General features: G+C 39.4%; 3 protein-coding genes across 4 annotated transcripts in view; all 3 read left to right on the forward strand.

Annotated features, from left to right (window-relative positions):
• Positions 1-17,333, forward strand: part of tex264a (testis expressed 264, ER-phagy receptor a) — a 78,122-nt gene extending 60,789 nt beyond the window's left edge. For both annotated transcript variants that reach the window (XM_078248463.1, XM_078248464.1), the window contains 2 exons: positions 10,367-10,538; positions 15,889-17,333. In XM_078248463.1, coding sequence (XP_078104589.1) covers positions 10,367-10,538; positions 15,889-16,253 — 537 coding nt within the window. In that variant the 3' untranslated portion in view covers positions 16,254-17,333. The remainder of the gene's footprint in view (positions 1-10,366; positions 10,539-15,888) is intronic.
• Positions 17,334-32,174: 14,841 nt separating this feature from the next.
• grm2a (glutamate receptor, metabotropic 2a) lies at positions 32,175-52,295 on the forward strand. Its single transcript, XM_078247436.1, has 5 exons — positions 32,175-32,702; positions 43,761-44,598; positions 46,459-47,522; positions 51,772-51,949; positions 52,222-52,295. The coding sequence occupies exons 1-5, from the start codon at positions 32,175-32,177 to the stop codon at positions 52,293-52,295; spliced, it is 2,682 nt and encodes an 893-aa protein (XP_078103562.1).
• A 2,202-nt stretch (positions 52,296-54,497) lies between these two features.
• parp3 (poly (ADP-ribose) polymerase family, member 3) lies at positions 54,498-58,572 on the forward strand. Its single transcript, XM_078248466.1, has 11 exons — positions 54,498-54,592; positions 54,877-55,076; positions 55,207-55,332; positions 55,443-55,622; positions 55,795-55,927; positions 56,685-56,908; positions 57,002-57,163; positions 57,273-57,359; positions 57,441-57,618; positions 57,711-57,854; positions 58,185-58,572. Exons 2-11 carry the CDS (start codon positions 54,894-54,896, stop codon positions 58,355-58,357), a joined length of 1,590 nt encoding a protein of 529 aa, XP_078104592.1. The 5' UTR covers positions 54,498-54,592; positions 54,877-54,893; the 3' UTR covers positions 58,358-58,572.
• Positions 58,573-60,948: the final 2,376 nt, after the last annotated feature.

The raw sequence follows: 60,948 nt of genomic DNA on the forward strand, positions 1-60,948 counted from the left end.
TAATTTTCCTTCCTTGTAGTGTGCCTGGGGGCCAGTGTGAGAAATCATCCACCTATAAATAGATGTGTGAGTGTGTCCGTATGTTTGTGTGTGAATGGATGGGTGTGTGTTCTGTATATAACCCATTGTGATGAAATGGCTTACACCCATAGCTATGGGCCAGGGGCCTTCTCATCTTTCCGTAGGGTCCATACTAGTTGGAAGCTGTCACTGTGAATACAGGGCTGAATGAATGTTCTGTCTTCCTTTCATTATTCATCACCGCTTCTCAGCTATATCTCAGGTTTCTCCCCGGAGGGTGAGGTGTGCTGTCACTGATTCTTTCTGCTGGCAAGATAACACCTTTTTTCTGTCGTATGATCAGTAGTTTCTTCAAATGATAGTCAGGGATGTTTAAAGGAAAAATCTACCCTTGGATGGTCTTTCAGGTATTATAAATCTGTGATGCTAAGTTCTATTTTGTTCTTCTCAAGCTACCTCATCATCTCCTTCAAGTGATGATTTCCTGCATTATGAATAACTTTGAACATGACAGAAGCTGCATGAACTATTCACTTTCAATCAAACCTGTTACAGACCAATGGACCGAGGCTGTGTGTAGGTTTGTTTTCAGTTTAGTGGAAGTAGGAAGTTGCCTAGGAGCTCTTATTTTCTGAGTTATGTGGAGCCTTAGATCTTGTTATTCTCTCATAAACCCTCCATTGTTGATTTACACCAAATCCCAGGGGTTGTGATGAAGTGTTGTAATTTGCCTTTTTGTTGCCTACATGTTTCTTCCGCCTGCCTTGCCTACTTTTATTTAAGTTAGTGATTTTTTTGTATTTCCTAGAATACCTTCTAACGTCTCCTAGACAACCCCACAGGACCTTTAGTGTCCAGCTGTTTAATGTGTTGGTAATAAACCAAACGGGAGTGAAAGTAATGGCAGGGTGGTGCGTTTCTAGTTGAATCAAATAAGCATTAGCCTTTCACTTTATAGTGTGTCTTCTAGCTTTGGAGAGGGTGATAAGAAATTATTTTTTTTCCTTCTGTTATTGATTCCTGCATGTATGGTCGTTGAACATTCATGCAAGACATTGTAGCGTGTAAAAGAAAAAGCTCTTTTCCTTTAGTTTTGAGAGAATTATACTAAAATCTAAAGTGAAGATCACTTAAAGCTTTTCTCTAATTAAACCTGTTATGGTTGTTGCAGGAAATATTATCAATGTGATGCCACTTTACATCTATATTTGCTCCTCAGGAATAAGAACAAAAATAAGTCCATTTGGTTAGAAGGATCCAGACTACAGGCCAGTAGCACATCTGCTCGTCAGCATACGTTTCTTTTCTGATTACTAATTCTGATTTCTGATATACTGTACTCAGACAAACACTAGAACAAGGACAAGTTAAACATGTCCCCATTGTCTGGATCATTCTCCAGTCAGACCTCTTGAATTTTGCTGCGGTTTGCTTCTTGACTTTGTGAGACTGCTGGCCTTTTGAGTGAGATTCTCCATCTTCTTCATCTCTTTTTTTTCTGGCATCAGCTACAAGAGCCACTGAGCTGAAAACAAACAGAGAGAGAGATGAGACATGAAAAGAAGAACGAAGCTAACTCGCAGATCTTTGAAAAAATGGCTGCTTGATGTTATGTCTTTCAAGCCACATCTGGAAGCGGAAGATTGTTTGTGTAAGTGTTATTCACCAGACCTGAAAGGATGGAATACATTTCACATACAGCATGAGAGGCTAAAATACTTTATACAGTGTCATTATTGAGCTCTTCTGCTGTGCTCAGAGCCCAGTTACTCTGTGGCCATGTTTATATTTCAGAGTCAGTTAAGTGATGCAGTAAATCAAGCGCCAGGATGTTGTTATATGTTTACTTTACTTTTATTGGTATTTCAATTCGAGAGGTCAAAGGCACTGTAAAAGCCCCATTAGACTGTCCCCTATATCTGTCTGTTTCTGCGTCCCTTAACCCGCCTTCCAAACACACACACACACACACACACACACACACACACACACACACACACACACACACACACACACACACACACACCGATATACAAACACATTCACAGTGTACGCCTTTACTAATCATTCCTGATTAACCCAATGTCTAGTTACATCGCCATTTAATGAACTTCCCAACAAACTAAGTGCTTTTAGCAGCACTCATTTCTTATTTAAAGTAGATTGCTGTCGTGGACAGAAAATCCTATATATAACAATGAGTTTGTGCAACATTCCCACGAACACTGTGGTGGACACCGGTGGTCAGGGAAGCTGTCCGACTGAAGAAGGAGTCTTTCCGGGATATGTTATCCCAGAGGACGCCGGAGGCAGTTGCAATGTACCGAAGGGCCCGAAGGGTTGCAGCCTCTACCGTGAAAGAGGCAAAGCAGCGGATGTGGGAGAAGTTCGGAGAAGACATGGAGAAGGACTTTCGGTCAGCACCAAGGTGCTTCTGGAAAACCGTTCGCCACCTCAGGAGGGGGAAGCGGGGAACCATCCAAGCTGTGTACAGTAAGGATGGGACGCTGTTGACCTCAACTGAGGAGGTAATAGGGCGGTGGAAGGAGCACTTTGAGGAACTCCTAAATCCGACTAATACGCCCTCCATGGTAGAGGCAGAGCTGGAGGATGATGGGGGATTGTCGTCAATTTCCCTGGTGGAGGTTGCTGAGGTAGTTAAACAACTCCACAGTGGCAAAGCCCCAGGAATTGATGAGATCCGTCCAGAAATGCTTAAGGCTCTGGGTGTGGAGGGGTTGTCTTGGTTGACACGCCTCCACGCCTTCAACATTGCGTGGAAGTCTGGGACGGTGCCTAAGGAGTGACAGACCGGGGTGGTGGTTTATCCGGTGGTGGTCTTTTTAAAAAGGGGGACCAGAGGGTATGTACCAATTACAGGGGTATCACATTTCTCATCCTCCCTGGTAAAGTCTACTCCAAGGTGCTGGAAAGGAGGGTTCGGTCGATAGTCGAACCTCAGGTTGAAGAGGAACAATGCGGATTCCGTCCTGGTCGTGGAACAACGGACCAGATCTTTACTCTCGCAAGGATCCTGGAGGGAACCTGGGAGTATGCCCAACCGGTCTACATGTGTTTTGTGGATCTGGAGAAGGCATATGACCGGGTGCCCCGGGAGATACTGTGGGAGGTGCTGCGGGAGTACGGGGTGAGGGGGTCCCTTCTCAGGGCCATCCAATCTCTGTAGGACCAAAGCGAGAGCTGTGTCTGGGTTCTCGGCAGTAAGTCAGACTCGTTTCAGGTGAGAGTTGGCCTCCGCCAGGGCTGTGCGTTGTCACCAATCCTGTTTGTAGTATTTCTGGACAGGATATCGAGGCGTAGTCGGGGTGGAGAGGGGTTGCAGTTCGGTGAGCTGGGGATCTCATCGCTGCTTTTTGCAGATGATGTGGTCCTGATGGCATCAGCGGCCTGTGACCTTCAGCACTCACTGGATCGGTTCGCAGCCGAAGCGGCTGGGATGAGGATCAGCACCTCTAAATCGGAGGCCATGGTTCTCAGCAGGAAACCGATGGAGTGCCTTCTCCAGGTAGGGAATGAGTCCTTACCCCAAGTGAAGGAGTTCAAGTACCTTGGGGTCTTGTTCGCGAGTGAGGGGACAATGGAGCGGGAGATTGGTCGGAGAATCGGCACAGCGGGTGCGGTATTACATTCAATTTATTGCACCGTTGTGACGAAAAGAGAGCTGAGCCCGAAAGCAAAGCTCTCAATCTACTGGTCAGTTTTTGTTCCTACCCTCACCTATGGTCATGAAGGCTGGGTCATGACCGAAAGAACAAGATCCAGGGTACAAGCGGCCGAAATGGGTTTCCTCAGGAGGGTAGCTGGCGTCTCCCTTAGAGATAGGGTGAGAAGCTCAGTTATCCGTGAGGAGCTCGGAGTAGAGCCGCTGCTCCTTTGCGTCAAAAGGAGCCAGTTGAGGTGGTTCGGGCATCTGGTAAGAATGCCCCCTGGGCGCCTCCCTAGGGAGGTGTTCCTCCTGGGAGGAGGCCCCGGGGAAGACCCAGGACTAGGTGGAGGGATTATATCTCCAACCTGGCCTGGGAACGCCTCGGGATCCCCCAGTCGGAGCTGGTTAATGTGGCTCGGGAAAGGGAAGTTTGGGGTCCCCTGCTGGAGCTGCTACCCCCGCGACCCGACCCCGGATAAGCGGACGAACATGGATGGATGGATGAGTTTTAGTTTTTTGCAGGTGCAACACCATACGTTTGGCAATAATCTCTTCAAATAAAAGGCAGTGTGATTTGCATGTGGAAATAAAGTAAAGGATATGTTGTATGATAATAGGATTACATATTGTCCATTAATCACTTACTCTCTAACAATTTAAATGTAATATGTTTAATAGACAAAACATTTCACTGCTGCAAAGTCATTAATTATTAGGAATGATGTTACATAACATAAGGGCCAGGACTTAAAGTGACCCATTTTGTAAAACCACTATACATTTAGGAACAGGTCTGTGGAATATTTTTGGTTTAATGGTGTTGATACCAACTGGTTGTTCACTTGCCGGTTCTTTGCCCAGGATGATGGATCAGTGATGAGAGAATAAGTGGGACTGATTCTGCTCTGAGGCGGCAGGGAGGAACGACTGACCTGTCTTTAGACGGTTCAGTCTCATCCTCCTCCGTATCCTGCGGACAGCACATTTCAAACCCAGCAGCTCCCGGACACAGACGTAGGTTAAGTGGCTGCATGTTGACTCCAGGATAGGCTATAGGGAAATAGATGGCACCCAATCAGACAGCAGAAATAGAGGCTGAGACCAGAAAAGGGCACAGGGAGGAAATAGAACATCTTGCATGTTGCATAATTAAAACATTCAAGCCAGGAGCGAGTTTTGATTATGACAGGACAGTTAATCTATCTGATATGTCTTTATTCAATTCCCTGGTAAGAGTAAATATGGATTAGTGAATTGTACCTTCCAAAGATGAGACCTGCTTTGATCTGCTGATCATTGGTTAATACTAGATGTTAGTAGTTTTTTTTTTCTTTAGCTGTAACATAAGACAATGAATAAGAAGAATAAAAGAAATAGATTTCAGACTGTGTAATAGGCAACAGTAGGGTTTGTGTAGATTTTTGCAGCAGTGACACCATTTCCAAACAAATATGGAGGTGGGTCAAATATGTATAAATTCTATTCTCTAATCTATTTTGAAGCAATTTATTATGTTAGCAATACAAGGAGTGATAAGGAAGAACCTAATATTCACATGTGGAGTCACAGAATTCTTTGAAATACATCTACGGGCAAAACTCTGGATATCAAAAGAAAGTGGAACTGAAATGAATATTATAATCACAGATTAAACATTGAAAAATATCTGCAGGGAGGGACACCTTTTAATAAACACCTCCGTCTGGAGAGAGTTTGGTTGGGAGGTGAGAATGAGATTTTTTTTTTTTTTTTTATGTTAGATAGATATGTTCCTAGCACAGGTCTCAAATGGGTAAGACAATTCATATCAAGCATGTGTTTTTTTGTCGGGCATTTTAGGCCTTTATTTATTTGAAAGTGGAGAGAGGGGGAATGACATGCAGCAAAGGGCTTCAGGTCGGAATCGAACCCGCGGCTGCTGCGTCGAGGAGTAAGTGCCAAGTACAAGAAGAATTAAAACACTAAACATACTAAAAACAACAAGTTTCTAAAGATTATCTTTTTCCAGTGCTTATTCAAAGTGATGCAAAAGCATGGCTTCTTTAGTAAAAAAAGACCTACACTGATCCATCAACCAATATACTAATAGTATACAATAAGCCAAATGTCCATGCCACTGATATAGAAATATAAAGTAAAAAGCAAAACAAAATGACAGTAAAAACGTGTTTCCTTAACTTAACATTATATTGTAGGAATGTAATCAACAATATGGCCTAAATTTGGCTGGCAGGTCGCAGGACCGCAAATGGAGCGGCGCCTGCGAGCTAGTTCAGGCAGTCAACTCAAGCTGCACTGCGTACACACATGTGACATGCCTCACTCCCCCGTATCATTTACCAAACACACCCCCTCAATTTGGCGGTCTATTTAAGCTGCACAATTTCCCCATCTCTGCCTTGTCAATGCTGCTGTTGCCCTGCAGCTGTGTCACTGCCTGCTGTTAGCACCACCACCCCAGCATCCACCTGCAGGCTCCGGTCATTTTTTCTATGCTGAAGGCAAAAACCCACATATACAACAGATGTGGTTTCACACTATCATGGAGTGCTGAGAATATTCAGGGTTGAGGAGTTCCCCCTCACTGGTCGAGGGTGTGTTAATCAGTAAAACCACCTGATGTAGTCTCTGGTAGGAAACCTGCAGTCCCTGCTAGCACGAGGGCTAACGGAGAAACTATGATAATTATGAACAAGTTACTGTTTTAATAAGGTAAATGTTTGTGTGTGTGTGTGTGTGTGTGTGTGTGTGTGTGTGTGTGTGTGTGTGTGTGTGTGTGGGTGGGTGGGTGGGTGGGTGGTGTGTGAGTCTACAGTATAGTGAACTGTCTTTGTCTAGATTTCCCTGCTCATTATCGGAGCAGGTTCAAGGAGATGGGTACTCATTTGCATTGGCAGCCCCGGGGCTGGAGCCCCCGTGTGTAGCAGCCAGGTGATTCATACCAGCTCCTACGGTCTTATTTTGCAGAGGATTAGATTAAAACCAATCACTCAGCCTAGATCACCGTGACCCAGAGGAAAATGAGTCCGGTGACTGGTGTAAAACAATCCAGCCCTCGGAATAGACCAGAATAGCCCTCTTTGTCGCACAACCATGGCAACATTGCCAGTCTGTACCTTCAATTAAATTTTGAGACAAGGCATTTCTGAAATTCTGAGAACGTTCACTGCTTCTTAAAAGAAAAGCACATTAGATTTTCTAACTGGTCACTTTAGGCCTGAGAGAGGTTCAAATGTTTCAAATGAAACTTTGCTTGTAAGTGTATATATATATATATATTGTTATGATCAACAACAAATACAGTTTGTAGAAAAATATGTTATTTAACTTAGTACATTTACTTAAGTACTAAAATAAAATATTGTGCACTGGTTTATTTTAAAGGTCTTATATTATGCTAATTTTCAGGTTCCTACTTGTATTTTTGGTTTTTACTAAAACATGTTTAATATGCTTTAATGTTTAAAAACACATTATCTTTCTCATACTGTCCGTTTTAGTGCCTGTCTTTTTAAGCCCCCCTCCCGAAAAGCCCAGTCTGCTCTGATTGGTCAGCATTTCTATGTCTTCAGTGTCTGCGCTCTTGGCGTCTCTGCACCGTCATTGCAGCCGGGGAATGTCTGTAGCGGTGCTTTCTACCTATTTATATATATATATATATAGTATAGTATAGTTGTGACATCACAACCATACTGAAGTCCCGATGGCTCGTTTCGAGGCACCACTATTTAATACAGGCTGCGTGCATTTCTCTGTAGAGTGTGTGTTTTGATACTTTCAAAGTATTGTAGTAGAACCTGCTTTATAATTTAAAAAAAAAAAAGACATGGAAATCTCACTTTTTACAATAGAAGACCTTTTAAACTACAAATTGTATATAAAGTAACTTCCCTATGACCAACTACAACTGTTAAATGATGCTTACACTAATAATGCATTAGGGATAATGATCAAATAATGTATACATTTTGTGATATTGAATTAGAATTTTCTAAAATATAGGATCTGAATATGTCTTCCACAACTGTAGCTAAAAAAGAGATGTGTTGTTCATTGTTGTTGAGATCTAAGACATGTGATAGAAATGAGGAAATGAGTGCTACCTATACAGCATGATGTGTTGAAAAGTATGGATAAACAGTGGACCCGCATTAATGAAAGAAAATCTATGTTGAATATAATTTTTCATCCACAGGAGAGGTAAAGTTTTGTTGTGTGGCTAGAGTAAAATATATTTAAGTAAAGCTGTGCAAACTGTTTATCAATTAGATTTTGCAGAACTTGCATGTATTCCTGTATAGTATCTCATACTAAACCATTCATGTGTCACTTAGCAACCGATCATAGCTGAGGTCGGCCTTTGCAGCTTACCCAGGTCTCATTCCTGCTGCACTCTTACATCTCTGCAATCTCCTGAGAACTATATGAAAGCATGTAGCAAAATTATGCAAGGCTAATCTCCTCTTTAGAGAAAATATAGTATAATATTTATAATCTCTCCACTTTCTACACACACCACAGGAGGGTGCAAATGTAGACACAGACAGTGGGGAGAACAAGTATTTGATACACTGCCGATTTTGCAGCTTTTCCCACATACAAAGCATGTAGAAGTCTGTAATTTGTATCATAGGTACTCTTCAACTGTGAGAGACGAAATCTAAAACAAAAATCCAGAAAATCACATTGTATGATTTTGAAGTAATTAATTTGCATCTTATTGCATGACATAAGTATTTGATACATCAGAAAAGCAGAACTTAATATTTGGTACAGAAACCTTTGTTTGCAATTACAGAGATCATACGTTTCCTGTAGTTCTTGACCAGGTTTGCACACACTGAAGCAGGGATTTTGGCCCACTCCTCCATACAGACCTTCTCCAGATCCTTCAGGTTTCGGGGCTGTCGCTAGGCAATACGGACTTTCAGCTCCCTCCAAAGATTTTCTATTGGGTTCGGGTCTGGAGACTGGCTAGGCCACTCCAGGACCTTAAGATGCTTCTTACGGAGCCACTCCTTAGTTGCCCTGGCTGTGTGTTTCGGGTCGTTGTCATGCTGGAAGACCCAGCCACGACCCATCTTCAATGCTCATACTGAGGGAAGGAGGTGGTTGGCCAAGATCTCGCGATACATGGCCCCATCCATCCTCCCCTCAATACGGTGCAGTCATCCTGTCACCTTTGCAGAAAAGCATCCCCAAAGAATGATGTTTCCACCTCCATGCTTCAGGGTTGGGATGGTGTTCTTGGGGTTGTACTCATCCTTCTTCTTCCTCCAAACATGGCGAGTGGAGTTTAGACCAAAAAGCTCTATTTTTGTCTCATCAGACCACATGACCTTCTCCCATTCCTCCTCTGGATCATCCAGATGGTCATTGGCAAACTTCAGATGGGCCTGGACAGGCGCTGTCTTGAGCAGGGGGACCTTGCTTGCGCTGCAGGATTTTAATCCATGACGGCGTAGTGTGTTACTAATGGTTTTCTTTGAGACTGTGGTCCCAGCTCTCTTCAGGTCATTAACCAGGTCCTACCATGTAGTTCTGGGCTGATCCTCACCTTCCTCATGATCATTAATGCCCCACGAGGTGAGATCTTGCATGGAGCCCCAGACCGAGGGAGATTGACCGTCATCTTGAACTTCTTCCTTTTTCTAATAATTGCGCCAGCAGTTGTTGCCTTCTCACCAAGCTGCTTGCCTATTGTCCTGTAGCCCATCCCAGCCTTGTGTAGGTCTACAATTTTTATCCCTGATGTCCTTACACAGCTGTCTGGCCTTGGCCATTGTGGAGAGGTTGGAGTCTGTTTGTTTGAATGTGTGGACAGGCGTCTTTTATACAGATAACCAGTTCAAACAGGTGCAGTTAATACAGGTAATGAGTGGAGAACAGGAGGGCTTCTTAAAGAAAAACTAACAGGTCTGTGAGAGCCGGAATTCTTACTGGTTGGTAGGTGATCAAATACTTATGTCATGCAATAAAATGCAAATTAATTATTTAAAAATCATACAATGTGAGTTTCTGGATTTTTGTTTTAGATTCCGTCTCTCACAGTAGAGTACCTATGATAAAAATTACAGACCTCTACATGCTTTGTAAGTAGGAAAACCTGCAAAATCGGCAGTGTATCAAATACTTGTTCTCCCCACTGTAGATATGGATGGCAATGCAACTTTAATGGACTAAAATGGGTGGGCATATTTATATTAATGTGCCAAAGACATACTGTTATGTCAGCAAAGTGAAGACATTTTAAAGCTACATATCTATTTCTTGCTCCTCTGAAGTATTCTACCCTTCTAAGACCATCACAGTTATCTACGTTGTCCATATTTTCTCAAGCCAAATGTTGTCATTGTGTGACCATCAAGCAGTTAATCGAGCAGAACGACAGAAACAAATTTCCCCCTAAATCTTCAGTCTGATCTGTTCTTTGGTATAACTGACCGCTAGTCTCAGTTTATGATAATTTACATGCTCATCTCTTTCTTTCCAATCCCAGCACAATGTAATTATAAAAGGTGTTTAATTAGAGGGACCCGTGGAAGTTTGTGAAGCTGTGTTGTGCAAAATTCAGCTGATATTCAGGCTTCATTTCATTTAGTTTTTTTGTGCACAAAACCGGGTAACAATGCCTTATGTTATACATCTAACTGTCCACTGTCTCTTTTTCTTCCACAGGAGAGGATGCTGTGTGCATTCCCAACCATTGAGATCTGTAGCTCAGATGTCATCAACTATATGGTTCCACTGTCTCGCCAGACAGACTTCTTTGTTCCAGAGATGAAGGAGGAGGTTAAAACGGATGTTAAAGAAGAGGACTCTGACGAGGACAGAGGAACTGACATTACAGGTACAGCTGTGCATTTGTGTTCATTCCAACCAAGTTGTTACTATTGAGCCCCTACTAGGAAATAATTGACAGTGTTAGCCATAAATCTCGTCAAACAACATAATTCCAGATACTAAGAACTAATAAGAGAAATGTTTGTTTCACTGAGAAAATACAACTGATTCATCAAATGGCAATTGTGTTATGCTCTATTGAGACTATAGCTTGTGTCAGTTAGAAGCAAACATAGAGGAATATTTTATAGGTGAGAAAACATAGAGGAGACTTTTATTTTGTCCAACACCGCACTGGCTCTCCTCCTTCCCTTGATCACTGAGGACTATGTGATATATGAGACTCTGTAATTGTTCTGTCACTACAAGTATGTCTTCATGTGCAATGTCTACTCTGCCGCTATCACTCTTTCAAACTTGCTGGACCTGTAGGCTGGACCCATGGCAGTATTGACTTTGTCATTGTACAAATCACTAGAGAAAGAAAATGGTGTTGCTTCGATGGGGCAGAGTGGGTGGAGGTGGGCTGATTTAGGTGCTGTCTACCAGTTGAGCTTAGATCATGTTACATCCCTTGTAAAACAGTTACAATGTGAAAGGTGTATCAGGAAGAAGGTCTTGATCTGCACATGTTTACAGGTCTTTGGCATGTTTAGATTGGGGTTGCCATCGAAGCAGAGTGGCGTTGCCTGAGGCATGTAAAGCCTAACTTCAGACCGTAACAGCACAATTGTCAGCTGTGGTGCAACTGACAATGGACAGTTCTGAGAGACTGAGAGTCAAGGCTATTTACTGGACAACTTTAAATTAGTTAGTCAGCATCACCAGACCGAGACGCTTTGATCATGGCCTGCTTTTCTTACAAATGAGGAATTAATAAGAATGAACTAAAGGGCAAGAAAACATGTCAGATAGAATTAAGTTGATCTTGCATGTTTTCTAATCTTTTTAAATGATGGTGTCTTTCTTTCCCACACCACTTACTAGCATGCACGCATGCACACACTCTCTCACACACACACACACACACACACACACACACACACTGCAATATAACGTCTCATCGTCTCAGACCCCCATGCAGGAACTGGGTATGGTAGGGGTGAAAGTCAAATTCAAGTTTTTCACATGGAATCAAATAGAAGAAATAGTTCAAATAAGGAGTGTTACAAAAAGTCCAGCCTTTGGGATTACAATGTAGATGATACAAAAACACTTCATGTGTACTCTAGGCTCTGTTTATAGTAATGTGAGATTTCTGCACAAGAGAGAGTTAATAAGGAGCTATTGTGTGATTGGTGGTAGCAGTAACATAAATGGAGATTCAAGAGGGACCAAATCTCTATTGCAAAGTGTTACTTTTATCAGACTTTATACAGCTTTACTGTATGTGGTAGGAAATCAGATTTTTTTTTCTCCAACTGAAGAAACTCTTTTTGTTGAGGTGTGCATTTTTAACATTTGCACAGTCAGCTCAGGTGTTATATGTTGTACAACAAGAAGAAGGCAGGTGTGAGGGAATATGAATGTCTTGCCTATTTGTGTGCAGTGTTCCTACATCATGGCTGTTGGTTTATTACATGAGTTTTAAGGCTCAGTATGCCACAGTCAGAAAGTGTGTGTGTGTGTGTGTGTGTGTGTGTTCCCAGACACAGCTGAGCTTTCTTAATGAGAGACAGATCAATCAGTGGAGCTAAGCTTTGTCTGACAAGCCAACTGTGGAAATCCCGCTCCGGCACCTGGGAGATTGCCTTCGACTTTTCATCCCTCAACTCCAGTGTCCACTTTATTTATAGACCTTCTTGAACATAAACTCCGCCTGTGCCCGAACATTTGTCCTATTTCTACCATCACAGAGCACCCTGACAGCAAGGAAACACCAAAACAAAATGAAAACACATTTATGATAATCTGGGGATCACAGCAGCCACTGTTTGTGCTGCGAGAAGATTGTTAATCATTTGAGGACACAAACCAGTGTTAGACAGGGCTTTTATTTATTTTTTTGTAATCACTGTATAATTACACACCATTAGGTAACTAAGCTCTATTAATTTGTGTGAGAATTGTGGTAGGTATCACTTACCATCAGATGTGGCTATGTTTCGATGTTAAATGTGATGCAACAAGCCCTAACCCTCTTGACTAAGGAGGGGCATTAAGTGTGTTTCCATCCACCTTTTGAAAACCACAATTTTGAAAAGAAAAATCACAAAAGGTTTTACACTTGGCTGAGGTGGAAAATTTGACATATCAATGAAAGCAAAATGCAATAAAGTGCAATGGAAACTGAATAAATTATGACAAGTGACATGAAGAGTGCAACTTTGAATCTTCGTCTCCACTGTGCAAAGAAGATGATGGAAACATTAGATCTGTGCGGTACAATGAGGAGACTGTAACCTTCCTCAAAGTAATACATGAAACAAACATAAAAGCCATATTTACATTGTTTTTGTTTGTTTGAGGTTTGACTGGTGCTCTTTTGAAAACATCATTTCAAAGTGCCCTCTTCTTCTGCAATGATTTCACGGCATCTGATTGGAGTATTAGTGCCACTAGCTGCTAATCTTAATGCGGCCAACTCCTAATATTAACATAACAGTAGTGGATGGAAACATGTATTCATTAGCATTTTCTTTTGCATATTTTCTGGGAATTTGGTTTAAATTTGGATGGAAAGAAATTGCTTTTTTCTGAGAAACACACTGTTTACTATGACATACATGTACAACCATACATGTGCATATTTACAAAATGTGCATATTTTTATGAGTAGCCGTAAATGCTCCTTCCTCCCAGCCCTAATTTGTAAACAAGAAGATCCATCTACTGTATCACCTCTTAACTTCTGTTTATGCATTTTATTGCCACACTTTTCTCACCATCCACTTAGACTCTGATTCTCCAAACTCTCAGCATGCCTCAGTCCTATCAGTGTCTAATTACCTCCTTAAAAATCCTCTCCTCTGTTCCAAACAGTTGGTAGAACAAGACCTTGATTCGCTGCTAATAATCCCAATGGGCCCAATTTAGCAACTAATTTAGGCAAATGTTATCTAAAAGACTTTCAGAGGCACAGCTGGTTTTAACCAGGGTACCAATTTCAGGACTTGCTTGCAGCTGTAGAGCGGGTGAAAGTTTTCCAGTTTGTTGAGGCTCTTCCTTGGGGGACTGTCCACCCAATTACCCTAAATAGTCCCATTATTTCCTGTAAAATCCCTTTTATTGTAAAATGAGTCTCTATGGAAATCTCCTTTTACTGCAACAAGTACATGAAACATAAATCACTTTTAAAGCAATACAACTCAGTCCCATCACATTCACATGGACCTGTTCCTCTAAAGATCATTCCCAGAAGTTTTGTTTGGACCTGCTAGCTAATCAACAGGCCCATTAATAGACATTATAAATAACCTAAATGGACTAATTATCAAATCTGCTGGATGTGATAATTAGATTGCTGAGTGATGTGAAGATTCGACGGAATGAAAAGGAGAGACTGACCTTAGCAAGGAGCTTGGAGACTCCTTGTTTATTGTATTCAGGTACCAGATGACACATTTAGTGCAAACACACTTTGATGTGTGGATGAGATTTATTTGAAGAGTGAAAGCAGCAGGAAAATAGCTCGGACAATAGTGTTTTAGTGTCCTGTGGGATAGTCAAGTCAACTATAGTCAGATTTTATTTGTGGAAGACATTTTATATCGAGGCTGTTCATTTTAAACCAAATAAGATATACTCACTTCAAAAATGTCAGTATATTGCAGAAGAACAAGAGGGGTAAAATTGTCAAACAATACAATAACGGTCATAAATTAGAAAACCTTTGAACCCAGAATTTGCCTCTAACATTTATAAGTCTTGACTCCTATTTTAATTTGTAATTTTAGGCAGTATAAGCAACAAAGGCCTCATAGCTTTCATCTGTCTCCCTCATTTCAGTTGAGTTAGATTTTTATCTTTGACCTTTTTACAAACCTTAAGTTATTTCAACCTTCATATTGCTTCATATATATTTCTTACAATTACTATGTTTCTGCTCACAACATTACAGCATCTTACTTCTGGTTCACTTAGACACAAAGACCTAAAAATAACAAGTATGAGATAATGAATAACTATTCTGTAGTAGAATCGTCATCAAAGGCCAATTGGAATCAGGTTTAGGCTGAAAGCATTAGCAAGCTGATGATGTGGGTGAGGAAATCTCCATTAATTAAGCTAATGGACTTGTTCATGATGATTTCAGATATGTGGTATATGCTGCAGACGGCGGCAGCTAGAACATTCCCTTCCTGCAGAGCTATAGTTGGCTGTACTGCAGCACAATACAGGAACATTAGATGCAATCTAATGCAGATGTTGCATGCAGATGTTGCTAACATGGCTATGACTCATCTTTGAGTTTAGATCTTTTCTCTCTTTAACAATAACAATCTGGGTCCTATGAGCTCAGCTGGCGAGCTTTATAACCAGGCTCGCCAGCTGAAGGAAGTGGGGTTGGTATCATTATAATAAAGTAAGTTAAACATACAGATCTGGTGAATTTTAAGTGACCAAAGAATCAGAAGTTTCATAACACAAACGTTATTTTGCCAACACAGGATGGGAGAGAATGAAAATGCATAGGCACACATCTTTACACTCTTGCATCATCTTTAATGAGGTTACAAGGCATAATGTTAATGTTGGTTACTGTATATTAACCTTTGTTTCTATATGAAAATAGTGATTAAAAAAAAAAAAAAAAAAAATGTTTAGCCAGTTCTGTCTGGCAGTCAATCGGTCCAAACTCTAATATCTCAACAATTAGATTGACATTTTAGTTTTTTTGTGAAATATCTCAACAACTAATGGATGGATTGTACGTAATGGATGTACAGATATTCATCGTCCCTAGAGGATTAATCCCCTTTTCCTCTAGTGCCACCATGATGTTGACATTTGTGGTTTTGTGTAAAATATTCTGGTAACTACTGCAGCGATTGTCATGAAATTTGGTAAAGATATTTACGGTCCCAAAGGATGAATTGTAATAACTTTGATGATGCTCTGACTTTTCCTCTAGTGCCATCATCAGGTCAAAATGTTAATTTGTTTGTAATTTGATGGTAACACCATCATAGCTATTTTTAGTGTGCTTTTCTGAATTGTGGAGGTAGTATTGACTTCTTTCCAGGTCCACCCAGGAATATCCAACACTATACGTACAACATATTAGCTTATAATACATCAGCACACAACACCTTTAGTTCACTCTAATTGGGTTTTCCTTTCCTATAATCTTTTAGTTAGTTATTTTGCTAATTTAGAGCCTATTTTATCTGTGCCTCTTTCCTGTGTTGCTGCAGGTGCAGACTCCCACAGTGATGTGAGTTCAGTGAGCGGCGGTGTGCCCTGGGACAGCAGAGAGACATCCCTGGCTGCTTCCACAGCCGCCTCCCTGGCATCTTCCCTGCCTCTGAGGGACATAATGGATGCAAATGAAGACATTAAGCACAGGGACAACAGCGATAGGGGCTCAAACGAGTCAATGGGCAGCGGCTCGTCCTTTGAGGAGCTTGACATGGATCAGGAGGAGCATGAGGCAGGAGGAGAGAGGGAAGAGAAAGAAGATGGAGAAGAGGCGGAGGTCCCTGAGGGTGAAGACGGAGCAAGAGAAGCAGTTGAACTGGTGGCTGAGAAGAAGCAACCCTTGGGGGATGGAGAGGAGTAGGGAGGATGCTGAAGAGAAAAGAGATGAGGCCATGTAACACTGGCATGCTAGAGAGTTTCTCAGTTGTCGCTGGTTATCTGTCATGTAATCTTGTTGGTGGATCTAAAGCTGTTTATGCCGTGACCAACATGCCGTATCTCTGCGCCTTCTGATTCTCTTTTTGAAGCCTGTACTATTGTTATACTGTAATCTCATTTCATTTTTTTTTTTTTATAATTACTGATCCTATATTTAAACTCTGTCAGGATACAACAGACCATTCATTTGGTTAAGCCTTCTTGAGTAAACCTAATTTTCTCTGCACATAGTGTGTGGCAAATGAGAGGCAAGATTTGTTCAAGTATATATTTCATTTCAAACTGTAATCCTGTGTAAATCCCCACCATTCCTTGTGACACTTCAGTTTAAGATTAACATCAGAGGAAGGACATTGACACCAGCTCTCCTGGATCATCATACAGCATCTTTTTGCCCATGTGTAACAGTTGATATTGTACCCCACTTCCCATGTCCTGAGGATTTGTCTGTAATGTGTTGGTGTGCATTACCCGACTTTGGTGTCTCGATATACAGTAATGATGGGGTGAAAATGTGTAGGACCTAATGCTGTAAAAATGTTGACAGACCTACTGTATTTCAGTGTGTTGTTAAAAAAAAAAAAAAATCCAATGTGGAGAATATCTATCACACAGGAGATAATTCAGAAGTCTGAGGCAGAAAGAACTTTTATCAACACCAGTAACATCTCCAAACCCTCCAAGTCACCAGGACTAGGAATTACAGTAAAATTCAATTCAAAGATGCAAACTTTTCCCCTTGGATACTGTACAGAATATTTTATTGTCACCCTGTTGCTCAGATAACTGCTTTAGATTTTAACGTAATATTCTCTTCTATAGTCGATTTGTTGAACCAGTCTACAGTTCTGTTTGTAGCCAAAATTCACTCTTTTCCAGAGACTAGTTGTGATATGTTCATAGGTTGAAATTGTTGGTGCTGTGAGACATTGGAAGTAATGTTCAGCACATTGCCGTGGTTGTGTCTTTCTGTCTGTAATAAAATTTTCCAATGAAAAGTTAAGTTGACAGGAATCAGTTGTGCTTAGATTTCGCTGCACAAAAAAAAATCATATAACCCTTATTCTATACAGTCGTCTTTTAAAAATAGCCATCTGTAAGTTTTAATACAAAGCCACATCATTACTGCTCTACTCTTGAGGACAATTCTTATCCATTTTTATTTGTCTGTATCCCAACAGAGGCCGAGAGATGTTGCAAAGTGTCGGTGGCAGTGGGACACATTGTTGTTAAGGAGTTAGCGCCTAATAAGTTATTAAGCTCTGTCTTAAACACTTTCATGGTTTCCAATTTTAATGACTGCTTCTTTCCGCTGCTTCTTTTGGAAAGGCAAAGAGCTGAATTCAAAAGCTGAATAAAAGAGAAACATTTAAGAAGGAGCCAATAATGGCGCAATGTATGTTGGCAAGTCAAGAAAGAGAAGCAAAACTATTTTAAGATTTTTTTTGAGGGAGCAATTTCCCCTCAGGCAGACTTGGCATTTTTTTTGTTTGTTGTTTTTTGATTATTTTTGGGGCTTTTGGGCCTTGATATGATAGGACAGACAGGAAAGGGGGTAGAAAGAGGGGACAACATGCAGCAAAGGGCTACAGGTCGGACTCAAAACTGGGCCGCTGCAGCAAGGACTGAGCATTGGTACATGGGGCGCAAGCTCAACTACGTGGGCTACCAGGGTGCCCAACACTTGGCATTTTTAATCAGTGCGCACAAAACAATACTTTTGAGAAGCCCAAGCACTCTTAAAAGGTCATTACATAATCCTATTGTATCCGAATTCTGTCACCTTAGCAGGAGTTGGGTTAATGTGACCAGCATTTGGATGAGTGGTATGGCATTTGTGTCAGTATATTTAATCAGCTGTGAGTACAGCAGAAGAGGAAGAATAGGCTCTAACAGACTATTTATGTTAGATGGACAAGTGTTTTTTACCCAGTGGTCCTTACTGAGCATTATGACCTATAAGTACAACTGTTTTCATCCAAATCCAACACCATAGTAGGCACAGTAATTTTACTGATTAAATCAACCAGAGAGAAAAAAAGGTCCTTTTTGCTCCTGCTCAGGTTAATGTAATGGCAGATATTAGCTTATCACATAAATATAACATATCACGTAACGTATAACGTATCAAATGATATGTTTGAGGTTATTTAGAAACAGTGTCCACCAGAAAACCAGTTTTATTTATCACCTGTTTGTTATGTGCTGCTTATGTAGAAAAAAAGAGTATCAACTGTTACCTCGCTGTATCTTATTAAGTCAAACATCTGTATGTTCCTCAAAAATTCAATATTAGTCTGGCTATTGTAGACTTTTCCAAGGTGCAGAAAAGAACACAACCCATAATTCCACATGATACACTGTAGGTGACAAACCAAAAGAATATATTTTGAAAGACTGGTGATTGTCCCTCCAGAGACTTTGAGAATCTAAGTAGCATCAAAGCTGTTCTTGCATCTTATTAAGATACTTTATGTTGTACTTTTAATACTTTACATTGTTTTGTTCTTGCATGTCTGTTATATAGAAATGACGCATAATCTTCATGCCATCTAAGAACAATTCATGAGAAAATGTACTAACGTTTCGCCCAAATTGTTCATTCTCAGACTATGGGAGAAATCAAGTTTTAAAATATCTGCACTTAACAGTCTGTGGCTGGCATTTTGTGTTGTGATTAGACTATGAGATTGGTAGCTGTACTGCCTACAGAGGTGTGATCAGTCTGCAGGGACAGATGTCCTCTGTTGCACTTTTAGTTTAAATCCTGCCAGCACAACCTTTGCCCAAAGGCAAAAATGAAACTCAGACTGGAAGAGACTTGCGATGACACACTGGGTCAACAACTGATTTAATTAATTGTGAAGCCCACAGGGGTGTCGTGCAGATTTGAGGGCGCAGAGATGATTGCCTTCCCATGATGTTAATTATTAATCTCATTACATTGCACGTGGAAAGAGATGGGGGGAGATGTTTCAACACAAATTAAGATTCTCGACCAATACGTGTCTGAAGCTGTTTTTCTTGCAGGAGTAGGGGAAAGGTTCGCAGCTCGCCCTCTCAAAGCGCATGTCCCCCTGCGCGCATCGCTGTGCCATCTGGGTCTGACCTCACACTCGTGCTGTGTCACAACTTGTTTGCGGATCCCAAATACAATTTCCACCGCTGAAGATAAGCGTCTCCAAAGAATCTTTATTTTAATATATAGCCTGCTGTACCCCCCCTCGTGACCGCTTGAACAAATAGAGACTCTTACGGTTTCTCCGCATCCGATCCAACACATGACAAACTAGAACAAAGCGACTGAAAGACATCTTTGTGACAATTTTGCGTAGCCTGCTCGAGTAACTGGTAGAATTTAAACTTTGTGTCCGATTGCCAGTTCTCTTGAGCGGTAAACCAGATAATCTGGCATCCTAAACATCGCATCTAGATTGGTCTTTTAATTTCATAGTTGATGCTCAAGAAAGTAAAACGTCTATTTTCCCCATCAGAACAATGAAGTGTGCGCCAGTTGCATCTGTTTAGGAAATGTGACTTTTTGAACCGCTATCAGCAGGATCAGACCTCGGGGTAGGCTACCCGGGCGCACTCGTCGTTGTGGTTTTTTTTTCTTCTTCCAGCACCAAGGACAGCTCCTGGCACGCAGCTCAGCTGCACCCGGTTCAAACTTCAGGCAGCGGCACACTCTCCTCCTTTAGTCATTCATTCATTCATTCATTCGTGCATCCAGCTCCACTGTCGTGCACATCCACGCCACTTTGGCTTAAACAATCCCTCAACAGTACTGCAAAGGATATGCATTGGGTTTGCACGATCCATTCATCGCACGGCAGCGCTGGAAACTGAGGAACCCTGCACAGGTAAGAGATGTGCGTGTGTAGCCTATTTGTCTTGACTGATCTGTGCATTGGATGCCTGAAGGTGCTTTTTTTGTGAACTTCTACGAGCTTTGAGGTTTGTAGAGAATGAAATCAGGTGTATTCATTTTTGAATTTGTTGAGGAGTTGACCTCACCTTTTATCTTTGTAGTTCACATCCTTAAAGTATAATAATGTAATCTAAAGACGAAGGGAATGGAGGAATAAATCAGTGCGTATTTTCTGGCATTATTTTATTGACACTATATGCGATTGTTTACCATATAATGCGCACATTTTTACATCATTTTTGTTTACCACTGCGTCTCTGACTACAGCCATGTCTACTCGTTGCACAACCCTCCACATGTGCAGGCTGCTAACAAACTACTAAACAGGCGCTGCAGCACACAACAACCGCCATATCTCTGATCGCTTTGTATGATAAAAAGTGCGAAACATTACCGAGAAAGTCGATTTGAAAGTCAAAAACTTGAGAATTAGTTTGTGTGCCACAGGGTGCTGGTGAGAAGAAAATGATCTTCACGAACACGGTTCATCTTTTCGTTTGGTTTCTATTTTCAGAGTCATGTCTTAATAGTTTGAGGATGCTCAGATATATAATATATCATTATTGTCTTTTTCCATCTCGGAATAAAATAATCCAAATTTATAGAACCACACTAGTGCAGATTAACATCAAATTAGCATATCTTCCTATAGATGGGTGATTCTGTGTAATTCTTCGATCATCAAGGGTTTAAAAATACATTTCTAAACATACTGGTAATATTAATGAATACCCAAAGGCGCAATTCTGGCGAATGCTGGACAAAGTCATTAAGGGAAGCAAAATGTGGATGCTTCCTCCAATCCCTGGGGCATATGTGCTGCATGTTCAGCAGATAAAATACAATAGAAACCCCCTCAGTGCAGTGCAATCAGTTCATCCAACACAGATTCATACATAAAGAAAGTGTTTAAATGACCATTTGTATATGAGTTTTTTTTTACATAATAAAATTAAGGAATCCTCCTCCTATACGACTGAGAAACTGAAATGATGTGTGAGCCCAGCACTCATAGCTGAAGATGTTGATTACAGTAAATTATTCAGGTCATGGCTGACTGAAGAAGAACATGCTCCACTGCCATCATATGAATCCAGAAGCAAACAAAAAAAGGAACAGAAGGAGATGACGCTGTCTGACCTGTGCTCCCTCTGCACCTCAGTCCTGACTGCAGTCTGCCTCACCTGTTACTTTTGACTTAATGCGAAGGGGACCCACTGCCAGTGTAACATTAGGGCGCTGGGAACCCTGTTAATTACATTGGGTGCTGGACGACCAGAGCTGTGTAGCCGCATGTTGAGAATTGTTTGGAACAAACAATGCAAAAATGACTAGTTGTCTGCAAAGAGAAACCAAAGCAGGAAAGGCTGTTTCTGAGATATGTTCACTTGTAGCAGCTTAACTTGAATGCCCTGATCTTTCTAGTACAGGCATTGCAAGTCTGTTATTACAGCATGCCAAGCTGTTTTAAGGGGCTGAATGTGGGTTGTATTAGCTACCAGCTACCAGTAATTAAATTCCATCGTGTGAATGTGTTGGATAAATCACTCCCGTCTTATCAAAAAGGGATGGCTTAATATCTTACTTTTCCTTATGGTTGTGTACTCTCTCTCTCTCACACACACACACACACACACACACACACACACACATATGCAGGTGAGGTACATCGGTTGGAAGTTGGATGTCTGCCAGTATCATATCACATTAAGCCTGGTCTATACTGTACACCTGATGTCCATAACATCTGTTAAATGAAATATTGAATGTCCCTCTGCACCACTCTAAATGTAGGTATTTATGTACTGATTTGAATTCTGTGAGCTGATAGTACATCTGCACTCGTGTTAATAGGACACAGTTGTGTGTTACGTGAAAGAGAACGGCAAAGTGACAAAGAAAGATAAGAAATGACAGAAAACGATAGAAAAAGAATCCTGGCTCTAATTTTAGATTCGCAGAATGAATGGAAATATTTTCAGTGTGTATGTTTTAAGGATGTATTGGTTTTTAATTTCAGATCAAACATAAAGTACATGTTCAATATGTCTGCAAAGTCCGCTTACAATAACAGTCACTGACGATGTAGTCCTGATAAAATCATGGTGAAATCACACATTAAACTGAGAATAACACTATACCTTCACTAGATTCCAACTCAAGTAGAAATATATAGCATGGACTTAGCCTACTCAAGTGAAAGCAGAAGCTCCCAAATAATTAATGATGTGGCTATGACTCTGATTAAAATGAACTGCTGCAAATGACTCAAATAACTTATTACCATTTCACATTCTTTGTGTATGTGTGAGAGGTTCCCAGGTAAGTCCTGGGTCAGCTGCATCAATAATTTCAATTGTGACGATGAACTGTTGTTGATTTCTTCTGCTTGCAATTCTTATTAAAATAAATCCTGACTTCAGTAATACTAACAGGATTAGTGGCACTCGAAGGAGTAGTTAATCAAAATTACTCAGGACAATGAACAGAGCATTTTAATATCCGTAGATTAACCTTCAAACACGTTTGTTGCTACCCCCCTTAATTTACTGTTTTAACAGTTTTAACTGCTCTTATTTGAACATAAATGCCAATAAAAATGACAAAAAGTATTTTTTAATAGAACATTTATTGTAAAAGAACCTTATTAGAACATTAACATCTACAACGTGTGTGTGTGGGTGTGTGTGTTTCTGTGTGTGCGTGCATGCATGTGTGTGCAAAAATTGGTGGTTCACATGCACAAGTGGCAACATGACAACATGAACTGACAACATGAAGTATGTGTGTGTGTGTCTGTGTGTGAGAGTGGGTGTGTGTGTGTGTGTGTGAATGGGTGTACATGTGTGTGTGAGTGGGTCTGTGTGTGCATGCATGTGTGTGCGAACATTGGTGGTTCACATGCACAAATGGCAAATTTCAGTCATGGTGCAGTGTCCCTTGCAAATGGAAGCTTTGCACCTGTGAATGGGTACACAAGCACAGGAAAGTTGTAGGAGTGGGTGTATGGAGATGTCTTTTATCTCCTGGATGAAAATTATATTCTTTCCCATTCATTTCCTATGGCGGTCATTTATGACCGTAAACAAAAGAAGTGTGACTAAGTTGAATAAATCACTCAAAATTCAAAGAAAGTAGTCACAATGAATGTTACGTGTTCAAATGCCTTTAGTGAAGGATATCATAAGGTCTTGAGGCAATCTGATTAAAATGCCATATTTATGGTACAGGGAATGTGTAAATCAGTCATTTTTGACCGGAACAGTGTTAGAAGGTTAACCACATATGTGTGGTTTCCACTTTCCACCTCTGTCCAACACATGTCCATGTTTAAAATGACTCTCTGTTCAGAGGAACTTGCCATTCATTTAGGATATTTTATCAAATATCCTATAGTTTCCCTATCCTAAATAGATTTCTCCAGGCAGTTGCTTGATAAAATTCAGAAGGTCAGTGTTCAGTCAAGTTCTCTTTACTTCTCAAGTACTGTTAAAAGTGTCTTGAACCATCAAACGCGATGGCAAGATAAAGCAAAGTCTCCGTGCAGTCCCTTGTCACAGGTTGGCTATAAATTGCGAGAAGCTCAATCAGAGTGATTTTCCCCAATAGAAAAGTTTGTTTCATTTTAATAATCTTTAGGGGCCTGAAAGAAGCAAAGATTAATAAATAAGTAAAATCATAATGATGTGTATCAGAAGTTTCTTCTCATAATTTCTATATTGGGAGTCCTTTTGTAAGCCACTAGATAAATCTCGTGACCCCCTTAGTGGTCCAGACCCCCTATGGGAACCACTGCGTTAAGGTATTACATTTCAAGCTCCTCATTTTTAATAAGGGTTCTGGTGACAAGTGATTATTGCTGTGGGGCTTTACTGCATTTCTCAGGTTTAAATGACTTTCTTTGTAATTGTCGGTATTGTTGGTTGGCTGATATACGTAGACTGTTCAGCCACATGACTATGTTGTTAAAAATGGATCACACGGACGACACTACACCCACACAGTCCTGATTCAAGATTCAAGATTCAAGATTTTTATTTGTCATTTGTGCATACACCAAACAGTCCAGGCACATAGGAATTATTGTGCAGGCTCTTTGAGTCAAGTAAAAAGAGTTAAGGGCAAAGAAAAGCACACCGACTAAAATAGAAAAAGACTATACAAAGTAAATAAATTAAAATAAAATAAGACAACAACAAAACGTATTAAATGTTTTAAAGAAACACTTTGGATTTCCTGGGGCTTTTAAGAATATTATGCATAGTTTTTGTATGGAAGAGCCTCTCAATTAAATGTCGGGTCCAATTTATTTCCAGTGTTAATGGATAGCTGAATAAAAATGAGATAATATCAGAATAATACACAAAGACACTCTGACATACAGGGTGGAAATACAACTGTGTGGTCTTGCATAGTGGTATTCCCCCAAAAATATCTGCAATCAAACTTTCATTTTGCATAGGCAAGAACTGCTTTAAGAGCAATTAAAGCATCTATTAAAAAGAATCTTTACTGCTCTTGGATTTTGTTTTTTTTAGCTAGATAAATGATGTGATTTAAAAACATAGAAAAACAAAATATGAGCTCTCATCGCAATAACTTTAACTTTAATTCCCTCACTAATGTTTATTGTCAGTCCTGGAACAGCACTTCTAATGATTCCCCCCCCCCCCTCCACACACACTTTTATTTTAACAGAGTGGTGATGTGATAATGAATAATGCAAAGATACAACAAAAACCTCTGAAGCAAACGCACCATACATCCATCGCTGTGTTCCGGCCATTTATAGGCCTGGCAGTAATGATCTCTGAGAGATAAAGAGAGAGGATGAATGTTTGATGAGGGGAGTAGAATGGGACTCTTGGCAGGAGAAGCGACCGGTGAACACGTGCAAGGGATTCCCCATTTACAGGTGGAGGGAGAGGAGATGGATGAGGGACAGGTAAACAGAAGCATACCTGTGATGAATGAGGTGGTTTGTATGAAAGTCAGGAACTGAATTCTGAGGTTTGTTTTTCATTTACTGACTGTCTCAACTGATTGTGTGACAGTAAACCCTTCAAGCCACCAAATTGATCCATGTCTTCTTAATTGCGGTTTCTCAAATGCAGTGAAATTTCCTCTGCCAATATTCAAACTCTAAGGACCTCCTCGCTTTTTAATTGCTACTTGTATAAATGACCTTGTCAGAAAAGGTAAGCAGTTGTATTTTTGGGAGACATTTAATTGTTTTGCTGGTGTGTAACATTAGTGGATATCATTAATCCAGTCAATCGTCCTTGCAACATTAATTGAACTGGATTCAAATACTTGTGGTGTTCAGAGATAATCTAGTTTTCGTGCTTTACGTAGCCATATTTGCTACTGTTTGAATAAGTAATTCCACAGAGGTTGAGAGAGAAAAACTTCTAAATGTGATAATAGGTGGAAATGCATCTAATATGAGGACAAACACGGAAAGCCAGATTAAAGAAAGTAAAATGGAAATTCCTCTATCAGTTGTGTCTACAAACAATAAATACAGCTGTGAGGATGTGTGTGATTGACAGGAAATCAGTTGTTTAAAACTGAAAATTATACTTCTGCGAGGACACTGTGCATGTATACTTCTCTGTGAACCTACACAGTGAGGGTGTTTTGGGTAACTGTAGGTTGTAGAGGCTCGCAGAGGAGCGCACGCGAACACCTCCTAAATCTCAAAAACGCCTCATACAGACATGCGTTCCAAGCACACTGATTGGTTAATCCAACTGCTGTTGGTAGGTGGGTTCATAACAGAAAAGAAAAAAACTTTAAGAGGTTGCAAAAGTTGTACGGACAAGTCCAGCTTCTCTAATGTAATAATCTAGTGTGTGTGTGTGTGTGTGTGTGTGTGTGTGTGTGTGTGTGTGTGTGTGTGTGTGTGTGTGTGTATGTGGTTTTCTCTAATCATTAGTTGGACTCTCTGCGTATTTCCTAGTTTTGCAAAAATGTGGTCAATATGAAAAATATCTTTAAAGGATAAGGGTAGAGGTAGTCCATATTTTTCTTAGTATCAACACAGCTCATAAAAAGACTAAATACAATGAGCCAGTATAGTTTCTGACGTCTCTGCCTTGTCTGTGACTCTCAGCTCTGAGCCCATTCATTCCTATTGACATTTTTTAAATCTTTTAAATCAATTCCATAAAACAGCTTGGGATTGTATGTTTTTTAACAAACATTACTCAAACACGAGTAAATTGTGCACATGGGAACATTTCTAGCCGTGAATTAATATATGCATGTTTTGTTGCTTTTGTGAATATTTACAGCAACAGGACAGTGTATGTGGAGTCAACTCAAAATAGGCATGTTCATGGTAATGAGCAAGTCTTTTATTCTTTTAAAATTGTTTATTTCTTTTCTTACCTGCACTGTACAGGTTTTTATACACCAAATTGTTTTTATTTGTTATTTTAAATAACCTGATGGTTTTATGACTGGCTTTTATTATTGTTTTGTGAAATATTTTTCAACATCGCTGTAAGAAAGGTTTTTTATTTTTTGTCAGCAATACATTTATACAATACAGTTATTTAATGTTGTGTCAACAAAAATATATTTTTGTCCAAGGAACTTGAAACATTGCGCAGTTCTGACTATTACAATTGCAAGTTGCCAGATGATATTAGTTGGTATAAAACTTTAGTTTAAATAGTAGTTTTGTAACAATGGCGCTCTATAACACTAAGAAAAAAAACTCTTTTTGGCATATGCAGTAAAAACACAGAATATCGCCAGCCCTATCCTTTAATATGTATCAAGAAAATTAATTAAGTATCAAAATTGCAAACTATCACAGACTTTCATTTGTCGCAGGTGCTTCCAGGATCATGCATTGTTTGTGCTCAGTAATAAGTGTTTAAGTGTGTGAGTCTTCTTTTCCATTAGCAGACCATTTTAAGTCTTCCCCCACACAGGACCATTCTCTTTGTCAGCTGGAAATGTGATTTTAGGGAAGCGTGACTCCCATTACCTTTGCTTCCTTTTCGCCAGCCTCCAAGTCATTCCACAGGGAATCTCCAACCTGCTCATTCAGGCCTGGGTGGATATTACCATATTAATACTGCACTCCACTCCTGGGGCAAATGAGTGTCATATAAAAATCAGCCTGGATAGCATCTTTCTCAAACCCCACCCTTATCCCTCTTTTCACTGCTGCCCACACTCTTTTTCTTTTCTTTTTCCTGCCCTCTCACATCTGCTATGTTTTTTGTATTTTTTTCACCCCCCCATCCACTCCTCCCATTCCTTCACTTAGTCTGGTTAAAAGTGTGTAAGAGGTTGGCAGGCTTTAAGCTCTTGAATTAAAAAGGCCATCTGGTGAAGAGGGAAACAGAGATAGCTGCATAGGAGGAGAGAGGAAAATGAGAAGTTATTGTGTAGACAGCATTCTGGGTGGGATATTATATCGAAAGTGTAAATATTGCTCATGGCATCTGTCATTTGTACATGTAAACAGTATTTTACGCATTACACCGATTAAGTATATTACCTACAAACAGCTATCTTACATCATATGTAATCTTCAGCCATGAAATCTTACAACCATTCTTCTGCCTGCTAGACAAAGTTGATGCATTTATTAAATGAATAGTTCGACAATTATGGAGATACCCTTATTCACTTTCTTGCCAAGAGTTAAATGAAGGATTGTTAGCACTATCATGTCTGTACAGCAAATATGAAGCTAGCGCGAGCAGCTAGTTTGCTTAGCTTAGCATAAAGACTAAAAACAAGGGGGGCTCTGTTCAAAGTTAACACAATATGCCTACCAGCACCTCTACATATATACAGTATATCTTATTTATTATAGTTTGTTTTGTTTATTTAACCGAAGCGTAAAAACAACATGCTATGGTTTCATTCTTTGCTGGGAGCAGGACTCTAGGACATATTTTTGTGTCAAGATATAATTGTTAATTAGTGAGCCTCAAACGTGTTGGTAAACAGATTTGGTTACCTTGGGCAGAGCCAGGCTAGCTGTCTCCAGTCTTTATCTAAGCTGACTGGCTGCTGGTGATAGCTTCATATTTACCAGACACACATGAGAGTGATATCAATCTTCTCAATTAAGTGTATTTCCCAAAATGTCTTGCTTTGAGTAGGATATCTAAAGTAAGAACAACCTTACATATGAATCATTTTGGAATAAAAAACTTAATTATACAAATTGTAGCAAATTGAGGAGATATGGAGATTACCAGCCTTTACTGCATGAAACTTTGCAATGACATTATTAAATTTAAAGATTTTCCAAAAGGAATATGTATGCTGTCATAACAGGTTGGAAATTGGAATGTAGTGAACAAGGACATACAGAGAGAAATAGAGTCCACTGGTGAGATGGAGGTCTCCTGTGTGAATGCAGACTGACAATGTGTCAGCCAGAAATCCTTTTGTCACCATTCTCTCTTGTGGCTGTGTGCTTAAGTGCTTTACCAATGTTTTTATTGCCATTTTTTTCTCAGCAGAATTATATTAAAAATAAACATATTTAGTCAGCTTACAGCCTAGACTTGTTGTTTCTTTCGCCATTTGGGAATTTATAGTCTTGGACATTTATGACTTGTGCGGCAATGTTTCATCCGCTGCAGAGCTACAGTAGAACAAGAACACACTCACAAAACATTAAAACGTTCTTGTTGTACACAATTGTATTCTTTCGCTTGTCTGTGGTTGCCTTTGTATGCGAGGGAAGTAGCAGTGCATTTGCCTATACTGTATGCGCAGGCTGTAGCAATGAACTTCTACTTGTTGACAAGTTGCTGAGGGAGCAAATGGAAAGTCTGATATCCACACACTTAGTTTGTGTGGAAGAAAAAGTTTCAGTGGCAGCTCATCAAATGTAATGCAACATGTAACATTTTATTTCTTATTATCTTATTCAAAAAAAGAGTGCAGTATGTGCACCAGTAGCACTTCTTAGGCAGTCATTTTTTTCTTCTTATCAAACCACTACTGGACAAATAAGAATACCGATGGATCAAAGATAAGATATTTAAGCAACATCTAAACACATTAGTGATTTGAAATAGAGGCCTGTATAATCCATTTATTGTTCTGCTTGAGATGTGTTTAAAAGGCAGACCACGAAACAAAGAGTCGGATCAGTTTGGATAGTTCACAGTGCAGGTTCCCCAGTTCTCCCACAGGACCAAGCACCATGCATGGTCAGACTGGCCTACTTGTCCTGGTCTGTCTTCCAGTTCCTCAGCATCTCCATCTACTGGCAAGTTTCCATGGAAACAACAGGGGAGAGAAAGAGAGAGAGAGCGAAAGAGAGGATTGAACGACGAGAGAAAAACAATGTGGTCTGCAGTCTGAATCCTGTTGAGGGCTAATGTACGTTATTTTAATAGGTCTGTGGATCAGAAAGAAAAAAATGAGTATTAATATCTGCCTGCTTCTGGTCTTATAATCTCTAATCTATACAGTTAATCTCTGCTTGTCAGCCTACTTGACTTGTTTAAACAGTGGATATGAGACAGATCATTCTAGCTCAATAATTTACTCTGATAAACTTCTCCCACACTCAACACTCTGCCTAATTAAGCCTTTGGGATTTGTGAGGACTGACACCAGGCCTGAACAATAACCCTGTCTCTTCTGATGAAAATCCATACATGAACTGCATCAGCGTGGAGTGTCATATAAAATTGGAATGCGGCTCTGCATAGTATTGATGCCAGATTTATTTGTAAATCTGGCATTGGAGTAACCGGAAAAAGTTTATTTTCTTTATTACACTGCCTAGTAATTTTAACATTAAAGGCAAAGATAAGAGATCAGATTGTAGAAGGAACACATAAATGAACAGAATTAATAGATAGATTTATTTGACAATCATGACATATACAGACTGTCAATAATTCAATTACACAATAAAGCCCACAGGCTTATTTCCTTTGTGATACTGAAGACTGGCAGGACCGACATACAAATTCAAATACAATATCCATTTAATCAATAAAAGATATAACATAAAAGGACAAAACTGAGTTATTTTGTGCAAGGTCCCTATTGCTATTTTCTTTATAGCATGCTTAATATTTCTCTCTGCTTCATTGAGTTTCTGAGATACTGGCAGTTTATTCCATTTAATTGCAGCCGTGTATACAAATACATTTTTGCCCACTGAAATCTTGAATCTAAAAAGTATAAAATCTGTTGAGTTGCTTCTTGTTGCATTGTTTTCACTGACATTTTTAACTTGTCACTCTCTCTTTGTGTGGTTCCAAATTGTTTAAAAAACGTACTAATATGCATATGACAATAAAACATGAACTTGAACTTGAACTTGGATGTGATTGTCTCTGAAGCCATTAAAATAGTTGGACAGATATTTGGGAACCTCATTATGAAATATTTTAACAGTAAGACCCAACTTGATATAATCAATAAAAACAGCCAAACCATTTGTAGTTTTATGTGGCCTTAAAGTAATCTAACTTAAAGGAATAATTTGACATTTGGAAATACACTATTCGTTTAACAGAAAACAACCGTACAGATCGATTATGCAAGCAGCTTTGTTGTTCGGCAGCAACCTCTTGTGTCTGTAGTAAGTATCGCAAGAACAAACAAGGAAGTGAGGTGACAAAGTATAAGAGCGCCAAATTTTGCATTAGGAGGTAGGTTGGGGTGATGGATGGAACACAGGACTTTCGTGTCCCATGTCAAACCAATAGTCAACTGTCATTTTGAAATTAGTAAAATTTTAGTCTGTTAGTTACGTTACATGTTAGTAATTTTACGTGACTCATTTTCAGCCAATCCCTGATGTTTTACTAACCCTAACAAAGAATTTTTGTTGCCTAAACTTTACTAGTTTTGTTTCACAACGTTAACAATGTGTTTAAAACTGTGCCCTCTTTTTATTCCCACATTATTTTGGCGCTGTATCTTGCCTTGTATTGAAAATAAATAATATACCACATTCCGAGACAGCAAAACAAATTAATTAGTTTATGTAGCTTGAGATAAAGTTACTCTAATTCAATCCGTTGGAAATAAAATTAATTTGTATGCTTGAAATAGATTTCAACACTTTATCTCCTTAGATTTGCATTTTAATTTTTCTTTTGTTGTGCATAAATAATGTTTTTGTAAGACTGTGTGAGTAGTTAATGTGATTTGACAAACAATCCTGACATGATTTGTTATCTCTGCAGACTTGCAGTGTACAAGAGCATGTGCACATGTGATTATAAATGAGTTGTACAAGGAGGAGAAATGGGTTTCAAAATAAAACACACACACACACACACACACACACACACACACAAACACTAATTGAAACCTCTCACAATGAAGGCTTGACTATGTGCTGCTTGAACACATGGGAAAAACCGTTTGGAGGATCGTCCTTGTCCTTGTGAACTCTGCTCTGATAGTGAACTCTGTCCTTTAAGACTCATCTTGTTGATTAGTTTATGCCTGTTGTGTGGTACATACACGTGTGGTGGCTACTAATAATGACCCATCTTTAATTTTTCTTTCTGTATATGATATCCATCATTAATACGCATCAAGATATACACATATTGACTCACTTGTGCAAAAAAATTTCAATGGGACAAACCAGTCCCTGGCAGACACAATGTTTGTGTAAAACAAAGGGATCATTGTACTCCAACTCAAAGGCTGTGACTGAATTTCTCTCTGTTTGATCTGCAGGCTGTAATTTACAACAAACTCTGACGAAGAGAAGAACGAAGAGGATGGGTCTGATGCTGTAAATGGCCTCTGTCAGAACAAAAACACTGGTGCTTTGAGATCTAGTGCTGCTGCGCCTTACTGTTTTTTTCTTTAGAACCGCTGTCATCAAAAGCTGACCAGACTCAGACCAGAAACTACAGTACTGTGACCTTGTTTTTCCCAAAGGATATGTCATTGGGGAAATCCCCTGTGTTGGGGGTGCGCCCTGTGCCCCGACCCCTCTGGCTGTCCCACCTCAGCCTGCTCTGCTTATGTGTGTCTCTCTTTGCCCAGGCCCCCCAGGGTTTGCCTGTGGTAGGTTATAACACTGACTCCAAGAGGGAGATCACACTGGAAGGAGATTTGATGATTGGCGGCCTGTTCCCTGTGCACCAGAAGGGTGAGGGAGCCGAGGACTGTGGGAAGATCAATGCTCAGAGAGGGATCCAGCGACTGGAGGCCATGCTACTGGCACTAGATGAAATCAACAAGGATGAGCGCATCCTGCCTGGGATCAGACTGGGAGCTCACATACTGGACACTTGCTCTAAGGACACCTATGCTCTAGAGCAGTCCCTGGAGTTTGTCAGGGCCTCCCTCACCAAAGTGGATGACAGTGAGTACACGTGCCCTGACGGCTCCTACGCCATCCATGATGACGTCCCTCTGGCTATCTCTGGGGTCATTGGAGGCTCCTACAGTGATGTCTCCATTCAGGTAGGAACTAACGAAAACACGCCAACTGAGTGGGTGGGCTGTGTATGTTGTATCTGTAATAGAATAATTAGTTTCAATTTGCTATTGAAGATCATCTTTGTTTTATGCCATGAAATGAGTTGGTCACAAGCTACATTAATTTGGTCAGACGGTGCAATTACATGAGGTGTGTTTTACTTTCAGCAGCTACTGCAGGCTTTAGATAGAGACAGAGTGAGGAGGGAGTACAAGCAATAGTGTGATGGATGGTCATATAACTGTCCATTTAGACTTAAGTACCATGTGCAATTACCCCTTGTGAGATGTTAACACAGGGACTTAATGAGTATCAGTTCCGCAAGGAGGATCTGTTTACCTGTACGCCCATATGCCTGGCTGATCTAATTTAGAAGATCTCTTTCTCTTTCCCGGTAATTCACACTTCGGCAGCGATCCTGTCAGAGGCAGACATGCTACAGATGTTGTGTTCGGGACGGGCTGACAGGATGACTAGTGAAGGCATGATTACTCTCAGCAGCAGTGCTCCTTTTGGCTCACTCAAGCTGATGCAATGAAAGCTCTGCTAAATGGGTCTCCAAATCTTCAGCTGTGATGTGGCTGCCACATCAGTGTAATTTCAAGTCATTGTGGAAAGAGATGGTGGAACTTAGATTGGTTAATACTCACAAATATACATGCCTTAAAGCATTAACTCAAACTCATCACCCTGGCTCAGTCAGCCAGAAGGACCGTGCCTGCTGTCTCGGCTGAAGAGTGTGGTTCAACTCACTCGAGACGTGCAGTCTCATCTTCCAGATGTCTGCTTGTTTGAAGACAGGAACACACTTCTGCCCAGTCAGAAATAATAATTAGCTTCAGATCATTGATAAACCATGGATACTGTAGGAACCCCTGCCAGTGGCAGTCTGCTGTTAGCAGCTTTCCCCAGTTTGTACTTCAGGACAATGGACTGGCGGTGGCATCCTTCCATACTTTTTAGTCATGATTTGTAGAAAACAGTGGCCAGCAGACATGCCAGCACTGATATGCCAACAATAAATTAACCACAGTGAATAGCTGCTTCAGTGTTTTATCAAGTGGGCACCCTGTCGATTTTTTGTAGACAAGTTAATAGCAGTGTGTTGAAAATAAATGTATAAGTCTACTTTTATTTGACTGACTAAATGCTACCATTAAAGGTATGTTAGGTTTAATATTCCCCGATCGTAGTTGAGCTCTGCAAACATCTGTTTTCTGTAGTTCCAAAACAAATGTTTTGGTCCCCCTGCTGACAGAACACAATGCCAAACAGTACAGTACAGTGCAATGATACATTATACAGGTAAAGAGCTCCTGGGAAATGATGTAAGAGGAGGATTCAGGGCACCTATATTGGAATTCCTGGTGATAAAGACAGTTTGAAAATAAAGGATTTGACAAACGAGCTGTAATTTTAGTGAAACCTGGCATCTGGGGCTCCTCAGAGACTGCCCTTGTCTTGTGGTAATTTATAGATGTACTATTACAAGCCTGAGGTCTTTGGTCTGCCCTAGCTTCTCACTGAATCTTCCTCATCAGTAGGAGTGCACCACAGGACACAGTTCCCTTTCTCACAATGAATACTCCTCTATATTTTAATGTAGTTCAGTTATGAACTAGTGCTTGCTCTTTCTCTTGGTTGGTTGCTAAGCATGCAATCATCAAAGACAACTACACGTCTCTTCAACTGTAAATTTGCTTATTTTTAAAAAATCACTTTCTAGCTTTTTAAAATGAATTATTTCCTTACATCTTCCTAAAGCTGTGTGAGATGTGCTCTTTGAAAACAAGACAAGGTGTATATGCATTTTCAAGGGCAACACTATTACACAAATATGCCTTTGGGGCATGTGAATGTGTGGCATTTCTGTACTGCTGCTGGTTGTTGCTCTGCAGATACCATCTCCACATAATGTTTCTGTCCTTTGTAGCTGCCTGGTTTGTGTATAATCTATAGCCAGTCAGACCTTTAAGTAAACCAGCCTAGTTGTGTGAAAGGCTACCATTCTTGCCCTTCTGTGTGAACAGCAGGCGGTTAGGTCAGACAAGGCAGTTACAGGACAAAATTGCCATGGCGATATGGTGGAACATGGTGAACTGATGGTGAGAACGCTGATTGCTGTCTAAATAAGTCACAGTGAAGGAGCATGTTGCTGTACTGCTGGTGTTTTGGGGTGACAATCGCAGATATGGGGGCGGATCTGGCTGCACGCCTAGCCATGCTGGCGTTACATGGGCACAGATTGAGTTGAGTGTGGAGGCGAAGTTCTATGACGCTCTTGCGAGCTAGATCCTGTCTTCCCCATCTGTGGTTGCTACCAGTCTGTCTGGTGGTTGGCAGAGGTGTGCCTGCACACAGAGGATGTAGAGGAATCGAATGAGAGATCATGTTTCACAGAAACACAGAGACAGTGACAGGCAGATATGATCATCGGTGGAAAAAGATGGAGAGTCACAAACCATTTTACAATCGAAGACTGTATCTGTGATGGTTTCCAGGGATTAAAGGACCCAAACGCAGGGAGAGGCAGGCAGGCAGGAGAAGGGTTGAGCTTGAGGATTTATTGATGAACAAAAAACAGCAGCACGGAGGCTGGAAAAACAAAGGGAAAAAACTCACAGGAAAAACTCACAAAAACAACGCAGGGAAGAATCAAAAGCAAAGGCAGACAGACAGGGAGGAAACACAAACAGACGCAAAACAATCTGACAAGCGACGAGGGAAACAGAAGGACTAAATACAATAGGTAATGAGGTAACAAGGGGCAGGTGACACACCAGGTGAAACACATTAGGAGAGACAGTAATCACAAACAAAGGTGGGAAAAACACAGGAAGTAAAACTAGACAAGACAAGACAAAAAACAGGACTATCAAAATAAAACAGGAAACAGAAATATACACAGGGAACATAAATATACACAGTCCAGAATACACAAAACAGGATAAATCTACACAAAAGAAATATACAGAAGACAGGAAACAGCAACAGAAAAATACAAACAGTCAACAGAAATGTCCATAACCGTAACAGTATCTTAAACAGTCACAGGGAGGTCTGTGATGTCATCTGGACAGTTTGAATGAATCTACTTGTAGAAATGTGATTCAAGTGTTTAGTCTTGAACATCTTCCCTGTGGTCTATCTAAACAGCAGGTTATCAGTGCAAGGAGAGTAATGACCTTGTGATGACATGTTCAGTGAATTCAGCATCTGTATTCATGTGTGAAGAGCTGCAGCACTGACAAGACACGTTACCTACAGTTCAATATATTCAGTAGTATTGTAGCACACTGAGAGCAAGCTTTAATCATAAACAATCATCAAACCACTCAAGTATATGAATTTTTCTGGATATAGCTGCTTTATTGTTCTAAAGGCGTGGGTTAATCAGAGATGTATTGTATTCCACAATTACAGTCCAGGAACATCTAGCCTCGGGGCCGGCTTCTGATTAATACATGGAAGGGACTCCACTTTTGTTACCGTGACAGCAGCCTGTGCTGTAAATATGACTCACTGGTAAAAGAGCACCCCACAGGATCACCAGGATGCATTAGGAGAATACCTCTGTAATGTTAAAAACTCAGATGCTCACTAAAGAACCTTTCTCAGATATGAAACACAGGTAGAGGAAATTTCTGGAGCCAATCTGAAAACAATGAAAAACAACCTACTCTGATCTATCGGAGCAGCACACACAAATCACTGTCTGGAATTGAAACATGGCTTGTTCCAGGGTATTTGGGTGAAAGCTCTTATTGTGTATGGACCCTTTGTGAATTAATATAGTATAATATTTTAGCACACTGTCAGAGATGTGGTTATTTTTACTGATAAATTAGACAAACTCACAAGGATGCATGGCAACATTTAAAGATATAGATTCGGATATGAACACACTTGCTTGACATTTGCAGACTAAACTGTGTGAGCAGAATAATAAGCTACATTTATGGGCTTTCAGCAAGCTCAAGAATCTTTTTTTTTTATCCCCCACAAACAACCCTATTTATAGAATTGTCTTCATCTGCAGGTAGACACTGCCAATCTCTGGAGCACACATGAGTCATACAACATGGATACACACATGACAGAACTCATGCCAGAGAGAACAATAATGATGAAATGTATCAGTAAAGCCATGCAGTGAAAATGCATTATTCATGGTTAAAAGTAAAGAATGTGCTCCCAAAATTGTAAATAATTCACATTTGATTGGATTATTCAGTGGTTTGGCAGAGCCCACTATTTGTCCAGTTGAAATACATATCATGAGACCTGCACAAATTCCCAATATCACATATGAATTACAGGATGACGGCTGAACCCCAAAGTCGTGTTTGTAGACTTTTAGTTGACCTAAAACTTAACAGGTTTTCTGCTGGATTGCACTAAGCTTGTACTTACAAACCGATTGTAAAGAGATGATAATGCACACAGAGGAAATAAATGAATTGAATGGAAGCAGGTGCACGTCAAAGTTGAGTAACTGACATTGCAAATGAATGGAAGCGCAGCCGTAACAAAAAATGTGGTATAGTCTGAATGGTTGCATGACTCTGGAGGCTTTGAAAGACTACTGCAGCATGAAGGAGGTTCATATTATCCAGCAGGATGAGGGGGCAGCACCTGATCAAAAAACATCCTTGCTCTAGGTATCCAACAGTTCTTATTTTCACCCTGTTAAAGCTGTTGCCAAGCAACTAAATTATAAGAAATAAACTAACAATGATCCAGTGCATACTGTCCACACTGTTATATGTGCATGCATGTCTGTTCCTCGTGTGTGTTTGCATGTGTGTTTCAGGGCGCTGAGTGGGCAGTATATGTGTGATACTGAGTGGAGCTAAGGACTGCTGCTCTGGGAATACAGTGTTATTGCTGTAGAAGCACACTGAGACAGTCTTCTGGGAAGAGCAGATGGGCTTTTCATGTAGAAAAAATCATGACATCTCTACAAAGTAGGCCTGATATTTCCTGGACCACTCTCTCAGTAGTCTCTTATTTTCTGTGCTTGTGTATATCTCTAGCTCTGTTATTTGACTATTGCCCCCGTACTGTGCCTCTTCTCACATTCCTTACTTCTTTCTTTCGCTTTCATGCATCTCACTCATTCAACAGTATGTATCAAATCATATTTAAAAGAAAGAAACTGCATTTCTATATAATTTCTAATCACATATACCAGTAAATTCTACACTTCTGACATTTGTAAAAGCAACACATTTGAACTAAAAAAACTATGTTGTTAATTTTCTTGAGATTTATGATATTTCATCAAGTTTGTATGATGTACAGTAGAAATAGCTTTTATGTCATGTTATACACCTGTATTTTGACATTTCACATGGGCAGTCTGAATAATTCTAGCTCATGGTGTTCGCTGTTGCCTTAGGCGTATCTGTATAAAAACAGTATACCACAGCTAAAAAGAACATCCTGTTACTCTGTGTCAAATGCAACTACCAGGTCCTGTATACTCTCATTGCTTGAAAGGAAACCACTTTCAGAGTAATCTGCTCAGTAGCAGACTCTCTAGTGCAAAGCCACACTGGGGCACTTCTTAATTTTCCTAATTAAATAAGGTGCTGTCTAATGCAGGATGATCCCTGTAGCTGAATGTGTGAGACTGTAAGCCGTACTGTGTGGCTAGTTTAGTTTTATGAAAGAATCAAAAATCAACAATTCCTAAAGAGCGGAACAAGATTTTTCACAGTGTTAAGAATCCCCTTATGCTTAAATCTATATTTGTAACCCTTCTCTTGTCCTTCCTTCTGTCCAAATACAAATCAGAAAGGCCAAAAAATCCTGCAGCACCTTTTTAGTACTGTAAATATTAAAAACACAAACAATATCACAAAAACACTTGAACTAAAATGAAAACAAAAGTTCTGATACATAAATCAGTATGGTGTAGCTGACACCAAACCATATCTTACTGAATTATTAGATGTTACAGGTGGCTTTTGAGAAGTGAAATGATTAAATTACGACATACATGTCATATGAGTTTCTTTTGTAGTAACTAATATTATAGGTCATTGACTGTCAGCAGGTGAAATAACAGAATTTACTAAAAATTATTAACTCCATAACTAAACTAAAGACTGTTTCCCTCTTTAATTTCCTGTGTACACATGCATTATTACATTAATTTACTGTACAACAGCAGAGACAATGATGCATATGCAGGTCTGTCTATATGTTTGACATGTTGCTGTGCGCACAAACTGAATTCTGTTGCAATGAAGGAGAAAATCCCAAAAAAACATTGCACATCTTTCCCTCTTTTGGCTCAGCTTTTCTGGTGTCATACGGCTTATTCCTCAAGCTCTTCTTGTCCGCTCCTCTTGTCCTGTAGTATTGTAAGCTCCAGGACTTGTGTGCTCCTTTGAACTTGTTACAGTTAAGATTCTAGAATGAGCATCCTTGTGCAGTTGTAACTAGTAAGCAAGGTGCCCCTGGGTGAAGGTGCATCACTCCAAAATGGCAAAAAAAAACAAGCCTATCAAAATGGCAAAGATCATATATTAATTATTAGTCATAGAAACCATATTTCCATAATGCTCCACATCTGCCTTCTGATATCTACCAACAGTCTCTACATGCGCAATGTGTCATTCACAGGCTTTGGCAGGTAGAAGGGTTTTGGCTTTTCATCTAAGCCATGTGAACATCTACAGTATGATTGACACGTCTGGCACTGTGCTTTATAACCCCCATACACCACATGTAAGTGGATTACTAAACTGACGTACAGCTTTCTTTAATACCCTACAGAGAAATTACACATTTACTACCACGAGCATAGCCAAATTTCAGCAAAATAGACCTTTTTTAAAACTGTTATATCTGTGTAGAGAAAATGATGACATTAACACAACTATGCCAAGCAATTCCCTTTGTCTAGTCCTTCTGTTTTGAATGTTTAATGCTTACATGATCTGCCGATATGTAAATGCCCCTAGCTGTATTCTATGCCTTCTTTGTCTAGAAAGACTTAAAGCTCAGATATGGTTAAGACCTTCAGCTTATGAAGTTGTACTGACCTGGATTCAAATCCCACCAGAACCTGCTGTATCTTTACTACAGGAGCCCTCTCAGCCTTTCCGTCTCGCCTTTGTGGTAAAACAACTCCTTAAAGTGAAAAAAAATGTCTACCCCAGCAATTTTATGAAGTTGTTAACTTATTTAAAACACTCACTGTTCAGTCAGCTGTTCATCATCATCAGTCTGTAAATGATCTATACCACCTGCAGACCTATTGCGTGTTAACACGTTTCTTACCATCTTTTTGCATGAAACTCTAACTGCAGTTTCCAGTGGTGCAATGCAACTGAGTACATTTACTCAAGTACTGTACTTAAGCATTTTGAGGTACTTGTACTTTACTTGAGTATTTTCATTTAAAGTAACTGTATACTTGTACTCCACTACAATATTATATTATTTATTTATCTGATAACTCAACTTACTTTGTGGATTCAGATTAATTAAAAACAATTATAACAACTAAAAAAATGATGATCTATTATTATTATTATTATTATTATAGATTTAACTGCCCAGCAGTATATAAATTAATTAAAATGACCTCTGCCTTTACCAGCTGTGATGAATACATTAATGAATCAATAATTATAAACCAATAATATAACATGTATTATTCTGACATGGGTCATTCTGCATAATTTCTTTTACTTTTGGTACTTTAAGTACATTGCTACTACCTTTGTACTTTTAGCCTAGTTAAGTAAGATTTTGAATGCAGGAATTATAACATGTAACAGAGTATTTCTACACTGTGGCGTTACTATACTTTTACTGAAGTAAAAGAGCTCAGTACTTATTTTCCCACTGCTGGTTTCTGCATAGATTTTCACTTTATATCAGGGTTACATGCCAAAAATGCAAACCATTGTTATTTCAGAAAGGTATTTCTGTTTTACTGCAAGTACTTTTCTACAATCTAGGCAGTGCTCCTCAAACATACAGCTTCTTAATTTTGAACACATGTTGAAGGAGCCAGAGAGATCAAAGAAAACTTTTTGAGTGGCATTACATGATGTTATAATTAACTCTGTAGTCAGGGATTTCATCGTTTAAGTGCAGAAACATGAGGGGAAATTTTATCTTTGGAATGCATTTGGTCTGGATTTAAAAAAAAAGTTTAGTTGATTAAAATTCATAATATTCTCATCCATTTTTCTTTTATAGTTACAATTAGCAGGTGATATTTTTTCTTGTATGGTGAGTGTGGACTGGAAATAAAGCTGAGAGTTTTTGCTTTGCTACGTGATATACTTGTGGCTGTTGAAAGCAAAGACTGGGTCAGTTCACTCAAAGTTCACACAACTAAATCCAAGATGTGGACTGAAAAGTATTCATATGTGATCATGAGGGAGTTATGGACAAAACCCAAGAATTGGTTTTGCACTTTTTATATATATAAAAATATTTATTTATATATTATATATACTCAATATAGAATTGAGTGATATAATATGATTAATCAGATAGTGTTTATGTGTCACTTGCCACTTTAGATCATACTTGAGTAGCAAGCGCGCTGCTGCCAGCTGTTTCACCACATGTTGAGAAAGGCTGTCAAGGTGGTTTTGAGGAGGGAGGCAGTTGTAGAAATGTGATTATTAGCCTGTCTGCATAATCAGAGTTTCTCCAACTGACCTGAACATCTAAGGAGAAAGCAACCTTTGAACTGATATGAAATGCACTCATGTGTCTCAACAGTCTAGATTTTCATTTTGTTTTTCAGTTGTTACACCACAGACGCGTCAGAAATAGCTCTAATGTCGAACTGGTAATTTTGTTCAACATTCTCTTTGTATGCCATTGTTTGGGTGGTGGTAAAAATCTGTCACTCTGGATTGCCCTGTTGCATTTCATTTTTCTATGAAATGTTCTCTCATTAATTCCAATAAATCTAGTGGTCTGGAAATCACTTCCATTGGCTAATTTAACATTCATCTCTCTGATCTTCCAGAATAACAAAGATCCCATGATTAATATCTGAGGCACGTTACACTGATTTATTGTGATGTCTCAGTGTACTGCCCTCTTTCTCTGTGAGGATACATACTAAGGAAGTGTTTATATTCTGTTTGACTTGACCTGTCTGTACTGGCACATTTGTTCTATATCAATCACTCTATCTATCTATCTATCTATCTATCTATCTATCTATCTATCTATCTATCTATCTATCTATCTATCTATCTATCTATCTATCTATCTATCTATCGTCCAACCAATCAATCGATCAATCAACATTGATTTATATAGCGTTTAACAGAAACCAGCAGGTATCCAAAATGCTTTACATCAAAGACAAGAATAAAGCAACATAACATACAATAAAAAGAATAAAACATAGAATACAGTAAAATCAGAAAAGGTTATATCTGAAATGTGTGGGCTGTTCTCCTTTCAAATCAAGAAATTTAGGATTTGCTGTGACCAAATACATCTGCAGTTTGCATACTGTCTGCCGGACTAACCTGTTTAAATCGCCAAATACTGGCCACATCATACAATATATCTAATATCTGGTTTGACTGTGTGACTTGTCCTGCCCCAAAATGTACTGTATTTTGTATAATTCACAATTTTCCTTATTTATATCCATGACAGCTTGTTACTCTCACAGTACAGTAGGCTATATAACGCATCACATGACAATCAGCAATTTTCCAACATTATTTTGTTCAATTTTCAATCCCATATCAAAGTAATACTATAGACAAAAATGCAATGGTTTGTAGAAACTGCTGGCCAATTTTCAAGTCTTTAATTCAGTAAGGATATATCTAAGATGGTGGGCTTTATAATATTGTCCTAGAAAGGTTCATCTGGCTGAAAACAAATGAAAAGGCTACTTGTAAACAATTTACATCCAACACCAACGGCATCATTTGTTGTAGTCCAACAACAGGACAATTATTTGGATAAAAGATGAAATTTGTGTCACACACTGTTCTGGACTGAATGTGAAACATGTTGATTTTCATACAGCCACAATATGACAATATAGGACTGATTAATTAAACTCAGAGTGGAGAGTGCATTTGAATGTGAATTACCTCTCTGACTTTACGGCATTACATAATGTCAACCAGATTTAGGTTGGCATCCTTTTGACTAATCAGACCAGCTCCCCCTTTAGGGAGAAGTGCCTGAAGCAAAAGCTAGTCAGTAGCTGCTTCTGCACACTGCGCGCAATGTCACGACACTGACAAAACCTACAGTATTACACAGAAAAGGCAAAGTTTCAAGATTCTTTGATACTTTCTTTGATACTTTGACTCCATTTCACTTCCCAATTCTTTCCCTTATAAATGTGTTCATTTTTGTAGTACAGTGAATTCTATCCATTACGGCTGAACCTGTAGCCACTCAGCCCTTTGTACATATCTTTTGGTTAACATTGTTGACAGCATTACAGATCCGAAAAAAATAGGTAGATCCCAATTATTGTGAAATGCAGGATATCGCCATTTAGTCAGCAGGAGAGTTGAGTTGTGAAAGACCCAGCAGGGATCCAGTGAATAAATTAGAGACTGAATTAGGTGAGACTAATTGCATCTGCATGGGAAAAAACACACTATGTAGCCAATTTTATTTTATTGCCCACAGTTGGCAGGTGTATGTTTTCTGTGTGAAGTGTTACAAGTTATTAGTTTTCCAACTAATATATCATAATAGTATATAATACTCACAGTAGTCCCGCATTGCCAGACCTATCTCCACAGAGCTGTGCAGTAAGGTCTGGCTCCACCACAGATACATTCTACGATAAGAGAAAAAAACGCTCTGGGATGTTTGCATTTCTTTAAACCAAGAGAGTGGAAGGTGAGGGGCAACGCCTTACATCCGTGTGTGAGCCACGTGCCAAATGTCAGGCTTTATCCTGGATATGTACTTCCGTTGATTCAGACTTAATGAAAGTTTATTGATAGTGTGTGAAGACTGTTTCAAGTAACAAACATAATCATTCTGGTGTCTTTCACTTATTCCAGGTGGCCAACCTTCTGCGACTCTTCCAAATCCCTCAGATCAGCTATGCTTCCACCAGTGCCAAGCTCAGCGACAAGACCCGCTATGACTACTTTGCCCGCACTGTGCCCCCGGACTTCTACCAGGCCAAGGCCATGGCAGAGATCCTGCGTTACTTCAACTGGACGTACGTATCGACGGTGGCATCAGAAGGTGACTATGGTGAGACTGGCATTGACGCCTTCCAGCAGGAGGCTCGTGCCCACCAGATCTGCATTGCCACTTCAGCCAAGGTGGGCCGCTCAATGAGCCGCTGGAGTTACGAGAATGTGATCCGCTCCCTGCAGCAGAAGTCCAATGCCAAGGTGGTCATCCTGTTCACACGCAGTGAAGACGCCCGCGAGCTGCTGGTGGCAGCCAACCGCATGAATGTCACCTTCACCTGGGTGGCCAGTGATGGCTGGGGAGCGCAGGAAAGTGTGGTGAGAGGCAGTGAGGCTGTGGCTGACGGGGCGTTCACCATCGAACTAGCTTCCTATCCGATCCCCCAGTTTAATGACTACTTCACTGCCCTGCACCCATACAACAACACCAGGAATCCCTGGTTCAGAGAGTTTTGGGAAAACCAGTTCCAATGCAGCCTCCATGATCTGGGATGTGGGAAGCACTCACTCCGCGAGACTCCGTTTCAGCCAGAATCCAAGATCATGTTTGTAGTGAATGCAGTCTATGCGATAGCTACTGCCATACATAACATGAGGCAGGCCTTATGCCCCAACTCCACCAAGGTGTGTGAGGCTCTTAAACCTGGCAATGGCAGAAAGTTTTACAGGGACTACATTCTCAAGGTCAAGTTTGAGGGTAAGTAAAATCTTGATAAACTAATATTATTACAGCCTAACAGATATGAATTTTCATGATGTAAAGCAACTTCCTTTTTCTAAAACTCTATAAAAGCCTCAACATAATATCATTTAATTTCCCCAAGTGCACTCTGCACATACTGTATGCTGCCAAATTAGGTTATATCAATTTGGATTCATTGTACCAATTCATATAAAATGTTGAATTAGTGCAAGAGTAATTATACATGTTTGCACACTGCAGCTGCGAATAAGGTCTATAATGATTCAATTTGCAAAGATGAAACTATTTTCTCAACCTTGTGCTTGAAGGCTTCTTTTTTAAGCAACTTGACTTAGGTGTGAATAGTAAAAGGGTTCTTCAGTCTAAAAAAGTAGCAACACATCCACACATCACAAATGAAAGACCCAACAATGCTCTTATGTTTGTAAATGATTTGATTGAGGGAAATACTGACATTTTCATTGATGGGAGATAGAGATGGACCAGTGTGCTCTTATCCAGCTGTGCTGTTCTGCTTTTCCCAAAGGATTTTACTATCCAGGGACTTACAATTCAAATTAGATGCCAAAAATGAGTCAGTCCCTTCAGGCATTACAAAACCCTGAGGAGAAAATACACAGAAGCAGGTGGACCACTAACTTCACATTTTAAAATAATTTCATATAATAGATTATTTGTACATTTAATTTATAACATAATAGCTTTATTTGTACACTTATTACATTTTACAATGAAATGATGTAAATATTATTAGCTGAAATGATAAGTCAATTACTAAATTAGTTAATTGACAAAAAATGTAATGGCAACTAAAATATTTTAATAATTGATTTATTCATCTATTTTTTTTTACCAAAAATGCCCAAAAAAGTCATTGGTTTCAGCCTTTAAAATGTGAGGATTTTATATTTTTCTTTCCCACATTTTATAGTAAATATATAGTGTCAAACTCATTTTCACTACGGGCCACACTGGAAAAAGAGAATCACACCAAGGGCCAGAAATGTAGAGTTTATTTGTTTTTGTTCCAACTTTTTTGTGGCTTTCTCAGACATTTGTAACCTTTTTGTAAATTTGTTGCTTTTTCTGACATTTTTGTATGCTTTTTGTCGCATTTTTGTTGACATGAAGCCCTACAAAAGTCATCAAAAGAGTTCCTTAGCCATCATAGAATTTAGCAAATCAAGAAAAAACAATGATACATTTTGTTAACAACAACCTGTTTCATATATATATATATATATATATATATATATATATATATATATATATATATATATATATATATATATATATATGCATATATATTATATGTCCTTAGTACACTATTTACTTACCAGGTATGCAGAGGTCAATTTAAACTGAACAATGATAGGTAATGTATTTCAGCTTTGATATTAAGAGGAAAATTGAACATTGTTCTATATAATATGCCATCCATCTGGAATTTCTGTTCCAGTGTTCGATCCAGGAACTTTCCATCAGAGTAAACAGACTCAAACTGTGGTTTCCATCATGGAAATTGACCATTTGCACCTGCGTCCCGTCACAATCACTGTTCAGCCTCAGCCTGTACTGCGAGACAAATAAAATGTCAGCTGAGACCCATAATAAGTAAAGAGATAAATGTTACGGGAGACTGTGCTACCAGAAAAATGTGCTCTGTGAGATATGAGTTCAATGTACAAAGTCCAGAGTCGTGTTGCTTCAAAACACTCCAACTGTCACAAATATAACAAATATTAATATTTATGCTTTGCTTTCACAGTTTTTATATCGCTGTTGTACTTGCCATACAATGGCCCCCTTTACCTGTTTTTCTCTAACACTCTCTTGTTTTCTTTTCACCTTTAGCACCATTTCGTCCACCAGACACAGAGAATGAAGTCCGCTTTGATGCCTATGGGGACAGCCTTGGTCGTTACAACATTTTCCACTACCACAAAGAAGATGGACGCTATGTCTACCGTAAGGTCGGCTACTGGGCTCAGAGCCTGACCCTGAACACAAGCCTGATCCCCTGGGCTGGCCAGGTTGTGCCAACTTCCCAGTGTAGTGACCCCTGCAGGAAGAACGAGGTGAAGAGTATGCAGCCTGGAGATGTGTGCTGCTGGATCTGTATCCCCTGTCAACCCTACCAGTATTTGCAGGATGAATTCACCTGTGCTGACTGCAGCTTTGGACAGTGGCCCATGGCCAACTTGACAGGCTGTTATGATCTGCCTGAGGAGTACATCCGCTGGGAAGATGCCTGGGCCATTGGACCTGTCACCATATCCTTTCTAGGGATGATGTGTACGCTCTTCGTCATTGGGCTCTTCCTTAAACACAATGAGACACCCGTGGTGAAGGCCAGTGGCCGTGAGCTCTCCTACATTCTTCTGCTGGGAGTGTTGATGTGTTATAGCATGACCTTCATTTACATTGCCAAACCGTCCACGGCAGTTTGTACACTGCGTCGGCTAGGTTTAGGCACCTCATTTGCTGTGTGCTACTCAGCCCTCCTGACCAAGACCAATCGCATTGCTCGGATCTTCAGTGGGGTGAAGGATGGAGCGCAGCGGCCTCGATTTATCAGCCCAGCCTCCCAGGTTGCCATCTGTGGTGCTCTGATCTCCTGCCAGCTGGTGGTAGTGGTGGTCTGGCTGCTGGTGGAAACCCCTGGGGTGAGAAAGGAAGTGAGCCCGGAGAGGAGAGACGTGGTCACCCTCAAGTGTAACAGCAAGGACTCCAGTATGCTCATGTCTCTCACCTACAACTGCATCCTCATCATCCTCTGCACAGTCTACGCCTTCAAGACCCGCAAATGCCCAGAGAACTTCAACGAGGCTAAGTTCATCGGGTTCACCATGTACACCACCTGCATCATCTGGCTAGCTTTCCAGCCTATTTTCTACGTTACTGCCAGTGACTACAGGGTGAGTGAAGTTAGGTTATACCTGCTTCATGACTGAGCATATGTAGTCTCACAAAACATATTTCTCACATCAATGAAATGTTACTTTATTCTTACCTAAAGCTTAAATGAAATACATGCTGTATAGCAATTGTATTACATGTTTTATTCTGATGGCTTTAGGTTCCTAATCTGAGCAGATTACATCCGAGCAGATAATGACTTCTTCTGGGGTTGAATTTGGATTTTATATGCATGAAATCACAAACTAAGGTTAGCTAGGATTGATTCAGCAGTCAACCGTGTCTGTGTTGCCCATGGCTCCTAGGAATATATATATGCTTTATTATGGCATTGCTTTAATTCTTCATAATAGGCTGCATACTAAAAATTGTATTTTTGAATTTGAACAACCTTGTTGTACCTTTAAAGTTGAAATATTAATGAAGTGAGAATATATTATAAAATATGGATTCTCAAGACATGGAGGTCACCAAATATCTTTGTCTTCCCACAACAAAACCCCAGCTCTAGTGGTGGTATAATTCATGTAGTGTCATGACAAGATGTATTCTAGGTTTTCTAAGAACAAAAGACACATAAACAGTCAATGTTTGGTTCAAATTACCAAGTGAAATGGAGGGAAGACATATCAGCTCCCCTAAAAGAAAAGCTTATGGCAGGAAATTATTTGATCCCTTCACCCAAGCATTTCCACAACTAAAAGAATGTTTAAAAGTACTCTAATAAACTACTAATAAACTGTACAGTGAATTGATAGAACTTCAAAGAAATGGGTGGTCTGAGTTGTGGGCTTTTATTACTCTGGGATGTGAACAGAGTGCAGCGAGAGAGAGGCAGAAGGGAGAAATAGACAGAGGAATCCCCTGACACAGCTGCCTCTGCAGAAACATGGAGAAGGCAGGCAAGACCATGAGGACTAAACGTCCCAGTGTGTCCCAGTGCGTAGCTGTGTGGAATGGAGTGTGAAAGACTGGGATGCTGAGTCCCAGCTGTGCCCTCTGTCCTGGGACTCCAGGGAGGCTCAGAGGAACCCTTCCTCCAGGCCCTCCAGGCAATTCACAACCAGAATGGGCTCATCAGTTTGACGCAAAGCTCCCCTTTGACCGATAAATAATTACTGAAGCAACTGACTTGGCACAGTGTCTCTAGTTTTTCACAGGCAGGGACATATTACTAGTGTTCTCCTAGTTTTACACCACTTCTCAAATTGTTGTCACAGCCTGATGCAAATCTACAGCTGAATAACAAATACAGATTTGATTGTGGTCTGTCATGAAACTAAATACTAGCCATAACACATTTGATTATCATATATATATATATATATTGAAGATGCGCACCCCGAGGGAGAGGGCTTTCCTCATATGCCAGTGCTGGTCATCTCATCTCACTAGTAAACACAACTGATTAAACACACAGCACTACTATGAAAACACAGCACAGCAAAGTATTGCCTGTGGTCTTTACAACCGCTGCCTGTCACATTAAGAGATCCTTTCAAGATCTGTCTGGAAACCAACCTTTCCTAAATCATTTTTAGTTTCTTCCAGTTAAACTTGTTTAAGTTAGTTCAAAACCATAGTATTTTTGCTTTATCTAGAAAGCTATAGAGCCCATTATTGGCGTTATCTCACACATATTGAACATATTGCGAGTATCATCTCTCATGGTGTTCAACAAAAGAGTTGAACCAGGAAGTGCATCTCTACAAAACGTACAGCCATTAGAGGAAATACAGGAATAAATCCAGCAAAGTAGCATTAGTGGAGGAAATACAATTACATGGTACACTATCTAGATCAGCTGATGAAATCAGTGGGGATCAGGTATCACAGATACTTTATTTATTTATTTATTATTTTTTACAATAAATGCTTATTAACCTAACTCATATGTTGCGTCTAATTACAGATCAACAACATCATTCCACTTGTGAAATTTTAATAAATCCCACACTGGTCTCTATCAGTGAATGACATGTCCATGTCAACCTACCAAGACTGGCTTGTGGTGGCTGGTTCATCCAATAAAGCTTTTCAATAAACGTACAGCACAAAGCCCAATAAAAGGAGGAATCTCATCTCCACTATGAGGTTCTCTGGAGGAATAAAGCTACCTGAAAACAGCAGACATTGTTTATTTGAAGAAGCAGTGTTGTATTTGTAATACAACACTAAATAATAATACCTGCAGGCCAAAAACCGTAAAAACAAGAGTGAACCAGAAACAAGCAGAAACCGCTTGCTCTATATCCTGTTCTCCACACTCGAACAGAAGACATCTTGAAAAATATGACTGCAAAGGCATATTCCTTGTCCTCTGCTCTTCCAAAGCAACATCTTGTGAATTATTAAAACCACTTAACAGGTCATTCCTATGCAATTCTGTCCCTGGTTTTATTCATAATTATTTCTGAATTTAATAAAGGACAGTTAGCCTTTGGCTGTGCACTTCGGTATTGCTCAGGGTAAGTGTAAACTGTCATTTTGCCTTTGTATATTACCCTTTTCCATGTCTCCAAATATAAGATAAGATAACATAGATTTTTATTGTCCTGAAGGAAATTTGTCTTGGACAAACAAACAATATCTGCTGTTTAAATGATTCAACACAACAAGGAACATACATACATACATAGATAAAGAACACAGACTACTGCATCACACTGCATGGACATGCTCATGTTGCATGCATGCAGAGACTGCCACTAGCCAACAAAATTGCACACTGCCCGTACAACACATCATAATAGTCGTCATAATATGTGCAGTAAGGGTAAGCCGCCTTATCAACATACAATCCTGATATAAAGAAAAGTAAAAATGTACATGTTTGTGTTCAAGATAAAAAAAAAAAAAAAAACAGCATTTCAGGGGTTAGGCTGGCTTGCCATTCAGGGCTTTGATGGATAAGGGGACAAATGAGTTCATAAAGCGGTTGAGTCTGCACTGAGGGACTCAACCAATACTATCCTCAGGTCAGATATACAGTAAAGAAAAAAATGGTAATGGTAGTTTTTTGTAAATTTACATCTCAACCTGAGCACGTCAGTGTGAGTACTCATGTGGCATGGGGTGAATTCTAATGTTAAATTCATCGCACATGGCAACCCACAATACATCTCAAAACACAGATATGACTTCAGTGATGTTGTTGTGTCACATTTACATGGTACACTATGACCTTTAGTCAGTGACCACTGCATTGCAAACATAGAATATTAAACAATTTTCTATATCTTTATTAATTAGTCCCTACAAAGATATCTTCATATAATTTATTATCAATTGTTTATTTAGAATGTTTATTATAAAATACTATTACATCAATTAGTAATAATGCATTGTGAGGGAGTAAAAACTGATAATGATGAACATCTATACAAGATGATTAAAAACTATTCTGAAAATAAAAAAAGAATTGGTAAATTGACTTTGTGTCACAGTACGTACATTCCTGCCCAAACTAATGGGTGTTTATTTGCTATTATCATGTTCTTTTTGTTGCAGAACAGTGAGTGCAGTGCAATATTGGTGCCCACTTTATTTTAATACAAACATTAGCATTCAGGCTGAATGCAGACACCTGCTGTGCCTTGTGAAAATGGGATGCACCTGCCACACACCACACGATGCTGGGCTGTATCCTGGTATCAGAAAAAAAATTTAATCTGCTGAGATTGGAAATGAAGGAGCAGACTGATGACACATAGCAAGATGTGGGCAGGGTGAGGGAAAAAAGGAGCGAGAGTTATGCAGTTGATTGACAAGCAAATAAGCAGATCGCTTAACACCTCTCTTTAGCAGTCCCAGCTGATACTGTAGCTTCCTCCTCTGTTGCACCTGGCTTTGATACTAATAATTTCTTCTCTGACTTCTGAGCCCCATTGAAATGAATATTTTTGTACAGAAAAATGGTCCTCAACCTGATGCAAATGCTCGTATGATTCCACGAGTAGAGTTAATTTAACACTTGCTGATTGTTTTCAACCTTGCCCTCAGAGCCATGTCAACATATTTTTTAATACCAAACATATGCCACTGAAAATATATTAATACTGGAATTTGAGCTGTACGTGAACGTTAATACTGGTGTAAAATTAAGAGGCACTTTTCAATGGTTTGTAGGAATTCTTTCAACATTTTGGCGTTCCAGAAATGTGAGTTTACTTTTCTGTTACGTAAAAGGTAACTCAATAAATCACTTAGTAATATCTGTGAATTTCTCACCTCTCTTTCCTCCTCCAGGTGCAGACAACCACCATGTGCATTTCTGTCAGTCTGAGTGGGTCGGTGGTGTTGGGCTGCCTCTTCGCTCCCAAGGTCCACATCATCCTGTTCCAGCCGCAGAAGAATGTCAGCACTCTCAGAGTGGCCACCACCCGCTTCAGCGTCACCACTGGCCCAGGCTCCAGTTTCTCTCAAGGTACCACCTGATATACAACAACATCATTGTAGCTATTGCTAAGCAGCTTATTGTGAAAAACACTAATACATCCCTCATACATACATTTATTATACAGTACATAACTTCTTTATAACTATATAAGGCCACCTTTCTGTCACACCTCTAACACTGTCTGTTGTGTTCTCTTTACCTTTTTACAAGTCATGCATGGTTCAGATCAGGCAAACCAGAAAGGCTGAACAGTTGGAAGATTCCCACCAAAGAACTTTTTTTTTTTTAATGTTTTACAGCGTCAGCCTCCAATGTTGTTCCAACAGTGTGTAATGGACGAGAGGTGGTGGACTCCACAACGTCCTCCTTGTGAAGATCAGCTCATTTGCCAAGCATTGTAAACAGAGTTATATAATCACTAGTCCTGAATCAGGTGTCTCAGATATTAAAGAGGTCATACAGATGATCGTCCTGACTTTGTTGTCCTCAAAGTGCTGTGAGTACAATGTCCCAATTATTTTACTTTGTTCTTTGACTCGTAGCGATTTGAAATGAGATGCCAATAATGTCGCATATAGCCCTTGTTTTTATTAAAGATTCTACTTGCAACAATGGAGTAAATTATGGTAAATCTGTTAAATGTAATATATATAAGACGTTTTTAATGTAGATTTTGGTGAACCAGTTTGTGCTTTCTTGTAATTTATGTAAATAAAATGTGTTTTTTTATTAATACCAAAATTACTTATATTCTGAGTATTTATTTGCACATCATCAGATGCATATTCCAGAGGATAATATAGCAGATACATATCTAGACCCATACAGTATCTGTGATTTAACACTGCCATCTTGTGTCCAAATTGTTTGATCTAATCTTGCACATTGCAACATGTAGGATGCCCTGGGACTTGCTGTAAATATAGTATTTGCATATGGAGGAAGTGGACAGATAATCAGAGCACTGCCTTATTTTATTAGAGCTGCTCATTGGCCATCATCAAATTACTGTTTTTATATAAACCAGGTACACCATGTGCTCCAACAACTGCTTACTGTAAATGTAAGAACAAGAGTGTCAACTTGTGTGTAAAGGAAAACGGGCCTCACCATTATCAAGCTAAATATTTAGAGACATAATTATTATGAGAAGATATCATCTTGCAGAAATTTTTTTGACCAACAAGCTTTATTTCACAGTATTACCTGCGTATGACACAGTTGATAGCAGCAGTCTAGGTAAACATATTTGTTAAGAGTCATCAGACAAATCCACATTGTATCTAACTAACTTCCTAAAAGGAAGAGCAAAATGTAGAACACAGGAGACAAAATGTGAGCATTACCAGGGAACAAATGAGGAACAAATGGGGAACTGTTAGTTAAACCATTAGTTAATAAATAACTCCTAATCCAATTTTATGGAGTAGCTAATGCTTAGTTATTGATTAGGTATTGATCGGTTAATTGTGAACAAATCAGATACACTTGATAATTGATGAATTGTTAAAAAGTTCTTCCTCTTCTCATAATTCCTAATGGAAGATATAGTGGATAATTATGAGTGATTAGAGAACAGACTGGGAGATTGCATATTAATGAAATAAGTTAAAGATTAGTTCATGAATATCTGTGAATCAATCATACTGACTAATCAATCATCAACTCTGAACCAGATGCTGAGCAGCACAAAACTACAACTCTTTAATTACTAATTATTTAAAAAAAAAAAGTTACTATTTTGTGTCCAGCCCAAGTAAAGTGATACATAATACTGAATAGTTAGTTCCTCATTACTTCATAATTATGTTATGATTACTTACCCTTTTTGTGGCCCTTATTGTAAAGTGTTATCAAATTGTTGCCAACACAAAACCGCCTATGATACCATTTAATAATTACTTGTAGTAAGTAATATCTTATCATGTTAAGTCAACCTTTTAATTTAATTTACACTACTTAACATTAGCTGTGAAATTATTCTTGTCTTCTCTGATGTTTTTATGAATTTATCAGAGAAAAGCTGTATTACGTTTATTATTTAGGTAGAAAACACAGGTAGTCAACCAAATAGGGAACAAATACTGGAATCAACAGTGACTATATAGAAGAAGAGAAATTTGGGAGGTTATGGAATATTTCTATCTTCTTCTTTCCTTTGGGGATTTACAATTAGTTATACAAACAATGTCTAGTAGAGAATAATATATAATGTTAGAACAGAAGTGTTTTAATAGCTATTGAAGGACAACATTGTGTTCTCTCATCTTCAGATACAGCAAGTTCTTCTGATTTTGTTACCCCACTCAAGCGACCCCAATCTTCAAATCTCCTTTTCAGTTTACTTTACTTTTCAAAACAGCAGTTTTGAACTGAAGTGGTACAGGTAACGTAAATATTAAGAAAAAAAGATTTGAATCAAATTAATAGTATTGGAGGTTTGGAGATAATACGGTGTCAGGCTAGGTGGCAGTACAGTAACCAGAGACGGTTAAGATTAGAACTAGCTAGCTAGTAACGTTAGCCGTTAGCTAGCTCTGCTAAGTGAGCTCCGCCTCTTCCTCTGACTGGTAAACAGACACCAGTCACACAGCGACAGTGGGGAGGCTGTCAGGCTGTTCGTCCACTTTCAGCTCTCCCTGCCCGGCTGATACTATTTAAAGTTAACAGGTGAGTACCGAGCTGTGCAAAGATTCAGGTCGTCTTCGGAATAAACACAAGAAAGCGGAGGCACTATGGCTTCCTTGTTCCAAAACATAGCAAAATTACTGTTAGATGATGGTGAATTGCTATTACGTGTGGCCTAGTAGCTGGTATTTTACTCAGTACTAAAGTACATACGTGGTTGCGTTGTTATGATGAACTGCTAGAAAGGGTTAGCTGCTCGGTGTAGGCATGTCTGAACTTGTCCAGCCATCATGCCCAAATGACCAACACGACAAATTTATGTGCAGGGGTTTCACCCAAGATCATGGCACCAAAGAGAAGGTCTTCTTCTGCTACCAAGGCAGGTTGCAAGAAGGTGAAACAGGAACCTGAGACACCAAAGCCCAAGGATGCCTTCACCTCTGCAAAAGAGGCCCTTCTTGCTGCAGGGACACAGGTAAAAGGCAAGAGGAAGGTGGATGAGTACGTCACGACGTTCACTGGAGAGGTAAGAAATATGCTGTATAACTGTACTAGTATATAAATGCACTTACATGAGTGCAAATTACAGAAATGTATGCAGTCATATTTAAAGAGAAAAATAAAATTTGACAAATTTTCTATGTTGTCTCCACCAGGTACACAAGGACTATGACTGCATGCTCAATCAGACCAACATTGGGAATAACAATAATAAGTTTTATGTCATTCAAGTTCTTAAAAATAACACTGATTACTGTACATGGAATAGATGGGGCAGAGTGGTAAGTTTGTCCTGCTACAGATTCCTACTAAACTACATTCATTTCTTCATTATGTTTTGCTCATGCATTTTATTTTGCCCCTGATTGCCTCATCTCTAATCTAAATTCAGGGGGAACGCGGGCAAATGAAACTTACAAGGTTTGATACTCTTGAGAATGCTGTTAAGGACTTTGAGAAAAAGTTTAAGGACAAGACCAAGAACAACTGGAGCGATCGGTCGGACTTTGTGTCTCACCAGGGGAAGTACACCCTGATCGAGGTGGACGGAGAGCAGGATGCTGAGGTCAAGGTAACGTAAATGTACATCCCACTGAAACAAGGAGCTTTGAATATGAAGCCTAGAAGCATTATCTCATAGACTCAGTTAACCACCATCCATGACAGACTTCATCAGAGAAAGTCTTTGGAAATTCAGTATGAGCTTTAGCAAAATCTCACTGGCTGTACTTGTGATATTGCAGGTGGACACTGTCGATGGAAAGCATGTCAGTAAAAATGTCCAAGCTTGCACCCTTGACAACCCTACCAAGAAGCTCATAGAGCTAATTTTCAGCAATGACATGTTCAAGGAGGCGATGGAATGTATGAACCTAGGTGGGTGTGCCTCAGTTTACCAACCATTTAACACAAACAGGTTTGCACAGTCCAAAGTTCAGTGTGCCTAAGTAGCCTACCTGTTCTGTAACACAGTGGTTCTCAAACTTTTTTCAATAATGTACCCCCTGTGAAATATTCTCTGTGCCAAGTACCCCCTGATTAGCACAAAGCATTTTTTTTGGAAAAAAAAGCCTGTATAAAGAGGTACATTACAGCGCTGCACCACCCCCAACAATTTTGTAACTGAAAAACATTTAAATGCTACTTCAAATGTTTAAAATCCATTACTAAATTAATTTACTATTATAGTATAATTTTTCAGGGAAATATGCATGACTGATATTTTTAAATTAAAAATCTCACGTACCCCCTGCAGTGCTCCAAAGTACCCCCATTTGAGAAACACTGCTGTAACACACCAGTTGGGCTAGAGTGCTGGGTGCACTAAATGGGATTCTAGTTCCAAAATCTCTGAGCTTTTTGCATATTTAGCTTGATTTCAGTATTGCTTAAATATAAATGTAAGGAAACTTGGAGATCAAAGTGCAAAATGTGACATGTAAGTTATTGACCATTGCGTCAAACAGGGTGAAGTCTGCACTAACACAAGTTGTTAATGCAGACTTCACCCTGGAAGTAAAATTGTTTTACCTTCTTTACCAAAATACAGTGCAAGATGCCTTTTCTAAGCAAAAACAAAGAAAACATACAGTATAACAACTTGTGTGTGTGTGTGTGTGTGTGTGTTACACAGACATCAAGAAGATGCCTTTGGGCAAGCTCAGTAAGATTCAAATTGCAAAGGGCTTTGAAGTGTTGGAGGAGATCGAGGCAGCCATTAAGCAAAAAAGCAGAAACAACCGTCTGAAAGAACTTTCCTCAAAGTTCTTTACCACGATACCACACAACTTTGGCCGGAACAGACCGCCAATCATCGACGACCAAGAGATTGTGGAGAAAAAGAAAGAGATGCTTATGGTGATATTTTTATTTGTAGATCATATGTTGGAATAAGCTGTCTTTCTATGTTTTCTCAGTTCTAAAGTGACTCTCCTAACATGCTCTGTAAAGGTGCTGGCTGACATCGAGCTTGCCCAGACTCTGAAGTCAGAGACTGAAAAGGCTCAGGAAGAGATGATCGAGACAGTGACAGTTCCTCACCCTCTAGACCAGGACTACAATTCTCTCAAATGCAGCCTCACTCTAATGGACAAGGAGACAGAAACATTCAAGGTACTGTGTCAAAAGGGATAAAAAAGGTTTTGGTAAATACAAAGCACTTGATCATCTTCCATTCATGTAGTCCTTTCGTCTACCAATCTTAACTTTTTCTCATTTGAAGATCATAGAAAAATACCTGGAAGTGACTTCAGGTGGCTATTCTAACCCAAAAATTGTCAATGTTTGGGAGGTCGATCGTGAGACAGAGGTAGGAACTGGATTCAATCTAGTTTAATGTGACACAGAAGACTGAAGTCCTCTGACCTAACACATACATTGGACATTGCAGGGAGAGCGATTTAGCGAGAATGATGGTCTGGAGAACCGTCGTCTGCTGTGGCATGGTACAAACATAGCGGTGGTGGCAGCTATCCTGAAGAGCGGTCTCAGAATAATGCCTCAATCAGGAGGCCGTGTTGGTAGCGGTATCTATTTTGCATCTGAAAACAGCAAGTCTGCATGTTACGGTGAGTCTGAAGAAGATAATGATGACATTGATTGCAATCATAAAGATATTATAGTGTTTGAAAAATCCCATTTTTCTGCCATGTATTTTTAGTGCGAACCTCTAAAAATACTGGAGTGATGTTTTTGAGCGAGGTAGCCCTCGGCAAGGAATACACTATCACGAGCGACAACTCCTCCTTGAAGAAGGCCCCTGCAGGCTTTGATAGTGTGGTGGCACGAGGATCAGTGGAGCCAGGTACAATACTTCTTTACTTTTATTCATACAGTAAAATTAATTCTATCTTGCTCTCAAGTTTGTCAGTATTTTGACAGAGCCACATGTCTTTTGTGTCTAAAAACAGCAGTTTGTTCAAACTTTTAGTTGTATTTTAATTTAATAAGTAACTCATGAGAAGCCTGCGCAAAAAGTTCAAAATTCTCTTATTTCACTAAATCTCCACTTGGCTCATTTTGTTCCTAGTTTCCACAATATTGATACAAAATTAAAGAATTTGAGAACCACTGTGTTAAATGATATCATGTAGCATCTTTTGTTTGGTAAAGTTGTTAACTCCTGTGTTTTCAGATCCATCCAAGGACATCTTCATCACCCTGGAGGGAAAGAAGATTGCTGTGCCTCAGGGTAAGCCCATAGATCAGCCCCAGTTCTCAGACAGCAACTTCAGCAACAGTGAATATCTCATCTACAAAGAGAGCCAGTGTCGCCTTCGCTACCTGCTGGAGCTTGACATGAAGTGATTATTCAACTCAATCAAAGAAGCAGGTCTTCTGAATTAGAAAAGTTCCTCATTACCTCTATATTTCTAAAAAGCTTGGCTATGCTGTTTTCTTATAATAATATGGTTATTGTCCTGATTATTACCGTTATTGTGCATATATCCCTACTATGATTCATGAATGACTCGTACTTCTCTGTGCCTTATATTTTGCACACTGTAAAACTGACCATGAGTGTGATGGACTGTACTTCAGTTACACTTCTGGTTTGAGAAGCTTACCTTTTAAATATTGCATTGTTTAATCTAAGTGGTAACGCTCATATAAACCTGTCCCTCTTTGATGTGTACTGTAGGAGGCCTTTGCCACATGCCTTCTCAGTTATAAACATTTTGACTAATGTTATATAGTAGAGCAGAAATAAAGCTGATACTCTATGCATAGATATGTTTACAGTCAGAAGTATGAAGTGCAATTTGTGGCTAATGTTCAAACACTTACAAATAGAAAAGAAAGCGTCTGAAAGTGCTTCAGCTATGCAAAGTAATCTACTGTAAGATGTAAGTCATAAATAACTTGGCCAAATTCCTTGCCCAGTAAGTCTTCTAGCTGTATGTAACAAATGCCACTCCCTTTGGAATGTAATTGCCTCTGCATTTTTGCACATTACATTACATTACTTGAACCAATGATTAGTTAATAAACTAAAGTGCCCCTTCCACTTGTTGCAGTGTTTTTCATTTTGGATGTTGAGCTTAAAGACTTTGATCTTTTCGTATACTTGCTATTTTAGGTGTTTTACAGGTTATACTGTATGGTAGTCATTGTTTACTAATAATGTTTTTTCATGTAAGAAATTGTCAATATGGTGCTGGATGACATTTGATAAAAGTCAATATAATGTATTTGCATGGTTGTAATACATATATACAAATATTAGTATTATAAGTGGTGTGAACAAATAAGATGGTAGGAAACTTTATACGGGCTAATAAGGTTGGTTAAAAATTTTCAGATGTTCAGATCATGTGTAGCAAATTGGAAATCGATATTATCAAGTAATCATTGTGTTGATATCCCTCATTTTGCATTACTTCAGAGTTCAGATGATAATCCTGTTCTCTGACCCACCTAGAGAGTAAGTAAGTAAACAGACCACACTACTTGTGTGATTAAAAAAATGTTTCATACAGGCTACACCTTATTTCAATACCAAAATGTGTTTCTGGTTCCTGAAGCAGGTGTATGGATTTACATTAGACAATATATTTTGATGTTTTTAGCTCTTCGCAAAATAAATGTCTGTCTGAAAGTCTTACAGAGCAAAATATTTAGCTATCTTACCTGTGATTTTTAATTGAGATTTCAAATTTTGCTGTGAAAATCTAATCAACATAAACAGGTCATGATTTTTCATGACCCGCTGGTTCTAAAACTGAGATACAAATGTGTCCGTTCTCAGACACTGCTGATCAGATTATGGAAAACCTGAATAAAATGAATGGTCTTCCAACTTTTTGCATTTTCTTTACACACATTAGCTCAAGGAAGCTGCTACAACTATTGGCCAGAGCAGATAGACATGCTGTTTCAGCAAACCAAGACTTTTTGGGGTGGATGAAACATATATTACTACAGTACCTTTTGTACTTTAGCACTAAAACATGCTTAACAAGGAAATAATATGGGTACTTGGTATTTAGTCCTACGAAAACAGGCTTTTTGGGCTCATTATTATAGACATTTTTGGGAACCGCTGCTATGGAATACAGGTGATTGGGGTTTAAAAAAACCAAACACCTCTATAGACGTTAGTGCATTTTATATTTTATAACAGCCAGTCCCTTACTTATTGTCAGTGGAGCAGTTTGATTCTCTAGTAATGTTATAGGTGCCTCTAATTTTAACAAATAATACTAGTGTTTTAAATAATACTACTTGTGCAAAGATACAGACCTGACTGCTTTAGGGTAAATGTGAGTTTCCCCTTTAACATGGTGGAAATTAGGACCCAGGGAATACTGGGCTTTGGAAGGGGGACAGTGGAGTGTGTGTCTATTTGAAAAAAGAAAAACAACAGACATATACAATACAATGTGTGACAGTCACTGCCATACACAGCACAGGACAGGAATGAGAGTGTTACTGGAGGAGGGGTGAGGAGAGAGAGGAAGCATCATTTACTAGCAAAATTCATCATGGAATCAGTGATCTGTACGTCTTTACATATGTGACAAGTCTGGACCTCTGAAGCCTCTCTACAGAAAAAGTAAACCTCAGACACGGAGTTAACTGGACTTGAAAACATGGATTTTTAGTTGGAGGACTAACTATGTTAATTTTTTGAAAAAATAAATACAAATAGAGCTGGTTTGGGCCTACTGTGTCTAAACATATGGGATTTCAACAGGAGCTTTGTCAAATCAAACACCTGGTTAACCTGTTTGGTCTGAACTGTACCACACAAACTCAGAGTGGATCATGGGTAAGTCATTGTATGCATCATCAGTGTTGTTTTTTATGCTGGATGTGTTAATCTAGAAAGAATTTACTTTAAATCAACAGTGGATCAATAGGTAAAGGTATTGATAGCAGTACACTGTTGCATAATC

The sequence above is a fragment of the Sander vitreus genome, chromosome 4 (genome assembly GCF_031162955.1).
Source record: "Sander vitreus isolate 19-12246 chromosome 4, sanVit1, whole genome shotgun sequence".
Classification (NCBI taxonomy): domain Eukaryota; kingdom Metazoa; phylum Chordata; class Actinopteri; order Perciformes; family Percidae; genus Sander; species Sander vitreus.

Excerpts from the sequence above, each read along its gene's own strand:
- grm2a (XM_078247436.1), top strand. The coding sequence starts at position 32,175 with ATGTCATTGGGGAAATCCCCTGTGTTGGGGGTGCGCCCTGTGCCCCGA. Across the intron at positions 32,703-43,760 it reads ACAGTGATGTCTCCATTCAG|GTGGCCAACCTTCTGCGACT; the intron begins GTAGGAACTAAC and ends CACTTATTCCAG. Across the intron at positions 51,950-52,221 it reads AGGCTCCAGTTTCTCTCAAG|CGTCAGCCTCCAATGTTGTT; the intron begins GTACCACCTGAT and ends AATGTTTTACAG.
- parp3 (XM_078248466.1), top strand. The coding sequence starts at position 54,894 with ATGGCACCAAAGAGAAGGTCTTCTTCTGCTACCAAGGCAGGTTGCAAG. Across the intron at positions 55,333-55,442 it reads GGAATAGATGGGGCAGAGTG|GGGGAACGCGGGCAAATGAA; the intron begins GTAAGTTTGTCC and ends ATCTAAATTCAG. Across the intron at positions 57,619-57,710 it reads CAGCAAGTCTGCATGTTACG|TGCGAACCTCTAAAAATACT; the intron begins GTGAGTCTGAAG and ends ATGTATTTTTAG.